This window comes from Eucalyptus grandis, chromosome 6, assembly GCF_016545825.1.
Source record: "Eucalyptus grandis isolate ANBG69807.140 chromosome 6, ASM1654582v1, whole genome shotgun sequence".
Classification (NCBI taxonomy): Eukaryota; Viridiplantae; Streptophyta; class Magnoliopsida; order Myrtales; family Myrtaceae; genus Eucalyptus; species Eucalyptus grandis.
This window is the reverse complement of record NC_052617.1, coordinates 54,228,611-54,300,699: the sequence shown is the minus strand read 5'-3', so window position 1 is coordinate 54,300,699 and position 72,089 is coordinate 54,228,611. Positions and strand designations below refer to the sequence as shown.

General features: G+C 39.8%; 1 protein-coding gene and 1 long non-coding RNA gene across 2 annotated transcripts; one reads left to right on the top strand and one right to left on the bottom strand.

The window, feature by feature from the left end:
* The first annotated feature begins 13,351 nt into the window (after positions 1–13,351).
* LOC108959416 lies at positions 13,352–17,470 on the top strand. The gene is made up of 4 exons (XR_005552093.1): positions 13,352–13,406; positions 15,073–15,138; positions 16,082–16,141; positions 16,987–17,470. It is a non-coding gene; the product is annotated as an uncharacterized LOC108959416 (long non-coding RNA).
* A 15,826-nt stretch (positions 17,471–33,296) lies between these two features.
* Positions 33,297–53,068, bottom strand: LOC104429795 (wall-associated receptor kinase 5-like). The gene is made up of 6 exons (XM_039314699.1): positions 52,186–53,068; positions 51,918–52,091; positions 47,673–48,844; positions 47,491–47,583; positions 47,304–47,385; positions 33,297–33,481 (listed from the first exon to the last, which is right to left on the bottom strand). Exons 1-6 carry the CDS (start codon positions 53,066–53,068, stop codon positions 33,297–33,299), a joined length of 2,589 nt encoding a protein of 862 aa, XP_039170633.1.
* Between the last annotated feature and the right edge of the window lie 19,021 nt (positions 53,069–72,089).

Sequence of the window (72,089 nt, the reverse complement as noted above, 5' to 3'; positions counted from 1 at the left end):
ATCAACATATACTTCAATTTCTTTGTGCATCATGTCATGGAAAAGGGTGACCATGGTATGTTGGTAAGCTGCTCCAGCGTTTTTCAGGCCAAAAGGCATGACCTTATAGTGAAAAGTTCCCCATGGAGTAATGAATGCCATCTTTTCCTTGTCTTCCTCCTTCATTTTTATTTGGTTGTATCCCAAGAATCCATCCATGAAAGAGAAAAGTTTGAATCCAGTAGTACTATCCACAAGAACGTCTATGTGAGGTAGCGAGAAATCATCTTTTGGGCTTGCTTTGTTCAAATCACGGTAGTCGACACAAACCCGGATTCAACCATCTTTCTTCTTCACCGAGCCTTAGATTTCTTCTTTCATTTTGTGGTTGGATATCATCAACGGGCCAGTTTGGTGTGTCTCCTCATGCCCTCAAAATGTTTTCAACTTTATTTAATAGTAGGCGAATTTACATTTTGGAAGAGTGATTTCAAAAGTTAGTTCCTTAAGTGGAACTAATGTCCAAAACAAAACAAGCCAGACTTAAGAAATATGTACAAGCTCCAACATAGGGGAGTATGCAAGGGAATTAAAAAGGGTTCTACTTGAGCAGGCCTAAGGGAATTAAAAAGGGTTCTACTTGAGCAGGCCAGCACCCATTTCCCCTGATGGTCCTTTGTTGATGGCGCCCATAAAGAAGTCTTCATACCAGTCACTAGTCATGCCTCCTTGTGCTCCCAGCTTTGTGAATTTCAGATCGTCCATGCCTCCTCATCCATCAGGGACGATGCTCTGATGATGATTGTAGAAACGTTAGGGAATCGAATAGTTGACATAGTAGTTGAATTTACCACTTGGTTGGCCCAAAGTGTCCATGACTGCCTTTCATTTATGCGTTTCCTTAGCATGCTCAGGGAGCATGTTATGGGTGCTAGGTACCATGAGGAGGTCATCTTTGCCATAACACAGCCACAGGGAGCGGAACGTGAATACCCCAGCATCCAAAAGATCTTGAATCTTGTCTCTCAGGATGGTACAGTCATCTAGCGAATGTCCTAATTCCCCTTAATGATAGTCACAGTACTTGGATGGATCATAATCAAGGAAGTACTCGGGAGTAGAACGCCTCAGTTCCCTAAAGATTATTCCTTGCTCTAGGAGGATGGGGAAAATAGTGACCATTGATTTAGGAAGAGGCGAATATGGCCGCGTGTTTCTTGAGGACTGAGGTAGCCGAGCCCCTTGCCAAATTGTGTCAGTAGGGTCTTCTTCATTTACTTTGGCTACCAATTCCTCATTGTGACGAGAGCAGAGTGCATGGGTAGCTTGGGCGAAATTTTCTGTCAAGTGGTATATTATCTCATGTAGTTCATCAACTTGACGCTGAAGCTAGGTGAACGAGAAGTTATCGCCTGTTTCTTCTATCTATTCCTCCTCAATGGCACCTACGAGAAGGTCTCTAACCATGGTGATCACGTCGTTTGGCCCTTCTTTCTTTGTAAATATGGGTTGAGTTATGTTCTTCTGACCCATGCCTAAGTCAATGGGAAACTTCAAGCTTTCATGGTTGAATTGTTTTGGAATGCCGATCATTTCTTCTTCCTCATGCATAATCTTTGCATGGCCTAGGAAGGTTTCCTCAAGGCGTGGGTATATAAGGCCGGTCTTCTTTTTTGCCTTTCCTTCTTGGTATTGTTCCTGATATCCTAAACCAATGGTGTGAGGTCTCCTCAAGGCTTTGATAGGCTCACGAATGCCTTTGTTTCCCCTGCCGAGCCCTTGACCCGACATAAAATCGTATCTGGTCATGATTTTCCCTACCATGATTGCAGTGCTTAATATTTTGGGGACAAGGGGTGAAGTGCCTCGAGTTTTGTGTATAATAGAAACAAGCTCAAACGATTGATATCTGGATTCTTTTTTGTGACCAGGTTCAACATAAGGGATGGCCATCTCGTGGTAGATGCGGTGATCTTCTTCTCCGCGGACCGTGATAAGCTTTTCTCCAATCACAAACTTTACTTTTTGGTGGAGGCTTGAAGGTATTGCTCCAGTGACGTGGATCCATGGGCGGCCTAAGAGGAAATTGAACGCAGTGAGGATATCCATCACCTGGAACAAAATTTTGAATATGGTTGGACCTATTTGAACATCAAGCTCGATCTCTCCCACCGTTTCTTTCTTCGTTCCATCGAATGCTTGAACAAAAGTCTTGGCTATATGGATCCGTGATGTCTCAATTTTAAGACGACAGAGTGTCGCTAGTGGACATATGTTAAGAGCAGATCCATTGTCAATCAGTACTCGAGCGATGTGAGATGCGTTGCACTTGACTGATATGTAGAGACCCTTGGTGTGTCCTCTACCCTCCTCAAGGATCTCTTCATCAGAAAACACCATATGATCTTTTAGAAGGATGGTACTAACGAACTCCTCGAGTTTGTCATGCTCAATTGTTTCAGGGACATGTACTTCACTTAATACCTTCATGAGGGATTTCTGGTGTTTGATAGGTGTTTGAAGTAATTGTAGCAGAGAGATTTGTGCTGGTGATTTCCGCAATTGTTCCACCACATTGTATTCGTTGGCTTTAACTACGGCCAAAAACTCCTTGGCTTCTTCGTCAGTGATGGGCTTGGCAGGCTGCGCATTGGCTTGAGCATAGGTTCGCCTAGATCTCGTGACTAAGCCAACATCGAGGTCGTAAGACCACGGTACTGCATTGTTGCCTTCGTATTTATAGGGTTTAGGGATCTCAATGATTATAGCTACTTCTGCTGTCGATGCTTGAATTGGCTCCTTTAAAGACACCCTCAAGTGGGGGTGGAATCCTTCTTCTCCCTTCCTGTGTTTAGCGCGGCAAATTCTTCATCCCAATTGATGACGACTTGTGATATAGTAGAGACCATGCCGGTGTGGCCAGCATACACAATTATTCCAACCTCCATCATCCTTGACACCCTTTCCTTCATCGTTGCTAAGGGTGGTATTCCATTGCTTCAATAATACCCAGCTTCTACCAACCCTCGATAGATGTCAATAGTAGGTATGTTGGCATTTCTGATTTGATTGGCCTCTCAACTGAATATTGCATTTACCTTGTCAGTGTGATTGGGGAGTGGATTGCTTTGGACATTTGGTTTTGTAGTTTGGAATGAGAAAGCTTTAGTATCTAGCAGGTTCTGGATCCGGTGCTTAAGGGTGAAGCATTCGTCAGTCGAGTGGCCTACTTCTCCCATGTGATAGTCGCATTTTTTGGACGGGTTATAGCTGGAGAAGCTTTCAGCGTTGGGTCGTTTTGGCTCAATTGAGAGAAGGTTATTGTTCTGGAGGATTGCCAAAACCCGTGATAAAGATCCAGGAAGTGGGGTGAATTTTCTTTTATTGTTGTAGCACTGGGGTGGTTGACGACTGGTGGTCTGTTGTTGCCCTGTGCTTGTTTGAACGGTCGGGAGATGATCGATATTTGCAGTGTAGGTTGCATTGACATCTACCGGGGATTCTCTATCTTTTTTCATGTTGAGCCTTTTGCTGACAGGTGCAGGCTCAGTGAACCAACCCTCCCTTAACCCTATCTCAATCTGCTCTCTTACTGGAATAAGTTGATTGAATGATTAAGCGATCGTAGTCACCATTTTGTTATGGTATTCATAGGGGAGGGTTTTGATGAACATTTTTCTTAGTTCAAAATCAGTTGGTTTGGGACTGATCTGGGCGGCTAGATTTCTCCATCTAATAGCATATTCTTTGAAAGATTCATGCTTTTTCTTTTTCGTGCGCTCAAGATCCTCACGTGAAGGGGTAATATCCATTATGAACTTGTACTGTTTGAGGAATGCCTCACTCGCTTCACTCCATGTTTCAAGGAGGTTTATATTTTTTGTGATGTACCGCCTTAGGGCAGGACCTACTAGACTTGACTGGAACAACTGGATCATTAGAGGCATATTATTAACGTATTGGGTCATTCGAACCAAGTACATTTGCAAATGAGCCCTTTGGCAAGTCGTGCCATCATACTTCTCAAACTCAGGCGTTTTGAATTTTTCTGGCATTTTGACCTTAGAGTAGATGGAGAGGTCTGTTGGAGTAGGATCTTGAAGGCCTTGCAGTTGTTTTAGCCTCTCTTCGAGCTTCTCGAGGCGTTTGTCATGTTTAGTCTTAGACAAACTGTTGGGCTTTCCTTTCTCAACTATGATTTAGTGCATGTCATCCTCTAATTTGGGCATATTATCATCGGTATCTCTTCTTTGTTCACCTCGGATAGACGATTGTGGTAACAATACTTCGATTAAGGCTGGGGCGGGAGCCAATTTGCCTTGGATGGAATCTATCTGCTTTGAGAGTTGCTGAAGCACATTGAAGACCTGCTTCATTTCATTTTCCACAATCTCGATACAACTTGGTACGTTTTCTTCAACCATTCTAGTTTAGCCTTTGGCGAATCCAACTATGTCGTGATTACCTGCATTGCAAAAAAAAAAAAAATGGAGAGAACGTAAGCCAATGAAACATATGGAACACTGGCCCATAGCAATGGTCGAGTCATTTTTATTTATTAACAGGGGATTTATACAATGCCAAAAGGGCCTTTCAAACAGGGTAGAATGATCCTAAATATTCACATTAGAAATATTCACATAAAAAAGCCAAGCTACCCATTTTTATATGCAATGGGAAGTTCCAGTCTTATGAAGCTACTTGTTCCTTCGTACTAGCTTTGATATGTATCTCCTGCTTGTCTCCAAACTTTTTTCAAGAGATTCATTTCGCCCTTGCAGAGTAAGTTCATCAACTACATCGAGGATTACTGGTTGCAGCTCCTCGGGAATTATATGGTTGAGGATGTAGAATGTGGATGCATGATGGGCTTTTTCCTGCCCCTTCAACCTTCTAGGTATGACAATCTTTTCGGTGTGACATCTACTCCATGGATTTTGAATTATGCGGATCTCCTCCAAGTAGTCGTAGCCCATATGGGTGAAAAGGATTCGGAACAATCCTGATTTGAGTGGTGGCGGGATTTCTTGGAGGACCCTGTACTAATGAGCCACCCTATATGGATAATATGAGGTAGCTCCGGAGAGGCCCATCAATGGGATGGGGTCATAATAATTAAGTGCAAAGCGCGCCTCTCCTGCAATGAACCATTTAGTTTGCCATAGGAATGTCTCGGGGATAGGGTTTCTTAATAAGTTAATCCATCGAGAATATTCCTCATTGGGAGAGTATTTTTCCAAGCTTTGAAACTTTTGCAATGGCTGTTTGAATTCATTGATTTCAAATATTTGCATGAGGTGCCCAAATCCTTTGATATGGGAAAAGAACCACATTTGTAAAATTTTTGGGGTGGCCCTCATGATTTTTTCTTTTCCTTAAAACGATTAAGGGATAAAAATGTTTCGGCTAAAACCATGTTCACATATCCTGCTCCAAAATGACTTGATTTATCACCCATGCGATTGAAGGATTTATAGCATTCTTTCGATAGGGAAGATAATAAATCCAAAGAACGCTAAGAGGAAGATCTTAGTTTTTGGGTCATTGATTTTTTCAAAACATTAAGTTAAAGATGATAGCGGGAAAGCATTGTTGTTGGCTTGAACAATTTCTCTTACCGAATGATTTTTTAGAAACCGTGATAGACTAACCACAGGGTCAGTGCCAACTGGTGGCTTGGCAAGCTCCCTTCCTAGTGGCATTCCTATGGCGAGACTGTATTCTTCCAAAGTCAGAGTCAGTTCAAATTTGCCGAACATGAAGGTGGATGATTTCAGGGCACCAGAAATGTGGTAATGCTTGCATGACCCCAGAGTGGATATTGATTTGGAGCAACGGGAGGAGATGACCGATGCTTGCTTTGACACGCTCTTGGCCAAGCTGATCTAACTGATTCCACCATCTGAGGAGCTCCTTCTTGGGGGTAGGAATGAACTGGATATCAATTCTTCCCATCACATATAAGAAAGGGAGTTACATGACCTGACCCTATTTTGCCATGAGCCAAAAAAGTGACTAAGTAAAAGTAAAGAAATTACTTTGCGTTTAAAGAAAATGGCAAGCACAGAGACATGCGTATGGGACGTGCGGCTCGATTTCTAACTGAGAAGGTTTGTTGAAATTAAAAAGGTATATGCCCGTCACAGTCTCGCGTTAGCAGCATACCCTCTTAACCTCGGCTAAAGAAATTTGAGGAAAAGAAAGGCAACCTCTACATCGCAGTCTCACGTTCAAGGCCATATCTTTTTTAACACCATCCTAGATATCCTATGGCGACCCAGGTCCGACGGCCAGGTTGTGTGTCATGTGTAGTGTTAGAACAACAAAGCATGCACGATAGTTTATAATCACAAGACATTCTATTTTAACGAAAATTAAAATAAACTTTTAAGTTACTGACCTGCATAAAGAAAAAGACAAAGACAAGTCAGTAAAATCCTTAAACAAGATAAAACAGCCTAAGTCCTCAAATTGTCCCCAATGAGTCGCTGTCGTCGTGACCTCTTTTTTTCGGCGCCTGATCAGGGCAGGTGCCTTGCGGAGGCTAATGGTTCGGCTAGGTCTATTTTAGCTCGGACTCTCCCAAGTCCACCAATTCATGACTTAAAGGTCCAAGTTTTTTTAACCTGTAAGTTAATTTTTGAAACAGAGTCGCCACTAATCAATTTGGGGTAGGTCAATTAGAAACCCAAGCGAAGTATCGGGAGAAATACTTGCTCCTACGCAACCAGAAAAATTAGGATCGGGGACTTGATTATACTAGTTAATCACTAATGTGCTTTCGATACCTAATCTTATTTAAACCCTAAGGCTTTTTGGATTTTTTTAGGGATTTTCCATGCTTTTGTGGAGGAAAACATTTTTGGGACCTTTTTCTATGTTTTTGGAAAATAAAAGGGATTTTTTGGACATTTTGCTATTTTTTTTGAAAATATAAATCTTTTTTGGCTTTTTTTTTGACTTTTTGGCCTTTTTTTGGGAAAGTATGAGATTTTTTGATTTTTTTTTGATTTTTGAAAATAACTTTTTGTTGATTTTTGATTTTTTATAAATAATATAATATAATATAATATAATATAATATAATATAATATAATATTAAAATGCGACCTGAGTCAGATCCCCGGGTTGGGTCTAACCCGGGCCATGAGCCCAAGACCCGGACGGGCTTGCGTTGCAGGCCCGGCTCGGGATTTTTGCTTTGTTTTCCTCCTTTTTTTTTAAAAAAAAAAAACACAAGCAGAGCCCGCTGATTTGGCCCATCTTCATTAAGAAAAACCAACCCAAGGATTAACCGGCCCACATGCGCAGGCCCAAAACTGGGGAAACCCTACCCGGACGCTTAATCTGGGTCCAACTCGACTAGGGGGCAAACCCCACCCAGTTTAGACCCGACAGGTGCCCCTCTCCTTGCCCGCGTCTTCGCGGCACTGACGAGGGTGGCCGAGGAGCTACTGGGTGGTCGGACGGCGACAATGATGGCAACGACGGGCTTGAGGACAGTAGCTGGCCGCCTGACAGGGATGGTGTTGCATTGAACGGCAGGCCGTTCGACAAGGGCGACGTCGTGGTAGAGCAGTAGCAAGTGAGGCTCACGTCGGGGGAATCGGTGGACACGACTAGGGTCTTAGGTAGGGGGAAGCGACAGCGACAACTCGATCGGCGATGGGCAGGGGCAGCGACCAGGGTTTTGGGTGGAAAAGCAATGGCGGGCGGTGGTTGATACCTATCTCGTAGAGGGAGCATGGTGCGGGGGCATTGCTAGTCAGCATCGGGGCTGTGATGGCTCGGTGAAGCGGTGTCGTCTCCCAGATCTGATTGGATCTGGCCCTTTCGCAGAGCCTCACCGTCAGATCTTCAGATCTAGACCTCGACCCTCTCTCTCCGGGTTCGCTTGCCGTCGGCCTCCCCCAAAGTCTCTCGGAGGGAGGTCGTTCGAGCTTCGCGACCCAATCTCTCGCTTGCTTGCTCTTTGATTCTCCCCTAAAGTCTCTAAAGGGAAGATCTCCGAGTTTGCCGTGCCTCTTGGGGGAGCTTGTGACCACCTATTTATAGGCGAGGGGGGTCCGGTCGACGGAGGGCCTCGATCGCCAGCTGTTGGCTTGCCGACTGATTTTCCTCGGCTGAACTGGCGTCCCATCCGAGCTTATCTAACGAAGCATGCTCGGCATTGAAGGTAGCCATTAATGGCGCCTGAGATCTATATCATCTCCGGCCGATGTCGGCCTACCCTCCTCGGCCGTAGGTTGTCCTTCGCGCATCGGTGTTGATGCGCGTGAACTACAGAGGCGGAGAAGGAAGAAAGAGGCCGAGCCGGATCTGGAAAAAAGCTGGGCCTAGGCTCACGAAGGGGAGAGAAAAAGGAGGGGGGCTGCCAATTTTTTGTTTTCTTTTGTTTTTGTTGTTTTTATTATTTATTATTTATTATCTGAAAAAAGGAAAAGCAAACATTAAAAGAGACTAAGTAATAAAAAAAAAACTAATTAAAATTTAGGCATCAACACTTACATTTGAAAAAATCATTTTTTTCCCCAAAAAGAAGTTCTCAGGTATGGGATTCCTTTGACAGTTGAAATGATCTTCAAAATAGATAAACGCATTTCAATTATTTTTCTCTCCATCAGTCTGATTTGTAGCAGAATTGTACCCAAAAGCAGAGTACTTTACCATTAAATCTTGTTAGTGCCAATTTCACACGGCGACTCCATATCAGTTCACAGTTCCGATCTTTTCTCTTTTTGTCGGCCAAACGATTCAGCTTGTCACTCCTAGTAGACGAAGAAGACTTCTTTATCAAAGACAGTAAGGGTGAAATGGATTCAGATTATCTTGACTGTGGATGAGTTAAGAAGTGGAGAGTTATACATCATGTCATAATGAGGAAACTAACCATATTCTCCATTGAAATTTCCCACAAAAATTTTTAGCTAGAAGCAGCAACATGTTTTGCAAATCATGTTATATGCTAAGGTATGAAACTTCATATGAATTAATTTCTTGTATCTGTTTAGAACTTCACACACCAAATGAGCTAAAACTTGAAAAAAACTTAAGTTTATGAGAGATTGCGTAGAATGCAAGCTTGAAATTACAATTTAAAATCACAGAATAATTATAAAATAAAAAACATGGGTTCATCATGCAAATTCACGTTTCTACCTCAGTCAACATCATTGGCGAAATTCTCATAAAAGCGTCATTAGTAAAACGGCATGCTTTAGGGTCCACCTTCGAAAGGCACACCAAAATCGAACCTTTTTCATTGAATTTCCTACGAGATTGTTTGAAATTTAATAAGACATAGAGACAGCTTTTATAAAGTCTCTTGTTGATACATTCCTACTTTAATTATCTGATAAGAGTTGTGGGGTACAGTTCTATGATGACAGTGCCATTTTTACCTTATTATATTCGGTGAAGAAAAGTTGAACTATTTTTCTGTATCTACTTTGTCATGAATCCTACTTTTACTTATTTCTTTGTTTCCATTAAGGGCGACTGATAGGTAGGTAGAAGAGAGAAGGGGCGCGGCGAGGCAGAGGATTGGGAAGTACAAGTTGCCATTTCCCCTAGATGTCGTACCAACCAGTGGGAGAAAGATTAGGAAAGTATCTCTGAGTAAACCTGTTTATTAGTCTCATTCTCTTTACTATGAGCAATCCTAGGCCAATTACAATTATCCTATTTGCTTTCCATATATATTTTGATTAAGCAAGTACTTTTAAAAATGATAATTCTATAATCACCAAAGAAAGCTAACCCTCTTTTCTAGCCTATATGTGAAGTCTTCCCAGCTATCCAATTGCTGCAAGGGAAAATTCATTAGTTTGAAATCATTATTTGAGTAAAGCAAGTGACTTTTTTGAAAGCCTTGAAAGCTCTTTCTTAACAGGTCGGGATCCATCAATAAAGGGCAAGAGCCCAGTCTCTTATTAAGTCAAAAGAATAAATGAAAGTAGGGTTGTTTATGGGCTAGTCCGCTCTACCTTTGGCTCTAGATATGGTTTATCAATCAAAAGATATCCGTGATTATGCATTAGGGGTTTTAAGATTTCCCGCTATCTGAACCTAAACCCTGAATTTGAGAAAACTGACTTCTCATTTTCAGTCATTGGATTTCTCGAACCAATTACACATGAGCCAATTGAATCCTAAGTGCAAGTCACTATTCACGTTTCATATCACCACCAATTATAACATCGTAATGTGAATCGCGTGCCTGATAAAAGCGAACCTCAAACTCGGAATCTCGCCATAAATCGTGGAGACATCAGCTGGCCTTGGCAGTCGCTGCCTGGCTTTCCAGGTCAAGGTCAGCATCCTGTCGGATCGTAGAGATATGAGTTGGCTATGACCTTCTAGAGGCACACAAAAATTGACACTTTTTTCATGGAAGTTCATACGAAATTGGTTGATGTTTAACAGACAGAGACATCTTTTATAGTCTTTTGCCGTTATATTGCTACTTTGTTTCTCCAATAATAGCTTCGGTTATGACTGTACCATTTTTACCTTGTTATATTCAGCAAAGAAAACTTTAACTAATTTACTATATCTACCAAAGTAGTTGAGAAATTAATATCAATCAAACTATATTGTTTATTAAGAATCCTACTTTTACTTTTTCACCAATTCATAGAGTTTAAGAGAACTTTGTTACGCACAAACAAATTGTATCCTTCGTGCAAATCTCTATTTATGTTTCAAATCAATTTGGAAATTCCTACAACGACTTGCAACATCAAAACGTCAATCACGTTCCTGACCCAAATCATTAAAGCTTGCAGGCCGTTCAAATCGTAGAGACATTAGTCGGCCACGCAAGTCGCTGCTTAGCTTTTCAGGTCTAGGTCAGTATCGTTTTGCAGGGGCGTTCGGATCGTACAGATATGAGTTGGCTGTGCAAGTCGTTGCTTTGCTTTGCAGGTCAAAGTCGTCATCAATTGCACACGACGATTTGGACAAGGAAATGGCACTGAACGTATCTTGGTTTCCAGCTGATAGGAGCACAAAAAGTTGCTTTTCTCCAGTGAGCTAATATCAAGAGCAATAGTTTCACTTGAACTTTTCCTGATGTTATTTGGCTAAAATCAGATGGCTACATAACGAAACATTTTTTTAAAGAAAAATTAATGGATATTTTTGGTTTATTGACTGCTACAGAAAAATATGTCTAGGTCAATAGACTATACACAGTTAATATTTAAGTATTAACCTGATATATTAATGATACTATTAGTGGGATAAGTTTTTTTTTTCTAATTAAAGTACAGTGTTGTGAGAATAAAGCTATGTCACGACGTGGTTGTAAAATTTCTTTCTAGTCACTTTGCAGATCCTATCATTCCTACGTAACATTGAAGCCATAGAGCCGATCCAAACTTTCTTTGCTTGCCCAAAAAAAAAAAAAAAACAAACCCATTTTCTGTGGTAGTATTCTATTTATAAATCTCGTCCAGAGAAAATACCTACGTAGAATCCAGTATGGAAATATACAAGATCCTGCAATTGGATATGTGGTGTTTGTCTCATTTCTTGCACATTTCATATGCCTTACATAAAAGAAAAAAAAAAAAATCAAACCACCTATGGCTATTTTTTTTTTTTGGTCGATAATAGTGCTTCATTCATTCATTAAAAACGACGAGCTTTACATGGAAAGGATAAGTTGGAATCAGAACACAAGATAGTCCAAAGGGGAGTGGGTGGTTCTCGCTGCCAATTTGGAGGAAGAAGTTTAAGGCGGAGTGCCTTTTTGCAACCCAATCTATGGCATGATTGGCTTCTCTCGGGCAAAAGGTGACTCTTGCTTTGGTTAGTTGTGCCAAAAGTTCTTTGCATTCCCGTACTTGGTCCTTCACGGCCCATGGCGCTTCTTCCCAGCCCCAATGGATTCGACAAGCGTGCGGCTATCACTTTCACAAAGGAAACTCCTTCTCGCTCAGGTACTTCTCCCACGTGAAGTGCTTCCCTCTGTTTCAGCAGAAGCAAACCTTGTCGTAGGGCTAGGGTTTCTGCCTGCAAGGATGAAGACGCATGAATCTCTTTGGCAAACCATCTACCATGATGTCGTTGGAGTCACGAAGGATGCCCGCAATCGAGCCGAGCGATTCTCCTTCTACCCACAAGCTATCCACATTCAACTTCAGATCTGGATCTTTTGGCGCTATCCGCCAAGCAGTAGGTTCTCCTTTCTCTCATCTCTTTTCTCTTGCTCGAATTCCAGCGCCGATAACTCTGTTTTTGTGCGAGTGCCGTTTCGATTAATGCCTCGGGTTGTGCCCTCCCCCGTCCCGGAAGACCAAATTGTTCTTGTTTTTCCAGATTTGCCAAAGCACCTCCGTGACTAATTCTTCATCAGTGAGTATGTTTTTGCTTTTAGAAATTCCACCATCCATTTGTCCACCGTGGTAACCGTGCTTGTACTGTGGCTGAGGTTTAATCGTGGATCTAACCATATTCTCTGGACTATTTTGCAGTAAAGAAGATGTGCTCGACTGTCTCGGGGTATTTAGAACAGAGAGGGCATAGCGGGTTAGGTAAGATCTTCCTCTCGGTAGAGTTTTTCTTTGGTTGGTATTGCATCTTGACATAGGCTCCACAGAAATATTTTCAGTTTGGGGGGGGGGGGGGATTGATAGGTTCCATATTCTTGTCCATAGGACCCGGGGAGGCTGGTATGAGGATGAAGCTCTGTTTCTGTCCTGTTATGAGGAATTGTTTTTGACGCTGTTATAACCACTTTTAACTGTGTAGCTCCCATTTTTGTTGCCTGTCCAAATCAATTTATCTGCCTTTGGCTGCATAGTGATAGGTGTAGACAGGATTTCGTTTACAATTCTTCTTTCAAACATTTGGTCTAATAGCAGTTCTTTCCACTCCCATTCCTCATCAATTAAATCAGCCACTGTTTGAGGATCTTCTCTGTTTTCTGAGCCTCCTAGTACTCCTTGTGATAGCCAGTGATCTTGACGAATGTTAATGGACTTCCCATCTCCCACAATCAATCTTAGGTCTGGTGCAATGGCTTCACGTCCCATTAGAATACTCTGCCATCCCCAAGATGGTCTTTGACCTCTGTTTGCTTTCCATAAGACTCCATTAGGAAAATATAAACCTTTTAGGATTTTGCTCCATAATGCTAAAGGTGATTGGGATAATTGCCACGCCTGCTTTCCCAACATTGCTTTATTGAAAGTAATTAGGTCTTTAAAACCTAAACCTCCCCTGTCTTTTCTGGACTTTAGAACCTCCCATTTTTTTTCTAGTGCATGTTGTTCTTCGCTTCATTTTGCTTCCACCAAAATGCTGCAATTCTTTTCTCAATTGCTCAACAAACTGATATAGGTATCTTGAAGATTGACATTGCGATCGTGGCGTTGCTTACACAACAGTTTTGATCAAGATTTCCTTCCTAGCTTTAGACAGGTATTTTTCTTTCCATCCCGCTAGCATCATGTTCACTCTTGCCAAAATCCATGCAAACATGTCTTTTTTTGTTTGGCCTCAGTCTGATGGTATTCCAAGGTATTTTCCAGTCCTGTCAATGCTTGGCACTCACATTTCGTGTCATATTCCTTTTCAACTCCTGTGGGTAGCCATTGCTGACGAACATTCCTGACTTATTCAGATTAATTGCTTGACCCGTCTCTTGCTAATATTGATTTAGTACATCCGCCAAACTTTGCCATTCTCTAACAATCTCATCCATAAAGAAAATAGCATCATCAGCAAACAGCAAGTGGGATAGTGTAGGACAATACCTGTTTAATCTGATCCTTTAATGCTTCCGTCTTCCAAGGCTTTGTGTAGCATCCATGAGAGTACATTGGCTATCAATATGAATAAGTAGGGTGATAGTAGATCACCTTGTTTAATTCCACGTGTAGGAGAAAAATACTCTATTTGCTCTCCATTGATTTTCACATTATAAGAAACTGTTGACACGCATTGCATAATCAAATGAACCCAGTGATAAGAAAATCCCATCTTTAACATGCTCATTCGAAGAAAGTCCCATTCCACTCTATTATATGCTTTTTGCATGTCCAGTTTCAATATTGCCTGAAATTTCTTTTTCCTTTTCTTGATTCTCATTTGATGTAGCACTTCTTGAACTATTAGGATATTGTCTTGGATTTGGCGACTTTGAACAAAAGCACTTTGTTCATGTGATATTATATGTGGAAGCCATTGTTTTAATCTATTTGCCAATACCCTCAATATGATTTTATAGCTGAAATTGCATAGGCTGATTAGTCCGAATTGTCTAATATTCTCTGGATTTTTAACTTTTGGTATAAGAACAATGTATGTCATGTTGAGAATGGGATCAAGATTACCTGACTGAAAAAATTGCTGGACCTTAAGCATAACATCAATTTTTATATCATCCCAGAAGTGCTAGTAGACCTGCCCATTTAGACCGTCTGGTCCTGGAGCCTTTATGGAGCCTAGCTGGAAAACAGCTTCTTTCACCTCCTCCTCAGATATATCAGCCAACAAGAATTCATTCATCTCTGTAGTTACAACTGTTTGACATTGATTTAATATAGGTTGGAGATTCCTTGGTCCCATCGAGTCATAGAGAGACTGATAATAGTCCATAATGTGTTGTTTAAGCACCTTGGGATCCCTACTCCAATTATGTTCATCAACTTTCAACATTGTTATTTTGTTTCGCTGCCTCCTCTGAATTGTAGTGGCATGGAAATACTTTGTATTCTTATCTCCCCGTTGGAGCCAATTGATTCGAGACCTTAGTCCCCAATAAATCTCTTCCTGCCTCCATAGTTGATCAATGTTTGTTTTTAACTTCTGAATTTCTTCCTTGCTGGTTTCTCAGGAGTTGCTATTTGTAACATCCGTTAGGCGCTTTTTGAGTTCTTTTATTTGATATGATGCAGTAGAAAATTTCTTTTTGCTCCATTCAGCTAGTGCCTTTGTTACTTGCTGAATTTTCTATGGCAATCTTCTGTGATCTTGATAATTTCCAATCCAAGTATCCATAACAACATCTCTACATTCCTTTTCATCTAACCAATAAGCTTCAAATATGAAATCTCTTTTCCTTTTGCCATGAACATGATATAAGGAGAGTATAAGGGGGTTGTGATTCGACCCCACCACTGGTAATGCTAAAACTTCAGCATTTGGAAAGGTAAGTTGCCATTCCATAGTACATATAGCTCTGTCTAATCATTTTTTCACCAATTCTTCCCCTTCTCTATTGTTGGTCCATGTAAACTTACAGCCTTTACTATCAATATCCATTAGTGAACAGTCATTTAACATATCCCAAAAAGCTGCAATTTGGTAATAATCAGTCTCCCTTTTGCCTTCCTTCTCCCAATTATATAAAGTATCATTAAAGTCTACCATACAAAGCCACGGCAGTCGATTAGTTGTATGAAAACCTCGTAGTTGTTGCCATAACTGGATTCTCTCCTGGTAGTTTGTTGAAGCATGAAGGAAGGTAATCCTCATGAGTTTACCACTATTGGGATCTTCACATTCTGTATCTATTAAGTAGTTTGAGCCGCAATTCACTTTCACTTTAGACTCTTCACTCCACATGAGTGCTAGTTCCCCAGCAATTCCTTTAGGCTAAACCAAAAAGGACTGCTGATAGTTAAGTCTCCTCCTTACCCTTTCCACCATGGTTTCCTTATTTTTGGTTTCCATCAAGAAAACCACATTAGGCCTTTCTAGAGCCACTAAGGGTCGAAGCTCTTGGAACGTCAAGGGGTTGCCTAGCCCCCGACAGTTCAAGCTCAAAATCCTCATGATGTCACCGGTGGCTTATTAGGGCTAGCCACCAAAGCCCAATCATTCCCCTCTTTCACCTGCTGGATAGGTGTCTCTAGTAGCTCCATCACTTCTATCATTAACAAGTTTGATTCTTCAATCTTCTTATGTTTTTTTGCTCTTATAAACTTTGGCCCCTTCATGTTAGAGCTTTTGCTTCGCCCGTCCTACGTCAATCGGGTCTAGCAAGTACAATGGTTGTTTCCCTGTTGATTTTCTAGCTGCTATATCCCTCATATCTTCTGCTCTGTTTTCATTTGATGATGGATTCTCTGCCCTCTTTTTGCTTCGATTAGATCCAGCAACTGGCCCATGGCAGCCCACAATCTCAAGATTAGACTTGAGGGGAGTATCAGGTACGTATTCCTCCTCCTCTGAAGTAGATATTATTGTTCCATAAAAAGCTTTCTAGTGAGGGCTTCTGTCCCTTACCTCTAATTTGAGCCACGGCCCGTATTTCCCTGGCCTATTTGCTACCCATTCTGTTTTTTCATAGGGTATTTCTTCGCAATTAGTGGCATCATGCCCTAGCTTTCCACAGAAATAGCAGTAATGAGGAAGACGTTCATACTTGAACTCAACCCATAGCTTTTTTTCGCCAATCTTCACTAGAGCCCCTGTTTTAAGAGGAGCTGAAAGTTCAAGTTCAACTCTTGCTTTTCCTATTTTATAGAGCATATTTCCTCTTTTCTTTAGCTAAATTTCCTTCACTTTGCCCACTTTTCTAGCCACATCAGAATATACTTCTTCTGAATCCAACTAGGAGGTAGGCCGACAATGTGGACCCAAAAATCATAACGTGAAAAATCATAGCAGTGTTCAGGAATATCATGTACACATTGTTTCAGAACCAGTAGATTACTTGCAAATGACTGAGGACTAAATTTTAGAACCCGATCTTTGTCTACGTCTGATTCGAAGACAAAAGAGAAAAACCCAGGTTCTTTTTGGGATATTTCGACTGCTTCTAGTTTCCATGCCTTCTTCATCGTGTTGTAAAATGCTTGGAAGTTTACATTCTGCCTCGATAGTAATTTACCAAAGAGAGTATGTTGACATTCAATGATCTTATTTGTTGGGGCTTCCTCCCTTATAGCTACCACATCATTTTCTGACCATAAATGCCCTAGACTCCTACAAAGAGTTGCTACACGAATATGGTTTTCCTCATCACTTTCCATTTTCTACCTTTCTGTTGCAGGATTAGATCATGAGGACATTGTACTTGATTTGGATAGATTTGTGATGTTCGGTTGAAGGGAGCTCCAGTTGGAAAATTCGTGGGGCCTCAATCGCTTAGAGAAGTGAGGCTCTGCATGCTTCCATTCAACCACAATTTCGATCACAGTAAGAAGATGAGAAGAAGCGTCAATGACAATCGATTTGAGGGGTTTCCATATTTTAGGGTTTGGTTTTTGGCTTCTTGGATATTATGGGTTGTGGGTATTCCTATTTCGGGGATTTGATGGGAACGCCATTGTGGAGAGACAGAGGTCTGGACATCTTAGGATTAGGGTTTGGAAAGACTATCACCTACAGGGGATAGAGAGAAACTCCATGGGAGAGGTGACTCTACCAGTCACCTATGGCTATTGACAACATCCACTCTATTAAGCGACCATCAAATTTCTCTAAATTGGTACTTTCTTTTCTCTTCAGATAAAGTCACTCAACATTTTAATTAATGCCTTAATACTTATTTAAATATATATGTTAACTTGATTAAATTTGATTTGATGTATGACAAATTCATCTTTTGGAATACATAAAAGTTTCATGCTATAAGATATGTTCGATTTTTCCAAATAATATATAACTTTGAATTTAAGAAAAGCATGAAATAACATGGATAACAACATGACTTAATGGAGGACAATCGGGATGATTAGTCCCGGTCCAATTTGGTCCCACTTAGGGATCAAGAGTCAAACCAAGAGGACCAATTCCCACTTTTTGGAATTAGGAACCGAATCACCTAGTCCCGGAATCGGTCTAGTTTGGTTCTCGAGCAGTCCAACGAAATTGGTAGAGAGAGGATTTCCTCTTTTTTTTTTTTTTTGGCACAGAGTGTATATGCTCTACAAAATTCCTTGTCCGACTAAACGAAATAAACGAATCGGGAGAGAGAAACTAGAGAGAGAGAGACTGTGGATTTTATTATGGTGTTGTCTCCACGTGCATTTGATTTCCTTCAATTTGCTTTGCTGACGCATTCCTTTTTTCTTTATGTTTGCAGACGTGAGGGAAAGAGTAGAGAGAGAGCCGGTTTCTTTTTTAGTGGCATGAACTTTCCTTTTGTTGTGGGCTTTTACTCTCTCTAGACTCAACTTATTTCTCTTATGAGTGTGCTATTATTCTTGCTAGGCTCATTTGAGCTTAGAGTTAATTGGAGGCTTTTAATATCAGTCCGGTCAATCCAATTCCCACCTTAAAACGGGGAAACAGACTACCCATCACCGGTTCTAATTTGATGGAATTGGGAACTGAATCGATGCACTTAGGGCCTGTTTGGTGACCATCTCAACAATGCCAGATTCTAATTTTTTATTCTCGGGAGTAGTTTTGAAATCGTGTTTTGTAAAATTTTTGTTCTCGGGAACAAATTTCTAATTTTTTGTTCCTTGAAGTAGATTTGGAACAAAATCAAGAATAAAAAAAATATTGATTCTTGTCCTGGGAACAAATCTAAGAATCAAGCTCTTTCTTCTTCTTCTTCTTCTTCTTCTTCTTCTTCCCTTTTCTTCTTCTTCATCTACTCCACCATTGCGGTTGCTGTCCACCGCTATCTATCATCCGCTGTCCACCATCGCCGATCGCTAGCAACCGGTTTGGTGAGCTCACCGGAAGTAAGCCCAACCACCGACGAGGCTGGGCGAGCCTCGCCAGATCTAGTGAGGGCGAGGTTGGCGAGGCCGAGCCTTACTGGTGGCCAGCAAGCCTCGCCCAACCTGCGCTGAGGCTCGGCCGATGAGGGCCGATGACGCTCCGTGAGGTTGCCGGCCCTCGTCTCGGCCAATTGTCGACCGACGACCGGCTACTTGAAGAAGAAGAATAGGAGAGAGAAAGGAAAAAAAGAAAAGAAAAGAAAAAAAGTAAAAAGAAAAAAATTATTTAAAAAATAAAAGAAAATGATTTGGAGTAAGAAATTTTAAGCACAATACCAAATGCAATTCTATTCAAGAATTAGAAATTTTAGACATTTACCAAACGGCTTAAAATGCATAGAAATTGTTCCCTGGAACAAAATAAAAAAATAATCATTTCTAATCCAGTTAGGTCCAAACGATTCCTGGTTTAAGCGTCCGATTGCACACCCTTAGGGGATAAAGTTACCAAGAAAAATAAGATTTAAAATCAATATGCCATCACAATACAGAGGCCCTTCCCTCGGCAATCAAAATAGGACTGATTTAGTCTTAAAATCTCACTAAAATGGTCACCTTGATACTAGAAAATCTCAATATTAGTTTAGCTCTTTGATTCTCAGGATCACTTGGACTAGTAAATGGAGGGAATACTTGCTTCACCACAAAGAAGGGTATCACATTATCAAAGATTTATTCCTATCCTTCAAATAACAATATGCCTTGAGATTTATTCCTATTCTTCAAATAACAATATGCCTAGAGAATGACAAAGTTTACAAGAACATGATAGGAGAACATATGAAGGTTTTCTGGAGGTTCAATACCATTTTATTGAAGCTCTTCATTGCCTGTTATAACCTAGGCAATGGCATTACCTAAATTGCATAAGGCCTTAAATGGCCATTACATATGACCAATTTTCAAAAATACATTTTAGGGATAGATTATTTTATTCGAGACCGATAATTTTAAAGGGACACTAGCACAATAAACTAGGAACATTCCTACATATGATGACAAAGCATAACGCTCACCCATTGACAATCTGGGAAAATTCCTGAACTTAATGATAGGTCCATGGTGCACAACTAGATTAGGATCCTCAAATGAGTCACTGTATTAATGATATGCGCTATCTAGATAAAATATGTCTTTCCAAAGTATCAAGGGTCTTAAGAGAAGTAAATTGACCCTGGTTGATTATGCTCATGTTCTTCTAGAGCCTAGTAGATGGCATCTCTAGTGGCCTCATGTGCTCGGAAATAGTACCTCAGCATTGTTGGAGAAAACTTCCATATTTGTTTTGAAGTTGACAAAATGTTTTCATCGGGCCTAGTCGAAGACTTGCAGACTTTATTGTCAAAGTCTTATCGTCAAAGTCTGAAGACCTCTAAACTCAAGATTCAAAGTCTACTCTCACTAATATCTTCCAGATCGATGAAGAAAAGGTTTATCTGATGAAGAAGACCTATCCAGATGCAAGTATATCTTTAAGGATTTGGTTTGTACGGTTGAAGAAGATCTCATGGCTGGAGATAACATCTTGTGATCAATTATTCTGATTGAAATCAATTTGGATAAGTAGATCTGTTGATTGGTGAAGTATACTTGGAAGGTTCTATTTATGGAAACCTAAATCTTGATTGTATGAACGAGCAGGATTGGTGGGCTATCATCACATTCTTTAATTAACTCGAGATTTCTCTAATTGATTTTGTCCAATGGGTAGATTAGAAGAACTCCTTTGGAAGCTGCCAACGGTTATATTGGCATGAATGAGTATATAAGGAAGACACTCAAATTATTCGAGAGTGTGTGAAAGAAAAAGTTCAAAGTCCGAAGCTCCTAGTTCTTTGCTGATTTATTTACTGAGCTTAAGTTGTACTCAAAAGAGAAATTAAAAACTCGTGAGACCTCGAGGAAGTGTGGTAGAGTTTCTACGCTGTGGAATCAAGGACGTGAGACTATACAATCTCTTTTTGTTCTTAGTGGAATTCAGCCAGTGGGCTGTCAGTACGGGAAAGTGGACGTAGGCTTGGTCTAAGCCAAACCACTATAAACTTTGTGTTCTAATTCTCTTTCCCTAAACTCTTTACCTTAATCCGTAGTCATATATAATTGTTTGTAGTCTTTTGCATCTTTAGTCTATCATTCTCAAAAATTGAATTAAGTTGTTAAGTCTCGCAAAAATTCTTTAACACCTATTCACCCCCTTCTAGGTGTTCTTACTAGCTGTGGCCCTTGGAAATTGTTGTTCTCAAATTCTGTGGATAAAACAACAACTGAGAGACTTTGGAATTGAAGACTCATGCACCGAGATCAAATGTGACAACACTAGCGCAGTTAATCTCACAAAGAATCCAATTCTTCATTCAAGAGCAAAGCACATAGAGATTCGACATCACTTTATTAGAGATCATGTTCAAAATTGAGAAGTTATGATTCTGAGAAGTTATGATTCAAAGAATCAATTGCAGATATTTACAAAGCCACTGGAGAAAAGCCTATTTAAGTCTATTCGCACCAGACTGAACTTCACATCCTTTATCCATTAAAGTTTGAAGGAGCTCAAACACAGAGGTAAAGTTTGAAGGTGCTTAGACTCAAAAGACCAAGAGTTATGACTATAAGTTATTTCGGTACTAGTAATTTAATTTTTGGTTAAAACTTGAAAATGTACAGTTATTTATTAATCACTAATTGATTGAAATGATCTTTCCAAGTTCTTTTAAATTTATAGTATTTACCCATTTTCAAAAAAGGCAATTATTTATTTTCAAAAAGGCAGTTATTATCTTTCGAAAAGGCATTTCTAAAATTTTCCTTGTGACGATTCGTTTACTCCGCTTCACTCGCTTTATATACTATTGAAATTCCTCTTCTTCAGTCTTCACTCTCAAACCATAAATTACTGAACTTCCACTTGCTTTTACTTTTACCGTTGTTTAATCCAAAAAGTTTTCACCTTTTCGAGCAAGTCTATGAATCTCTCCCTCAGAGAGACAATGTCTTCAAGAAAGTCTTCGAGAATTGCAAGCAGGGGACCGCAACACATGCTTGAGGGTCCTACGCATTTCGATCTAGCCTATGAAGAAGATTCTTCTCCACCTCAGCGACCAAGTTAGCAACAACCTTCTCAACAGCGTCAGTCTCCTCCACCGACTCAACCCGAAGAAGAAATTTTGGAAGGAGTTGAACCTGTAAGAATGTTAACTTCTAAGGTTGCTTTTAAACTCTACTCTTGTTTGAAAAGCAGAGGAACTGCTATGTCTTTAATTGATGAATTCATGAGAGAGAGAGGCTACAGGAATGAAACTCTATTTCTGCGCGATATGGAGAAGATGTGTATTGCAGAAAAGGGATCGGCTGGAAAAGTCTTTGCTAATTTTCCTAGTGACCCACGTTTTGGAACTGCTAATCAACCACAAGGACATGATGACAATGACTGTATGTTTACCCATTTTCAGCCTAGAACAGGAGTGGCTGCAAATGTTGTTTGTGATGGATCTAGTCTATTTTTATCAAAGAATCACAAGAGAGTTTATTTGGATCTAATGAAGAGAGGGGTCATGAACCCTAGGACTATTGATTTTGATTTTCTTAATTCGGTGAAAGTAAATCTGCGAGAGAAGTTTGCTCTTTTGCATTTGGAGCATTTTTGTTCTGAATCTACTCCTGCTTATCTAGAACTCACAACTTACTTTTATTCAAACTTATCCTTCTTGAATGCAAATAGTTTCTCTTTCACAGTGAGGGATAAGGAGTTTTTGGTGGATATGGATACATTGGCTGACCTAATTGGGGTGGAAAGAGCGTGTTTCCAACCAATTAGTGTCTCCGTTGCTCACGCTACTCTGTCATTGGTGAAAGATAGGGATGCTGAAGGCAAGATATCCTACTCTAGGATGTATGCCTCCAACATCTTGCTGCACAAAATCGTGATCAACTACATTCGGCCAAAGTCAACATCCAAGACCGATGTGTCTCGGTCTGAAGCAAAATTCATGCATGCCATCAACATTGGCTACAAATTCTCTCTACCTCACACTATCATGTTTCACATGTACAAGATAGTGGTGAAAGAAAAGGGTCAACTTCTTTATTTTGCTCTCATCAAGACATTCTAAAATTTCTCCTATGGTGATTGGATTTAAAATGGTCACAAAGATGCGATTGAAAGAGCTTAACAAGGTGTTAGAGCACATGAAGAAGAAGTCACCTGTTAAAGCAAGACAAGACTCTACTACAGCCAAAAGGAAAGGCAAGGAGCCCATGGATGCTCCAGTAAAGAGGTAGAGAACTCTCATCTTGCAGGATGAAGATGATGATGAGGACGAAATGACTCTTTCAACCTTAAGAAATTTGAAGAGTTTTGTTAGCTTTCAAGAGACAAGAGAGGAGCCAGAAGAAGGAGAAAAAGAGAGAGAAGAGACAGAGAAGGAAAATGAAGAATAGAGGAGGACATAGGAAGAAAGAAGAGAAGAAGAAGAAGATAGAGAAGAAGAGAGAGATCAGGGTCAAAAAGACTCCTTTGAGCCAACCTTGGCTGTCTCCTTGTCCAGTGAACCTGATATGGTAGGAACTGCTGACATGCATCATTCTGAAGCTGAAGTTGAACAAGAAGAAATCCTTCCAACTCCACCTGAAGGCAACCAAACAGGGGCAGCTGTTGGACAACAAGGTATTTCTTCATCTATCTTTACTAGTGATGTGAGTCGTTCTGTAGTAGATCTAGAGGATGTGTATGCCTCTCATTATCCTGAAGCATCCACTCATAGTCATGGTGGACAATCTGCTGAAGATCCCTCTATTCTCAAAACTCTTGGAATCGACTCGGCTGGTCCTAGTGCTGCAACAGCTCAAACAGCAGACTTTTCGAGATTGCTAGAGATTCTATTGGATGTAAGGAAACAACAATATGCTATGGGGTATGAGATGCAGGATCTCAAGAACGCTTTCATGGCCACTTCAGTGACTTTGCAAGATCAGTTAAACGCCCTGAAGATTGAAGTGCAAGATCATGTGAAGGGTGAAGATTTATAGCAATTGAAGGAGACCATTGGGAAGCTTGAAAAGACAATGCATTCCATGGGAGAATTTAAGCTTGTTCGCCTTCCTAAACAACTTTGACTCTCTCTATTTTCAAACAATTTTTTTGTTCTCCACTTTTTGCTGTTGACAAAAATGGGGAGAAGTTTGATGCAGATTTGGATTTGATTTGGATTTTTGTTTGGATTGTTTGGATTTTTGGACTTATTTTTTGTTTGGTTGTGGTTTGGACTAATTGATTTGATTTGATCTTTTAATGCTTGTAGTAACTTAAGCTATGTTAGTGATTATGGAAAGGATAACGTTTTGCACTAACATATTTTCTGTGATTGCAGAATCGTTGCTATCCATATCCTCATCTACTTATCTTTTATGAGATATCTTCTTTTGCTTAAGTGTTGTTTTGCAAGTTAAAAGCTTTTAAATCTACAGGAAAGTTTTGTCACCATCAAAAAGGGGGAGATTGTTGGAGAAAACTTTCTTATTTGTTTTGAAGTTGACAAAACGTTTACATCAGTCTAGTTTGAAGACTTGTAGACTCTATTGTCAAAGTCTCAAGACCTCTAGACTCAAGATTCAAAGTCTACTCACCGATAGCTTCTAGACTGACGAAGAAAATGTTTATCCAATGAAGAAGACCTATCTAGATGCGAGTATAGAAAATGTTTATTCGATAAAGAAGACCTATTCAGATGCGAGTATATCTTTAAGGATTTGGTTCGTACGGTTAAAGAAGATCTCATGGCTGGAGATAGCATCTCATGATTAATTATTCTTATTGAAATCAATTCAAATAATTAGATCAGTTGATTGGCGAAGTATACTTGGAAAGTTCTACTTATGGAAACTTAAATCCCGATTGTATGGGCGAGTAGGATTGGTAGGCTATCATCACATTCCTTAATTAACTCAAGATCTCCCTAATTGATTCTGTCCAACGGGTAGATTGGAAGAACTCCTTTGGAAGGTGCCAACGGTTATATTGGCATGAAGGAGTATATAAGAAAGACGCTCAAGTTATTCGAGAGTGTGTGAAAGAAAAATTCTAAAGGCCGAAGCTCCTAGTTCTTTGCTGATTCATTTACTAAGCTTAAGTTGTACTCAAAAGAGAGATTAAATACTTGTGAGACCTTGAGGAAGTGTGGTAGAATTTCTACACTGTGGAATCAAGGACGTGAGACTGTAAAAGCCCTTTTTGTTCTTAGTGGAATCCAGCTAGTGGGCTATCAGTGCAGGAGAGTAGACGTAAGCTTGGTCTAAGCCGAACCACTATAAATTTTGTGTTCTAATTCTCTTTCCCTAAACTCTTTACCTTCATCCGTAGTCATATATAATTGTTTGCAGTCTTTTGCATCTTCAGTCTATCATTCTCAAAAGTCGAATTAAGTTGTTAAGTCTCGCAAAAATTCTTTAACACCTATTCAGCCCCTCTAGGTGTTCTTACTAGCTTTATCAAGCATTACTTCTTCATATGCATTGGGCCGTAGGAATTTTGGAACAGATCGATTGCATTCGCAGAGGATGCACGGGACTTCCCTGAATTGTCCACTTATTTCTCGAAGACTGCAGCCGTTGGACCTATACAATTTTGGAATAGGACATGGACAACCTATCTAGCTGGCTGGTCGTCTAGCGAGCTGTATCCATTTTTTTATGAAGATAGTGGTAACTTGAACTTCAAAATTTAGCGCTCTGCATTTTAGCTTCGTGGAGAACAGAAATTGCCAGTAGGGTAAAGGATGAAACCACTTTAATATCTCTGCAAAGTGATGAGATGATGATTCGAGCGTCCTTTAGTAAGAAAACTTGTAGCGAGGCTGCAGAAAGGGAAACTCGAGTGCAATTGTATAGTTACGGAACAACAAGCGATAGAACCACTTAAGTTCAATAGGGACAGCCGCAGCATCAAAAGTCGCAACCACCTAATAATAAAGGCGTGACGCTTCAAAATAAATCATATATTCGTATATAATGAAATATTTTTTCTGCTCAAAATTTTAGTCTGCATAAGCCAAACCTTAAAAATAACGTAATTTTACCGCTTCCATCAACTAAAAGCTGTTCAAGGTCACAAATAGGTTCATCGTGATGATTATATGCCGTCGCCTCAGCCAACATCATTGATTGAATTTTCTGAAAGCCTTTTCAGTGATGACAAAAATACTACATGATCCACCTTTGAACTTTTTTTGTGGAATTTAATGCCAAAATTGGTTGATAATGGACATCAATATACCTAGATAGCTTCTCTAAATTCTCTTGTCGATGATATACAGTACCATGTTTACTTTCTCATATCCGATATTGAAAACTTTAGCTTGCTTTCTACCACAATGAATTCGAAGATTTAATATCGATCAAATTATCTTCTTCATAAAGATCCTCACTTTTACTCCTTTTTTCTTGCACACATGACAGATAGTTAGCACAGTATATCCAAAGAGAAGCATTGGCAGATAATTCATTTATCATATAACGAGTAAAGGCTTAGTAGATTGCAAGCATTCGTAGCCATATATACGTAACTCTGTTCCGTGATGCTAGAAGTGAATTTGAATGCGGTTGGTAATTGTCAAACATTGCCGTTAAAAAAAAAGTGACTAGAAACTTGCTTGCCTAATCATATGTCAGTTAGCGTGGTTCTCAATGTCTTTGAAGTTACTGACTTTTATTCAAAATCGCTAACCTCCATTTGATGGGAAAAGTACTAAAAAAGTCCTAAACCTATTGCATTGATACTGGTTTAGTCATAAACCTTTTCACATTGATACCAATTCAATCTATCTCGACCAATTTTGGCCGGTTGATACTAAGATGGCAATTTTTTTTAATATTTTTTTTTTGAATTTTGTTATAAATTATTTCTTTTTCATTTCTTTTTCCTTTTTCCTTACTTTCCTTGTAGTGGCCGGCATCGCTCTAGTGAGGCTTGCCAGCCATTGGCTGAGGGCCACGAAGCCGTTGTGTCATGCCCCAACCTTTCATACTTTACTTATCCTTTGGTCATTTGATTGCGATGTTCCAGGAAGCGTTGTCAACCTAATTTGTGACAATGATAAAATGCACAAGCGGAAGCATAAACAAATCTCCAGCCATTCACCAAACAGGGATAGTTAAAAACATACTTATATATATGCATCATAAGTTAAACAAACCAGCTTCATCCTAACAGGCTTCACCACATTCGATACGCTTGACCGCACTACTACAACCTTCGACAAAGAAGGGACTTGGGGTACACCTACACCTCTAATACTACGAGGGCAGTTCAAAAAGTATTATCAACCCCACTATCACCTAACCCTTTATGTGTCACGCCCCGAATCTCGAGCGCGCGCACATCCCTCGGTGGTTGATAAAATTGCGATGTTCCAGGACGCGTCGCCGACCCATTCATTTTTATACACATGTAGAAGCGAATAAACAAATCCCCAGACAACACAAATATGGGATAGCAAAGCAAGGTACCATTTTCACAAAACACTTTTCATAAACAAGCTGAGTTTATATACAATACTATACTATAAACAAAGGTCTACTCCAAAACGAAGAGCCACCTCGCTCATTAGGCACAGGACTCCTCAGCCGAGACCTCTGAGACCTCCGAGGGATCCGGGTCTTTCATGGCACCATTGGGGATGTTGGTGTCAAGGGGGCCAACCATCTCCTCACCCTCAATAGCGAGTGCGTCAAAACCATCCAGGGGGCCCTCCTGTTCTCCATTAGGCCCATGGTGATACCACGCTCTAAATCAATGAAGTACAAACTCAGGTAGGTCCTCATTGACCAAGATCATACACCCCACGAGCTCACGAAGCCAGGAAGTCCCAGGGATAGGGAAAAAAGGTACTCTGCTCACTAAACCCCCTCGGCTGTCCAAAACGTACTAAATGGATCACCATCTACGGAATTGAAAAGAATTAAGTCTACGGTAGGGTAAGACAATGTCTTAGCAAGTTTACCCCCTAAACCCTAATTAAAAAGGAAATACGCCTAAGGGCGTCCTAACCACATGGCCACACAACCACAGAGACTCACCTTGTCTTAGATCCTTCCTCCACATCAGTACAATTCATATCATAGATACATATAACAATTTCACACATTGATTGGAATGTCTTAATCAATCACCTCTCAATCAATCACAAGGGTCTTGATTATAGGGCTAAATCGTTATAACACGTCTCATTCTGTGCCACACAATTTCGGTCCATAATCCGGCGCATCTATCTCAATCAATCACACGTTCCAATTGATTACTACCCGCACAGGCAGTTTTACTTGACGCACATCGGTCCTCTGGCGTAGCCAGACTTCATCTCATCCCTTGAGCACGACAACGTCCACCCGACACACATCGGGGACGACATTCCCGAAGGAGCTTCGATCCAGCCTCTATCGCGATCTAGCATCCATTACTAGGGCATCCCATATAGGGGCAACGTTCACCCGACGCACATTGGGGACGGGTTCTCTTAACCTACACACGATTATTTAATTCCAGCCATGGACACTATGCATTGCACTCAAATGTCTCAATTAAGATAATGTGCTTGGCCTATTTTCTTCGTATTAAAAACACCCAGCGAAAATAATTGTGAGTGGGTATACAGTCAATTTGAACTAGAAAAATTGATTTCATTCATTTTTAAAATTCCACTATTTGAAATAGTACTTAAAACCCATTTCGATGTCAAAACCCGACACCCGATAATTTCTAAATAATTACCAAATTTTTTAAATTTTGAATTAAATACTCAACATTACAGTCATCACTCAATTTGCATAAAATAACACTCAATTACAGAAACTAAGTATACCATTGCGATCAGCACTAAATTCCAGTCATCTACTATCCCGATATAATTTCTGGAAAGTATTAAATAGTTAAATAAATAGAAAAATTAATTAAATAAATACCAATAAATCCAATCAATGCAAACCTAGGCCAAAAACACTAATCTAACCACCTAAACGGGCATAGAAAATTTATGCACTTATCTAGATAAATAGTACAATCTAATTAGCCCATAATTAATCTATTCTAACCACCTAATATGCATAATTAAGCAATTAAATCACTAATCTAAACTAACTAAACACCTAATCCATACTTAGTCTAAACTAATTATCTACTAAGCGTCATTAACTCCCTAAGCAGAGTTTAGCAGGTAAACTCACCAGTTTAGCAAGCCGGTGAGTCCACGGTGACGGCGACGTGGAGGTGAGCAACACTCGAGCTTGCGACGACACCAACGGAGGTCAGAACGGGTTTGGAAAAGCCTCACTAAGCTCACAACCCAATATGAGGCTCGGCTTCTGGTCTTGGACCAAAGGAGGCTGCTCGAGCGACTGGAAGCGACAATGAGGGATAGCAGCGCTACAACGGGGCCAGGTGAGCGAAAGCAGTGGCTCCGGCTAGCTGGATTGTAGCTAGGCGAGCTCGGTAGGGCACATCGATGCTCGAATGGGCTCGGGAGGCTGTCGACGGCAAGGGGGAGGGAGTGCTGGCTGTTCTCTAGTTTTCTAAGTTCTCAAAACCCACAAAAAATGGAGAAAGGAGGAGGCAAGGAAGAAGATGGTTGCTGCAAGAGGGAGGGGGCCATAGCCTACGAATTTTGGACATTTCCAGATTGATCTCAATTCTTCTCCAATTGGACTCAATTTGGCCTCCATAAAATTAGCCAAGGTTCCATCGTCCATCTCATGATTTTTCCTCGTCAATTGAACCAACTTAACAGCCAAAAATGCGACTAAAAACGGCCCTCTAATTTTTCCAGTTCAAAATAGCCTTACTTTGAATTTTTGCCGACATCTCAGGTTTGCAGAAAAAATTTCGGAGGATGAGTCGGTGTTCCTAAAATGAATCGTGACATGACATAACTAATTGGGTTTAAATTTGTGGTTAATTTCAACAAGGCATGATTTTAGCGTGACTTAACCTATCGAGTAGTTTTTAGGAATTTTTAGTGCAATTGACCCGTAGTCGATTATTTTCAATCCACATTGTGCATCTTCGACTCATTGGCAACTCTCAGTTGTCATGAAGATGTCGAGGTTTCAAATACGGGCACAGGGTACAGAAGTGACAGAAGAACCAATCTAGCGCCGTTCGACGAGAATTTTGCAATTAAGTGGAATCGCCCATACTCTAATCACATACCTCAGTTGAACCGACCTATCTTCAGTCTCTGATCGATTTTGACAGTGCCGTATTGACCCTTGTAGATTAGCATTATTGGGCAGTCAAATTCTGGTCAAATTCTTAAGTCTACTGCGTTAAAATCCCTTAACGGCTTCACCTTATAGACTAGTTATCTTGTAAGTGATCAGCTCAAAGAAAAGAACTATAGGTGCATTGATGAAAAGCTCAACTCATTCAATTGAAAACAAAATTGGAAAATCAGGATGTCACATTATGGGCTCTAGAATGCATGGCTCCAGCTCGGCCAACTCGGGGTCGAGCTCAAGGTCGAACACTTCTCCATTTTGAATGTCTCCGTCCTTAGCATCCTAGCATATCCCTCCCCCTGAACTCTCAGCACCTAGTGGACCATCGAAGCTATGGATAGGACCACGACTCTCATTGCCTATCCATAAGTACCATGCCCCAAATCGATGAACCACTAAATTAGGTAGACCTCGTCCACCCAAACGGTCGTGATGTAGCCAGTGTAACGCACATCCACCCCCCCATCGGATACTCTGTCACCTCCTGGTTTTTCTATATGTGGAGGCCGAACTGGATCTAGTATAAAGGCTCAGCTTTCTTAGGTCTTGTAGACATTCAACAAACAACCATGAGATAAACTCAATAAGTGAACTTATTAGACCTCACGCAGGAAAGCCGTTCACCGCGGAAGCGCCATAAACATGCAACTATCTAGCGATGGCAAAACATAGCAAGGCTCCTATTGTTTTACCTTAACTATTCACATAAAAGTGGATTTATTACTCAAGGCCATCAATAAAAAGACATAGGCAAATTCCATCATATCTTCCATGCTCCTGAGTAAAACATATGAATGCAATATAGTTAAATCGCATGCATGTGCCATGCAATAATCTAGACCTGAGCACATATGAATATCATGCACTTTCCATACAAATATGTCCAAATTATTACGGCCACTCAGGACCCAAGGCCAACCCGAGAGTTCGCAACCATCCGGTGTAACTAGGTATTGTCTCGCCCCATCGAGCACGGCATTGTCCCGTGTAAATGCATCAAGACAACACTCTTGTAAGGAGCTTCATTTTGAAATCCATCTGCGAACGGCATCCTGTTGACTTGAAGGCATTCGAACTGAATCGAGCATCATCCTGCATAAAATGCATCAGGGTCTTTAGGCGATCACATGGGCATACCATCGCATAATTCTTTTAATATCTTTCTTATTAACCAACGTGATACCAATGTGATATGCAACATCATTTGCCAAATGCTATCATGTTACATGCGTGCATCATATTATATCATATATATAATTGCACCATTCAATTCATAAACTCGTGGCATATAAACTACTTATCAAAATAGAGTAGATGATCCACCCTTATGTCCTATAAACTCATAATTGGAGCTACCAATCGTGTTGAACTGTAGGGCCTTACTATAACAGTGAATTGTGGCTTGGTGCTTGTTGAGCCAGTCCATTCTAATTATAACATCAAAATTACACATGGCCAAGACAGCTAGATCTATCAACTCCTTCTGCCCATTAATAATTATTTCACACTATTGACAGCTAAAAATAGATAGCACCTTATCACTCATAGGGGTGGAGATACTAAGGATTGTTTCCAATGGTTTCAGTTCTAACCCAGCTAATTTAATGAACTTATCAGCTACAAACGAGTATGTCGCCCATATATCAAACAAAGCATACATAGCATGCTAGTGTAAGGAGACTATACCTGTAATTACGGCCTCGAAATCCTTAGTTTCTTCAATAGTCACTAGATACACCTTACTCTGGGCTGGGGGTCGATTTAAATTGTCCTATGCCACGACTTCTAATCACTATCTCGAAAATAGTGGTTGCGGTTGCACTTCAGCCAGTTGTCACCGGCAATTCCTGACATGGTTGCCTTGCTAACTACATCAAAAGCACACTCCTGTTTGGGCGCAGCATGATGCAGATCCATGAAACTTGTCGCAAAATCGGCAACCATGGTTTAGGTTGTGCACTGACTTTCCAATGTTGTTCTTCCTGTTGGGAGGGATCAGGTGCTTTCCTCCTATCATTGGCTTTTTTCCGAACTAATGATTACCCCTGTTAGCAGCAAACCACGATCCCAATGTGGTTGCTCACTCAGTCATATCCCTCTCAATTAGCTAAGCCCTTTCGTAAAGCTCATCGTAATCCTTCAAGTTCAAAGGCACCAATTGATTGTGAACTTCTAGCTTCAGTCCATCCCGAAACCTCCTAGCCCAATCCTCAGGATCCTTAACCATCCTCGAAGTATACTTTGACAATTTCGCAAACTTGGCCTCGTATTAGTCTACAGATAGGGGGTTTTGGTGAAGTCACAGGAACTCAGACATCTTTTGCTCTCGGGCACACCTAGAAAAGTATTTTATGTTGAATGCTTTCACAAACGCGCTCCAAGCCAGACAATACCTTCAAGAAAAACTATTCCCCAAGTGGCCTCCCACCAATTATTAAAATTGCCTTACAGGTGGTAAACTACTAGGGTCACCTTTTCTTCCTCAGTACATCTCAGCAAGGCGAAGGCCTTCTCTAACTCCTTAATCCACGAGGCAGCAATCTCGAGATCACCCTTTCTTATGAATTGGGGCGGCTTTAGCTTAATGAACTGCTCTACTAATCTCTAGTTCCTATTTCCAACTAATGGGTTCTCGTTGTGAGCATTGGCAGTGGCAGCCTGCTGCCCCATCAAATTCCCAATGGTCTTTGGGGCCTACAAAATCCCCTCAAATCTGGGATCCTCTCGCGCCTTCCTTGGCAATTAGCGGGCCCAGGAGTTGCCCTTCCTTGCTGTATCCTCAATTCTAGGATAAACTTGTCTGACAACTAATTTCACAAGCCTAATAATACAATTAGGATTTCAGAATCATAAGTTAGTAAAACAAACAGCAATCAGACACATATTTTAAGCGTTCTTAGCTAACTATCCCAAAGTCTCATCGCGCTTTATCACTCCAGGTAATGATTATGCTCTGACACCAACCAAGTAAGGATGTCATGCCCCAACCCTCGACGGCCGTGCAACGTCCCTCACTCATCATACTTTACTTATCCATTGGTCATTCGATTGCGATGTCCCAAGAGGCATCACTGACTCAATTTGCAACAATGATAAAATGCACAAGCGTTAGCGTAAACAAATCTCCAGCCATTTACCAAACAAAGATAGTTAAAAATGTACTCATATATATGCATCATAAGTCAATATCACATACACGTCATGTTCATAAGTTAAACAAACTAGCTTCATCCTAACAGGCTTCACCCCATCCGATACGCTTGACTGCACTACTACAACCTTCAACAAAAAAGGGGCCCGAGGTACACTTATACCCCTAATACTACGAGGGCAGTTCAAAAAGTATTATCAACTTTAATACCACTTAACCCTTTATGGGCTTCAGAATCCATGGCTCCAGCTTGGTGATCAACTCGGGATCGAACCCAAGGTCAAACACTTCCCTATCAAAAACGTCCCTGTCCTTGGCATCCAAGCTGATGCCTCCCCTTGAACCCCCGACACCCGACACACCATCAAAGCTACGAATAGGACCATGGCTCTCATTACCTATCCAAAAGCACCATGCCACAAATCAGTGAGCCACTAAATTAGGTAGACCCTCGTCCACCTAGATGGTCGTGATGTAGCACATGCAATGCACATCAGTCCCCCAATTGGATACTCTATCACCTCTTAGCTATGCTTTACAAGGAGGCCGAATTAGATCTAGTAGAAAGTTTCTGCCATTCTTAGGGTCTATACACATTCAACAAACAACCATGAGATAAACTCAATGAGTGAACTTTCTAGATCTCACATAGGAAAGCCATTCACCTCAAAAGCACCCTACACATGCAACTATTTAGTGACGGCAAAACATAGCAAGGCTCCTCTCGCTTTACCTTAACTATTCACATAAAAGTCGATTTATTACTCAAGGTCATCAATATAAAGACATAGGCAAATTCCATCATATCTTCCATGCTCCTGAGTAAAACATACAAATGTGCAATATAGTTAAATCGTGCACATGTGCCACGCAATAATCTAGACCTGAACATATACGAATCTCATAAACTTTCCATATAAATATGTCCATATTATTACAACCACTCAAGACCTAAGACCAACCCAAGGGTTCGCAATCATCCAGTGTAACCGGATTTCATCTCGCCCCATCGAGCATGGCATCGTCCTGCGTAAACGCATCGAGATTGCATTCTTGTAAAGAGTTTCGTTCCGAAATCAATCCATGAATAGCATCTGGTTGATTTGGGGGCATTTGAGCTAAACCGGGCATCATCCCATGTAAAACGCATCAGGACGAGTTCACACCCCTCGTAAAATGCATCAAGGTCTTTAGGTGATCACACGGGTATACCAACGTGATACTCATGTGATATGCAACGTCACTTGCCACATGCTATCATGTCACACGCATGCATCATATTATGTCATATATATAATTGCACCATTCAATTCATAAACCCATGACATATAGACTACTTATCAAAATTGAGTAAAGTCATTATAATATGCCAAAATCATTTATCACGTGACATCATAAGCTAACTAATGACTCTTCTTTTATTTATATAACCCATCACCCTACCATGATATATTCTAATAACATGCCATCTCACAACGTCACTTTGTATAGGACATACGTCACACATACCACACATAGTACATTGTTGGAGAAAACTTCATTGAGTGTTTAGAAGTTGACAAAACATTTCCATTAGTCTAGTCTGAAGACCTCCAGACTGCCAGACTCAAGACTCAAAGTCTATTCTCATTGACAGTTTCTAAACTGTCGAAGAAGGCTTATCCGAAACGAAGTATTTCGTTAAGGATTTGATTCTATCGTCTAAAGAAGATCTCTTGGCTAGATATAGCATGTCGAAATCCATTATTCAAATCAAGATTGATTGAGGGATTTTGGATCCGTTGATTGACGAAGTATACTTGGAAGATTCTACTTATGGAAACCTAAATCCTGATTGTATGGGCCAAAAGGATTGATCGGCTATCGTCATGTTCCTTAAATAGCTCAAAGATCTTCTTAATTGATTCTGTCCAACGGGTAGATTGGAAGAATTGCTTTGGTAAGTGCCAACGAGTGTGATGACATAAAGGAGTATATAAGGAAGACGTTCCAGTCGTTCGAGTGGATGCACGATAGAAGAATTCCAAAATCTGAACCTTCTTGTTCTTAGTCAATTAAACTGTTGAGTGAAATCTTGTATGCAAAAGAGAGTCTATATCTTTGAGAGACCTTGAGGAAGTGTAGTAGAGTCTCTACACTGTGGAATCAAGGAAGAGCTTTACTGTAACAACTCTTTTGTTCATAGTGAAATCCAGCCAGTGGGCTGTTAGTGCGGAAGAGTGGATGTAAGCTTGGATTAAGCCGAACCACTATAAACTCTGTGTTTATATTCTCTTCCCTGCGCTCTTTTACTTTGATCGTAACTCGTTTAGTTAACAAGAGACAAATTTCCTTTTCATAATCTATTATTGATTAGTGCTGCACACTTATCTCGGAAATTTGTTTTTACACCTATTCACCCCTCTCTAGGTGCTCATATTAACTTTCACAATTGGTATCAGAGCTTGTGTACTCACTTAAGTTGAAGTGTTTTACTTCAGAGTTAAAGATCCATGGCTAGTATGTTGGCTCCAGACGGTTGAAAGGCAAAGCAATACCATCACCGCCTTATTTTGATGGAAAGGAATACAACATATGGAAAAACAAGATGAAGGCATTTCTAAGATCAAAGGATCCTCTAGAATGGGATGTGGTAGACAAATGAATCATTCCTAAAGCTGCACCTATCTCAGAAAGAGGAAAAGAAGCCGTTGAGTCTAGTGAAATGACTCAAGAAGAGATAACCAAGAGATAAGCTCTTAATGCAAAAGCAATTTATTCCTTATATTGTGCATTACAACTAAAGAAGTTTGGGATAGATTACACATCACCTATGAAGAAACTGATCGAGTGAAAGAAACCAAAATCAACATTCTGCTCAATCAATACGAAGCATTCAAAGTGAAATCAGGAGAATCTATCACTAACATGTTTAGTCGTTTTACGAAATCGTAAATGGTCTTGAAAATCAAGGTCAACCAATTTCGATCCCATGAAAGTAAACAAGCTACCGCGTGGACTCTCAAAAGATTGGAATCACATAAAGACCTCAATAAGGGAGACACAAAGAATTATGCCACTTTCTATTGATGAATTGGTTGGGACTCTTCAGTCTTATGAAGTGGAGCGAATCAATGAAGATGAAGATCCTAAAGGTAAGAAATCCATTGCATTAAAATCTAATGATGATTCTGATGTCACAGATTTTGAAGACGATATGGATGATGAAGAGCTTGCTCTCATGATAAGAAGATTCAGAAAGCTAAACAGAAAGGGGAGAAGATTCAATCCAAAGAAACAAAGTTTTCAAAAGCAACAGTCTAAGTCGCTTGAGGATGATGAATCTAATAAAGATGTAGTTTACTTTGAATGTAAGAAAAAGGGACACATCAAACCCAACCGTCCCCTTCGAGGAAAAAGAAAGGAAAAGCTGAGAAATATTGAAAGGCGCTTAAAGTAGAAACTTGGAGTGATACAGAATGTGAGGAAAGTGATGATGATTATGCTAATATTTGTCTCATGGCACAATTAGACTCAGATTCAAACTCTGAGACAGACTCAGATTCAGATAGTGAATTCGAGGTAAGTAATTTGAATATTCCTACTAGAGTCTCTAGATACATTGATGAATTGTGTCTTAGTCTCAAAACTTCTCTCAAAAGGATTTCCGAACTTAAAAGAGAAAATTCTACACTAAAACAACAGGAAAATGTTTCAAAGAAAAGTCAAAAGTCTAGACAAAGTGTTACTACTTTGAAAGAAAATGCAGACAATCTTTCAAAAGAAAATGCTTTTTTGAAAAATGATATCTCAAGTATTTCTAAAAGATTTTCAATAGGATCTGAGAAACTTGAAAAAATTCTTTTAGCACAAAGACCTTACTTCAACAAATCAGGGTTAGGAATGACTACTGAAACCATTCCTCTAATTGATTTTCCTAAAGTAGGGGAAAGAATTAAGCAAAGACCTACAAGAGTTGCTTACAAAAGTCATTTCCAAAAAGTTATTATAAAACCAGTAGGTCGTAGTGTCCTTACATGTTCTAAGTGCAATAGCTCAGATCATTTTGAGAAAGAATGTCCTATGGTTTGGAAACCTGTTAAGAAGGTATGTGCAAAGACTGTATATTATACTAACACCAATAGACCCAAGAAAATATTGGTACCAAAGAAAGCTTGAGTCTCTTTTCTAAATGTAGGTCACTATCAAGAAAAAAGGTTAAATGGTACCTGGATAGTGGATGCTCAAGACATATGACAAGAGATTCAAATTGCTTCATAAAACTTATTCAAGTTAATGGTGGAAAAGTTTCTTTTGGAGGAAACAGCAAAGGAAGAATTGTGGGATACGGAATTGTAAAGATTGGAAGCCTCACGATTAGTAATGTTTCCTTAGTGGAAGGACTCAACTACAATTTGCTAAGTATTAGTCAGCTGTGCGATACTGGTTTCAAAATCAACTTTCAAGAAGAAATATGTTCGGGAACTAGTAAAAACTCCTCCCAGTCTTTCACGGGTCGAAGACATAGAAATATCTACCTCTTGGATGTCAAACCAGATGAAACCCAATGTCTAATCTCAATTCAAGAAGAAGCTTTAACTGATGAAAGTTGGATTAAAGCTATGCAAGAAGAACTCAGGCAATTCAGCATTAATGATGTCTGGGAATTGACTCCTAAACCGAAAGGTAAATCTATCGTTGGAGCTAAATGGGTTTTCAGGAACAAGATGAACGTGAAAGGAAAGGTCGTAAGAAACAAAGCAAGACTCATGGCCAAGGGATATACGCAAAAGAAGGGATAGACTATCATAAGACTTACGCACCGCAAAGCAAGGTTAGAAGCAATTAAATTATTACTTGCTTTTGCTTGTCATAAGAATTTCAGGTTATTTCAAATGGACGTCAAAAGTGCTTTCCTAAATGGATTTATCCAAGAGGAAGTCTATGTGGAACAACCACCCGGTTTTAAAGACCCAAGAAAACCAGACTCTGTATTCAGACTGAAAAAGGCTTTATATGGTTTAAAGCAAGTACCTCGAGCTTGGTACGACATACTAAGTAAGTTTTTAATTCATAATGGTTTTGTCAAAGGTAAAGTAGATACTACATTGTTTATCAAAAGAGAAAGCAAAAGTTTTCTACTTGTTCAAATTTATGTTGATGATATTCTTTTTGGATCTTCTAATGAAAGTCTCAGTGCAAGAAATTATCTAAGTCTATGCGGGATGAGTTTGAAATGAGCATAATGGGTGAACTAACCTTCTTTCTCGAGCTTCAAGTGAAACAACTAGAGGACGGTATCTTTATTCATCATAAAAAATATGCTAAAGAACTTGTCAAAAAGTTTGGACTAGAAAATTGCAAAAACACTGATATACCAATGTCAAGTTCTTTAAAGCTAGACAAAGATGAAGGAGGAAAGAAAGTTGACCAGAAGCTATACAGGAGTATCATTGGTTCACTTCTTTATCTAACTGCTTCTAGACCTGACATTTTGTTTAGTGTTTGTAGTTGTGCTAGATTTCAATCAGACCCTAAAGAATCTCATTTAAGCTCAACTTCAATTTTAGGTCTCTAGTATCCTAAAGAAGGAGACTTTACTATTCTTGGATACTCAGACGCAGACCTAGCCAGATGCAGAGTTGATAGAAAGAGCACCTCGGGCACTTGTCAACTACTTGGAAGCAGGACAATATCTTGGTTTTCAAGGAAGCAAAGTATAGTAGCTCTTTCTACAGCAGAAGCAGAGTATGTAGCTCTTGGAAGTTGTTGTTCACAAATTCTATGGATAAAACAACAATTAAGAGACTTTGGAATTGAAGATTCATGCACTGAAATCAAATGTGACAACACCAGCGCAATCAATCTCACCAAGAATCCGATTCTTCACTCAAGAGCAAAACATATAGAGATTCGACATCATTTCATTAGAGATCATGTTCAAAATGGAGAAGTTTTGATTTAGTTTATTGACTCAAAGAATCAACTGGCGGATATATTTACAAAGCCTTTGGAGAAAAATCAATTTGAAGTTATTCATTCCAAACTCAATATCTTAAAGTCTGAAGAAGTTCAGACTTAGGACTGAAAAGTCTGAAGGCACTCAGATTCAGATAATCAAGATCTACGATTGTAAGTTATTTCTATTTTAGAAACTTATGTCTTGGATCAAATCTTGAAAAGGTACGATCATCTATCCAAAATTAATTGGTGTTATTTTCCCAATTTTCGTGATTAGTGCAATACTTCCTTTTCGAAAAAGAAGTTATTTTTGAAATGACAGCTATCTAATTTTTGAAAAGGTAGTTATTTTTAAAAGGCATATTTATATTTCATTTTTACGACGTTTCGTATGCCTCACTTCGACCGCCTTATATACTTGTCGGTTCTTCTTCGTTTTACTCACAAAAAAAAAAAACCCTAAGAGAGCACAGATCTTCCATTTCTGTCTTCTTCTCTTGTTTAATCCTCGAAAATTTTACATCTTTCTTGGGAAACAAGCTTGGAATCTCTCAAAGACTGTGAAAGATGTCGTCTCAAAGAAAGTCTTCAAGGATCGCAAGCAGGGGACCACAGCAAATGCGTGAGGGGCCTACGCACTTTGATCTCACCGAGGAAGAAGAATCTCCTAGACAGCAGCAGAGCCCACAACATTCTCGGCAGCGTTCATCTCCTCCATCTAGACCTCAGGGTGTTGCCCATCGAGAAGAGGAAGAAATCATCGAAGACGCAGAACCTGTAAGAACTCATAAGCCCGCTTTTACGTATAAGTTTTATTGTGCTTTAAAGAGGAGTGGTACTCCGTTGAACTACATTGATGAATTTCTTAAAGACAAAGGGTATAGAAATGAAACTTTCTTTTTACGCACAATGGAACGATTGGGAATTGCCCCTGCTGGGTTGGCGGAAAAGGCATTGGCAAATATCCCAAGCGATCCACATGTTGGAGGGCTAAGTCAACCAGATGGGAATGACGATGATAGGATGTACATTCAGTTTAAACCTAGAATGGGTGTTGCAGCAAAAGTCTGAAGCAAAAGGACGGATTTGTTTCGATGAGGGGAACACAAGCAACTAAACTCTAAGTTGCTGAAGCGTGGGGTGATAAACCCTAGAAGTGTGGATGTTGATTTTCTTGACTCTGTGAATGTCAATCTGTGGGAAAGATTCAGTCTTCTTCAACTCGAACATTTTTGTTCTGAAACTACAGAAGCTCATGCTGAACTTACTACTTATTTCTATTCGAATCTTAGTTTCTTGGATGCGAATGGATTCTTTTTTAGTGTTTGAGATCAGGACTATGTGGTTGACATGAATACATTGGCTGATGTGATTAGGGTTGAAAGAGGGAGATATCAACCTATTAGTGTGTCTGTTGCTTGTGCAATGATCGAGCTTGTTCAGGATAGAACAATGAAAGGGAAGATTTCCTATTTGAGGATGAATGCGACCAACATTTTGCTTCACAAGATTGTGATTAACTCCCTAAGACCAAAATCTACTTCAAAGACCGACGTTTCAAACTTGGAGGCAAAGCTGATGTATGCCATCAATGCTGGGAAAAAGTTCTCTCTTCCACACACTATTATGTTCCACATGTACAGAACAATGGTGAAGGACAAGGGTCAACTTCCATACGTAGCTCTTGTGACCAAGTTATTCAAACATCTGAACGTTCAGCCTCCCCAGATTCTTTGTGTTTGACCATGCGATCAAATGGTGGTGGGACTGAAGATGGTCTCTAAAATGTGTCTGAGGGAACTCAACAAAGCTTTGGAGCAGTTCAAAGTGAAAACCCCTGTCAAGACTCATTTAGTCTCTTCTACGGCAAAGCGAAAAGGGAATGAGCTCATGGTTGCTCAATCCAAGAAAAGAAGAGCTCTCATCATTGAGAATGAAGAGGATGAGGATGATATCACCATTTCTGCGATGGCATTGAAGAACTTGAGTCGTTATGTTCCAGAAACAACAGAGAGATAGGAAAAAGACAAGGATGAGACAGAACAAAGGACTTGAGAGAGAGAAGATTTGGAGAAAGAAGCAGAGGAGAGAGATGCAAATGAGGAAAGAATTGAGGAAGAAGAAGAAGAGGTGAAAGGAGATCAAGCAGAAGTAGAGCATGAGGAACACTTTTCTCCACCTGAAGGCATGGAAATAGGGGGAGATCCTGAGAAAAGAGGAACGTCCTCATTCCCTGCCACAAGTGAAGGAGTAAGTCGTTCTCCAGATCCAAAGGAGATCTATGCCTCTCAATTTCCTGAGGAGGGACATGATGTTTCATCGCCCAATTTGCATGACCATGCTGATTTGCCATCATCTGCCTATACACCGTCTGATCGTGCAGAAGCCAGTACTCAGACTGATAATTTAGCAGACTTTCGTAGAATACTTAATGTTCTCTTGGAGATACGAGGTCAAATATATGCTATGGGATGCGAAGTACAGAACTTGCAAAATGCAAGTCAAACCTCTTCAGTTTCTTTGCATGATCAAATTCATGCCCTTGCTCTTCAAGTTCAAGCAAATGCTAAGGGTGAAGATGTGGCACAACTGAAGGAGGATTTGAAAAAGCTGGAAGGGATTGTCCAGTCAATGGGAGATTTCCAACTTGTTCGTGTTCCCAAGCAATCTTAATTTTATTCTCTTTTCATCTCTACCTTTTTAATGATGACAAAAAGGGGGAGAGATGTGGTGCAGATTTGATTTTGAACTTTGAACTCACTTTTTGAACTTTTGTGTCGATTATGTTTCACTGACTGGACTTTTGTGTTTGACTGTTTGGATTTGAACTGGATTTCGATTTGACTGTTTGAATGTTTGTGTATCTTAAGTACTATTGATATCTCATGGCTTTGCTCATTTACATAACTAACCTACTTTCTGTGGATGCAGATTCTAATGTTATTTTTACCAAGCCATTTATCTTTGTGAGATATCCATATTTGCTTGAGTAATGTTTTGCAGGTCAAAGTTATCCAAATCTGCAGGAAAATTTTGTCACCATCAAAAAGTGGGAGATTGTTGGAGAAAACTTCCTTGAGTGTTTTGAAGTTGACAAAACGTTTCCATCAGTCTAGTCTAAAGACTTGCAGACTCTTCCATCAAAGTCTAAAAACCTCCGGACTGCCAGACTCAAGACTCAAAGTCTATCCTCATTGACAGTTTCTAAACTGTTGAAGAAGGCTTATCCGAAATGAAGTATTTCGTTATGGATTTGATTCTGTCGTCTAAAGAAGATCTCTTGGCTGGATATAGCATGTCGGAATCCATTATTCAAATCAAGATTGATTCAGGGATTTTGGATCCGTTGATTGACGAAGTATACTTGGAAGGTTATACTTATGGGAACCTAGATCCTGATTGTATGGGTGAGCAGGATTGATGGGCTATCGTCATGTTCCTTAAATAGCTCGAAGATCTTCCTAATTGATTCTGTCCAACGGGTAGATTGGAATAATTCATTTGGTAAGTGCCAACGGGTGTGATGGCATAAAGGAGTATATAAGGAAGACGTTCCTGTTGTTCGAGTGGGTGCACGATAGAAGAATTCCAAAGTCTGAAGCTTCTTGTTCTTAGTCAATTAAACTGTTGAGCGATATCTTGTGCGCAAAAGAGAGTCTATATCTTTGAGATACCTTGAGGAAGTGTAGTAGAGTCTCTACACTATGGAATCAAAGAAGAATTTTACTGTAACAACTTTTTTGTTCATAGTGAAATCTAGCTAGTGGGCTGTCAGTACGGAAGAGTGGACGTAGGCTTGGATTAAGCTGAATCACTATAAACTCTGTGTTCATATTCTCTTCCCTACGCTCTTTTACTTTGATCGTAACTCGTTTAGTTGACAAGAGACAAATTTCCTTTTCATAATCTATTATTGATTAGTGCTACACACTTATCTCAGTAATTTGTTTTTACACCTATTTACCCCCTTTAGGTGCTCATACTAGCTTTCACATACATAACCCGCATAACATATATAACACATGATCCATATAACGCATTCACACATAATCCATATAACACCTTTACACATAATAGTCAATCACCCTATTATGGCATAATATAACAACATATCCACTTCACTTAACATAACCCGATAGCTTATTGCCCTATACATGATAACCTATCATCAAAACTCTTATCTTCAAAGATCCGATAACCTATCGCTGAAAGTCCGATAACTTATTGCCCGGAACATGATAGCTTATCGTCCATTACTTGATAACTTATTGTCTAAAGCTCGATACCCTATCACTTTAAACTTGATAACTTATCGGTAAAAAGTTCGATAGCCCATCTAAACCCAAAGATCACTTATCACACAACATTCACTTATCACATTAATAAATCACCATTTAACCATAATCAAGCGCCAAACTACTCCTTAAGTGCAACGATAATCCTAATCAAGGGCTAGAAAGCCACTCAAACATAATCCAAGCTTCTAGACGCGACGAGGGAGGAGTGGCAAGGCTGGATAGCAGCTTACGGCTGCTGGTTGCACGTCTACATTGCGTGGGGGAGCTGGGCGATTGCTGGTTGGTGGCAAGTTGGCACTCTTGCGGTGGCATGGCGGCAGTGGTGGCCTTTGGGCTTCTGGGGGGACCAAACCGAAGAAGAAATAAGGGAGAGGGAGCTGCTGTGAGGGCTGGACAGCAGACTTCTCATCTTTAAAGCTTGGCCACGGTGAAGGAAATGGTGTGCGGAGGGCGGTGTGGCATCGGGGTACAAAGGACGGTTGCCGTAATGGGAAAAACAAGAGGAAAATGGAAGAACAAGCTTGAGATGGAAGTGAAAAGGGGGATGAGGGTTTCGGTTAGGGTAAAAAGGGAGAGAGGATGAATTTCAAACATTCAGGTGAAAAAAATGAGAGAAAGTGAGAGTGAGGAGGAGGGTGGCCGGCGATGAGAGAGAGAGAGAGAGAGAGAGAGAGAGAGAGATCAAATCTCATAAATGTTCATCACTTCTCTTGGACTCACTTCAATCAAGATGGCTTCTTCAAGAAGCAAAAATCCTTCCATTATTAAGGGGATTCTACACTTGAGTGGATAGGTTTAGGCTTAGATTAGCTAGGCTAGGCTAGGTGGCTTCCAACTCCTCCCCATTGCCGCCCAATAAGCTTGTGCCACTCCTCTATGTCCAATTTCCCACTTTGCCCTTTTCTCCTTTGTCAAAAGGAGGGACATTTTGGTCATATCACCAAGATTGTGTACTATTTATGCACTATTCACGCACTTGAAAGCAATTAATGCAAAGATTTATAAATGATGGACCTAATTGAGCTAGGAGAGCCCATAGCCCTCATAGGCTGTCCACTCCACTTGGGCATGTGGCCCATGGGCCGCCCAATGTGGGCGTGGGCTCAATTGGGCCTAGCTCCGTGGGCTTGGGCCCATTAGGTTACACAATGTGGGCTTAGGCCCTCTTCAGTCCTTGCTCGTGGCCCATTCCCAACTCTCCAAATTTCCACATCCCTTCGATGAGAAATTCAATTTTCACCCCAAAGTGACCTTTCCGATGCTTTCGCGGTTTATCGATCCTCAAGATAATCTCCTCCGAAAATTGTTTATTGATATAATTCTGTTCTAAAAATTGAGGTCGGAACGAGGATGTCACACCTTGCCGACCACTAGAGAGGGTCGCAGCCCTCGCCTAGCCTTACCCAAGGCCACGGGCGAGGCCTAAAGGCCACAAGTAAGATAGCTTCGCCTAGATCTGAGCCTTGCCCTAGCCTTGCCACTGGCAAAGGTGACCTTGCTTACAACCTTGGCAAGGTCGAGCAAGGGCTGCTACCCTCTCCGTGGTTGGCAAGGGCTTTGTGTCCCCTCACCTAGTGGCCGGTGAGCCTTGCATGAGCCTCATTGGCCACTATAGGGAATGTCCAAGGAGGAAGAATAGAAAAATGAAAACGAAAAAGAAAAAAATTATAAAAAATAATAATAAATAAAAATTATTTAAAAAATTGCCACTCGGCATTGCCCAGACGGCCAATGTTCGCATTAGTGCCCCGTCCAACATTGATCAGATGGACTGAATTGGTACTAATGTGAAAAGATTTAAGACTAAATTGGTCCAATTGAATGATTTAGTACTGAATTGGTATCAATGTAATAGATTTAGAACTTTGTGTGTGCTTTTCCCTCAATTTGACTGAAGTACCGACATTCATCGAATTAAGATACCAACTAAAGATAGTCACATACCAACTTTTTATCTTTTGCTTTGTTTTGAGAAGTATGAACATTTCTTTGTACTTCCAAAATTATCATCTCCTTTAATATTCTACCAACATTTATTCTTCTAGCTGTCGATGCCTTTCACATAATTTGGTGTGTCAATATGACATATGTTGGTATGCCAATCAAATGAAGGTTGGTGATTTCGAATGAATATTAGTAAACTCTAAGGCCTTTGTAAGCACAAGTATAATTGTTTATTTATTATTAAGACAGTCGCTCATCCTGGAAGTGTGAAGAAATGTTGGTATTTCTCCAACCGAAGTAAGATAAAACGTATAAATAAATAAATAAAAAGAGAGAAGTAAGATAAAACGTTGGTAAATTATTGTGACGGTTGTTGCTGCACTGGTCAAATCAACAGATAATTGATTCGAGCTTTGGCAAAGACAATAGACATAAAAAAAAAAAAAAAAAGAATCAATTGCAAAATGAATAGTCTCTAGGATTTCCGATTAATCAATTGTAAAAAGAATAACTGACCAATATCTTCCCTTTATCGGATACACAAGATATTCAAGATGACCAACCAGTTGATCAACCCAATCAGTTGCACTTGCTCTAATGTGATATAACTCTACGATATCCACATATATGCTACGCCACCATAATCGCAAAGAATTGGACGGATCTCTACACTATTTCTCGGTTTATATATGGCAAATGGCCGCATTCGATGCTAGTTGATGCATCATAAATTGATTAGCTTTTAACAGATTGACTTTTGTTGTCTTATGCCCAAGAAAAAGCACCCTTTTATTTTTCTGGTGAAAAGAGCCCCCCTTAGCCTTAAGTAAGTGAACCGCACCTATGAAACACGTACCTCTATCGGACTTTATTTTCCTTGACAAAAGTACAGTGCAAATGTCAAAACTTGGTACAGAGGGACATTTAAATACCAAAGTTACAAAATGTACACTTAAGTGTCACGAAATTTATGAAAATTGGGACACCTGAGTGTCAAGTCTGGCGACCTTGGCCGAAAATCTTACGTAACAATTTTTAATAATATAACTCACTTAGGCAGCTCGCCGAAGAGCTGAGTAAAAAAAAAAAAAAAATACATTTTTTTGCCTCTTTTTGAATTTTAACATAAATATTAATTAAATTAAATTATTGATGATGATGATAAAAGGGAGGAGATGCATATTCAGAAGGCGAGGGCTTAGCCCTCGCTATCACCTCCCCATCGTCGATGACTAGCCGGGGTCGTTGACCTTGACTGACTAGCTAGAGGATAAGGCCCGGTGACCCTAATTGACCCTTCCCCCACCATCGTTGGCCCTTCTTAGCAATAGTGGGAGGCAACGATGAGGGTTGAGCCCTCGCCTTTTGCAATCTTCATGTTTTTTTTTTTTTAAATAAAATTTTAGTTTTTAATCTAATTTAATTAATATTTATGTTAAAATTCAAATCCAATGCAAAATGACATCATTTTGGCTTATCTAGCCATTTCAGCGTGTAAAGCAACATCATTTTGCACTTGTCTCGCCAGAAAAAGTCCACGTCATTTGCTGGATTTTCTCACAATTGACACTTAACTTATCTATTTTGCTCTGATTTTGATATTTAAGTATATATTTCCTAACTTTTGATATTTAAGTATATATTTCCTAACTTTTGGTATTTAAGTGTCCATCCGTGCTAAGTTTTGACACTCCAGGGGTTTGGCTCCCTATTTTCCTCTCTTACTAATTGCAGGTAATGTTTTTGATTGGTTGATTATTAATATTGACAAAAACTACCTAAAAACTTGGCTAAAATAGATAGAGATGATGTTCATAACTGTAACTCAATAAGGCAAACATGACTGTACCCCATTGATTATATAAATGAGTAACACACGAGCAAAAGTCAAACGTGAAATTCATTTTTGTTGGTGGTGCATGGAGTTGAACATTTATAACGTGTCTAATCAATACGTGAAAGTTTCATCGTATTACTAGTAAGGCAATATCATGGAATTGCCCAGGAAAAAAAAAATCATCCAAGTTGGACACACTACATCCTTGAGCAAGCAGAAATCTGCACTTCCATATCATTTTAACTTCGGTACACTCAAAGACAATATAGCTCCCTGATAAGCTCTGCCAACAAACAGTAGGAGGAAATATGTCACTGATTTGAATCCAAAAGCTTTCTAAAGCTAAATTATGCTGCTTGGAGAAAGACACTTATTAAAGATAAATTACGCGCTTATTAACGAACAAGAAGCAACCCAAACGCTCCTTCCTATGAAGTTTGAACGTGAAAGAACCAGATGAACCAGTGTAGTCAATGGAGACCTAGTGCAACCACAACATCCAACACCACATGCCTAACATATATCGATAACCTATTATTGTCATCTCACACTACTAGCTAGTGGTAGGACATGGTTTTTCATGCTATCCGTGTATGCAGTGTTCGTGATCGCAATACTATCCATGTACACATTGGGCTTCTCTCCAAGTAAATGAACCGTCTCTTCTAGATTCACATCAATACTAGTGGCCCATGGGTGCTTAGCCATTGCTCTGAGTCCCTCCAATTCAATTGCTACTTCCTTCATGGTTGGCCTCTCCTCACCTTTTAATTTCAAGCATCTCTCAGCAAGATTAGCAACTTCCCTCACCTGCTCATTGTTTCCTTCATTTGCAATATCTTCCTCAATAATTTGAAACAATTTGTCATTTTTCAATGATGAAAGAAAGTACGTTGCCAAGCTCCGCTCTTCTTCCGGTCGATCAAAAGAAAGCGCCTTCCTCCCTGTCAATAGCTCAGCTAGTACAACTCCAAAGCTATAAACATCACTCTTTTCTGTCAATTGGCTTGTGTGGAAGTATTCAGGGTCCAAGTATCCCAATGTTCCCTGAACCATAGTCGACAATTGTTTTTGATCAAGTGGGACTAATCTTGAAGCTCCAAAGTCGGAGACTTTCGCAATGTAATTATCATCCAAAAGGATGTTTGCTGACTTGACATCTCGATGGATAATGGGAGTGGAAGCTGTGGAGTGCAAGTATGAGAGGACTCCGGCAGTTTCCAAAGCGATTCTCAACCGGGTCTCCCAAGATAGCTTCGATGATTTGTTTGTATTGTGGACATGGTCGAAGAGAGTTCCATTGTTGACGTACTCATAAACCAATAAAGGCACCTCGGTTTCCAAACAACATCCCAAAAGCTTGACCACATTGCGATTATTAATTTGAGAAAGCACAATGACTTCATTGATGAACTGTTCGATTTGGCTAGGGTCCATGAGCTTGGACTTCTTAATGGCAACTACCATATTATCTGGCAACAACCCTTTGTAAACAGTACCGTAACCTCCTTGCCCAACTATTCTGGTCTCATCATAATTGTCAGTTGCCTTCTCTAGCTCTTCAACACTGAAGATTTTCGCAGTTTTTGTGGTTCTATCACGTTCATGCAATTGTTGTTGCAAAAGCAAACCACCATTTTTCTTGAAATATTGTTCTTTGAGCCTGATGAGCTTCCGTTGTTTGTATCCAAAATACAAAAAGCCTATGCTGAAAAGCAGCCCTATTATGCCCATAGCAACACCTGTATACAACACAGATTTTTCATAATAATTAGTCACATGATTATCTGCACAACAAATCATTGCACCATGTAAAATCGGCCACGCATTCAAAATTTATGTAGAATTATATTGTGAGGTTTCCTCGAAAAATCTCGCTGTTTTGGGACAATTTGAGTGCAAATAGGATAATGGATATATTTAAGCTAATCTAAAAAAAAAGGAAGAAAAGCGCAATCGTCTCGGTCTACAAAAAATGTCATCAGTTTAACAGATTTAATTCGACATGAAAGAATTCATAAAAGCATGAACTTAAACTAACTGCAAGGATACTTATCTTTTCCTATGGTCCCACAGTATACTTGCTTACAGCTTCTTAGGTCTTACGCAACCAAATTCACGCCATCTAAAGCATACGTTTATAGAGACTTTTTCGTTGAACTATGCATGATTTTAAATAACTCAATACAAGTCCCTCTTTGTATTCAGCTTGATCCCTTATGATGACATGAAAATGGCAAGGACTAGTATCCATGAGTAAATTTTTCAAATGGATTGATATTAGGTGCGAAAGTTGCTTATATCTTCCTCTTTACTTGTATCGTCACCTTCAATGGGTGTTGTCATGTCGCTAGTAATCAACTAGCTATCTAAATGATATCATGATAAAAATGGCTTGTGAAGAGATTAAAAGAGTTGTGTAAGTTGTGTCACACAGAAAAGAAAGACGAAATAGCCATTGAATCAATTCTATCAGTTCTTACATGCTAATCAATACTATAGAGAAAAAGGAACGGGTTTGACTTTTAGGAGCCCAAAAAAAAAAAAAAAAAAAAAACAAGGATTGGGACTCTCTAATAAGATAAAAAAATACATGCAAATCCACATCTCAATCAATCACCTCATGCCTCATGTGGAGCATTTTTTTTTTTTTTTTTTGTCCCATCATCGCCCTTGCAATTGCAAATATGCAAATTTAACTATTATTGTAAGAAGATAGAAACGACAGAGAGTGAAGGAGTAAAAGAAGTGTCATAGGTAATAAAGAGATAATATCAACGTGCTAAAATTTTGTATATATTTCAAGCTAAGAACGCTCCAGATTTGAGATAATTGTCAAACTTAGTGTTTTATATTGGCAAGTTTGTAAGTTTTAGTCAGGATTTGATCAATCCCTATAGGTTGTGCGGGATTAAGTTGTGTTTTTTATATAAAATTTTCACGGTTAAAGAATATTGGAAGAACACTAAAGCTAGAAAGTCTTTAGGGGGATTAAAGAAAGAACAAGAGGAAAAGAGGGCGAGCCATATCCATTTGTCCCCCAGCCTGGATGTGGAGCAGAAGAATTTTACCACATCCCTGCCCCCCAAAATCCATTGATCACGGGCTTTCACTCATTTTATTTGGGATTAGGAAGTAAGGATATCCACTTGGATTGGTAAAAAGAGCGATCCCTATGCATACGTCTCAACCAGTTTTCGCGAATCACAAGTTCCCGCCCGGGCCACCCCACTTTCTAAAGGTACGCATGCGGGCGCACGCGTAGGGAGAGGGAGAGGGAGAGAGAGAGACTTGAGGTGGTGTTGGTCGTTTCGGCGGCACCCGGTGTTAACTTCACCAGAAGTGGCAGCTACGAGCAACAGAGGCGGTGATGGATGGAGCTTGTGGGCAGGGAGGGGAAGATAATCACATATTTCATGATTTAGTTCTAGATGCGTTTTGTCATTCTCTCAAGGATGACGGTCCTCTCTCTCCACCTCGAGTTTTGTATAGCCAGCTTGAGGAAAGATTTAGCCAGTTCGAGAGCACATTCCAATTTTTCATCTTCCTTTTTTCGTGGCTTTCTATTCCTTTTTTTTTTTTAACGCCAGCACACCAACATAAGATACGTTTTCCTTTAATTTACAATTTTTATAAAGACTAATTACGTTTGATCGTAATTAAGTACAAAGAATGTCATTAAATGCATTATGTTTTAGATTTTGAAATATTGCAACGGCATTGATGACATTTTATCATAGGTGAGTGCAACATAGTATAAAAATAGTAAAAAAAAAAAATGCTGAATTTTCAGAAATTACAATTACGATAGTATACAAAAGATTTACAACATCACGTCATGAGGGGAAAACTTTATAAAACGTCAATTTTTTTTTTACTGATGTACAATTCTAATCAAGTGGTTGATATAAATTTCATTATTTTATTTTGTGAGGTACAGATATTTCAGTATTTACCAAGGGTAAAATGTTGTAGAATGTGAAAATTTTTATTTTATGAGGTTGTGAACAAAATGCAAAATTGAGCACAAATAAATTTTTAAAAAAATGATTATCTGCAAGATTGTTCATAGAGGAAAGATGGGATGAAGATTGAGATTCAAGAGATGTAGTCAGGAAGAACGAAGAATAGTTCATAACTAAAATACGATATGATACAGAGAGCTTACTGACGAAATCATTGAGATGCTTCAATTCTTCTATACATACATACATACATACATACATACATCCATACATACATACATAGAAAACGGCAATTTTGTGACGTGTGGTTTTCCAGGTCAGTATTTTGACTAATTCAATCCACGACCTTGCAACTCCGCGCTATAAGCGGTAATGGAGATGACGCAACTACAAGTCATACCGTACCAATATCAACATTCGCAACTTGTTCTTAATAGATAAAAGATGTATTCTCAATTACCCAAAGCCCAAGGTCAGTCAAAAGATGCTCGAAGAGTTCAAACATCGACAAGAGTGAAATTAATCTACTTTTGAATTTTAAGAGAGCTTTTCGACCGAATTTTTTTTTTTTTGAGAGAACTCGATCGTTATGTAGTTAGTAACACATGATATACTTAATGCATTAGATTATCTCGTTTATCTTCTGCATAGAGAACATCAGTGAGAAGGATATAGAAAGTTTCATTTTGGATTTTTTAAAGCAACAGTGGAAGATAAATCGGTCGAAAATGTGAATGGTTAAATTTTTCCAACACCACAGACAAGTTAGATTATATATTCTCGAAATCAGCTAGGATAAAAGTATTTTTTTTTTTAAGTCAGGAAGTCTGAATAAAATGAAAGAACTTACCAACCAAAATCTTCATCAAATGTGATGGATTAGCAGTGCATCCTTGTCCATCTCCACCGCCCATTCTACTATTGCTATGATAACCCTTTGGGCATGAACATGTATAATTCCCCTCAATATTATTGCACTTTCCCTCACATGGGTACTTCTCTGGATACGCACACTCATCAATATCTGCATAAGTTAAACACACATATTAAATGTGTCTAATTCTCTGATCATATAAATACAAATGACAAGTCAAAGAATGTTGATGTTATCAACGTACCACGGCAGCCATTCTCGAGGTAAGGATTGCCTTGGTAACCTTCTAAACAATTGCACTTGTAACCAGATCCGTTTTCTGCATTGGTGCAATTGGCGTTCTTGGTGCACATGTAGCTTGTGGTTTTCTTGGCCTCCTCGCATGTTTGATCCCCTATCGCCCAGTCGAGGACTAGAGCAGACTCATTAAATTTAAGCCGTGAAAGATCATCAACCGAGAAGTTGTAGAAGTCATTTTCGGCAACAAAGGCATAGCTGCAAGGATTGAATTTTAGGACAAAGGCATGATTGAAATCGCTCCAAATAGAGATTTCGTAACCCAAGGTGTTCTTAGGGATGCTCGTTTGACAGCAACCGATACCAGAACACGGCCCACCGCTGACATCCGAAATGTCACTGCACGAAGACATACAGCCGAAAGAGAACTTCCCATTGCTGCCGTTGAATTTAGCCGACGTGTCGCAACCGACTGCAGTGAACTTGTTCTTGGTGCTGGATATGGGGAATTCAGGTTGGGCGAACCACGGTCTCGAGGAATTGTCGTAGCCAGAAGAGGAATAGCAATCTTGACCGACCGGAACATTAACTCGCAGCTCCTGATCCTTGATAGAAATGTCGAGTATTTTAATGTTAGAACCTTTTTCATTCATGTAAGGTGTGGGAGGGTTGGTAGAGTAATCACAATAGACAGTAAATGATGGGCGATTGATGCGGCAGTGGGGATCACTGTCGCTCAATCCAAAGGGGTATGGAATTGAGAGGCTTCCGCAGGTACTTCGACATAGCTTGGCCATTAAATCAGCAGCCCCTGCAACGTGATTGTGGGATGGACCCAATATGATGGTCCCAAGCACCACAACTTTCAAGAGGAGCTCGTGGATGACCATGGTTCTTCCTTCAACTCTCTTGAAAATGTTTTGTTGCTTCGATGAATTAATTTGATGGGTTCGGGGATATATAAGGAGAAGTAAGATGGGTTGTTTTTCTTTTGGTCAAGTAATTGTAGTTAAAGTCTTAAATTTAAGTTGGGGAGTCAACATGACGTGCCATACCCGCTTGCGTGAGACGACAGTTCCTTGTGTGACTAAATCTTCCGCGGTGTGGGGCACTTCTCTTTCGTAAAGTTCGTAATGTAAATTTTACATACTTTTCTCGGATCTTTCTTCGCTACCCATCGAGAAGACAATCTTTTCTGAGGCGGAGACTGGAATACTCATCACAAAATGAGCTGTTCTTATTTTTCAAATAATTTCCGATAGATTAATATACGGTTCTAGAGTTTAACAAAATGTCTCTCCCTCTGTGGGAATAAGAAAAAGTCTGATCTTCTCCTTTCCCTATCGATTTTTATACAATCATGGCGTCTAATTCTGCAAAATAGAAAACATAATCCTCAAACCAAATTACTTCTTCTAGTTCAGGATAAAGCCATAGATGTGATCTGAGATCTGATCGTTGCTAAGTGAAAAAGACTTTGGGAGCCTGAAATTGATTTTCAGAACTTTAGTGAGGGTCATCCGTAAAGTTTCAGGTAAATGCTAAGTTAACTTGGTCGGTCTCCTCAATAGTTTCTCATGTACGACAACGTGTCATTAGGATTTGTCATTGCCCGCCAACTTTGACTGCATTATTGATAGAGAACATCAGTGATGCAGGCTGCTTTCATCACATTGCCAAGACTTGAGAAGTCAAGCAAAAATAGTAGTAAGCGTATGAGGAGAGATCACAACCCCAAAACAGGAGAATGAGAAAGAAGAAAACTCAAAAAGAGGAGACTGGTTTGATCTGGTGATTGTATACATGAAATGTGTTTCAAGGTGGATGGGTTTTATACTCTGAATTATTGTATTTTCCTATTTTTAGACTGTATTTATGCATTCTGAAAAAGCATAACGGGTAGCTTTAAAATAATTAATAAACTAGCTTCAAAGAGGTAAAATATCAACTTCTTACAAAATTAAGATTTTGAAATAAGATTCCATTATATACTTTTAAATTAAGAAACAAACATTGCATGCAGATTTTTATTTCCTTCCTCTGGGCTAGAATATACTAACTAGGAGTGTACAACCAAACTAGATCTACTTGGAAACCAGACCGACCAACTCGGAAAACGGGTCCGGGAACCAGTTTCCAAAATTCGGAATTGGTTTGAACGGTTTGGTTCCCGGTTCCGAATGAATACCCACCCAAAAATGGATCGACCGGACTGATTCGTGAACAGGTTTTGTAAGCCCAAAAGTCTAAAATTCTTATATTTTTTCCTCTAATTTCTTATCTCAGAATTGCGTTTTTCCTCTTGCATAGCGATCCTCCTTTGTCATTCCCCTTCCTTGCTAGCTTCCCTCCCTCATTAACTCATGGTCGCATTGTCCATCACATAGGATTTTTGCTTTGCCTTATAATGTTTGTTTATGATAATTAGTCTCATGAATTATTAGTTTTTCGTTTAGTCAAAAAGTTCAGGTATTTATTAATTACATGTACTTTATGTTTCAATATAAATTAGGAGGATTACATTGGTTTTTTGTGCATTAATGTAAAATTTGAAACTATATAGGATATTGAACGATTGCAAAATAGGTTCCAATGGAAACATGATTGACTCGGGACCCGGACCAAAAAAAGGATGGTTCCAAAACAGGGTCCAATGCAAACAGGGTTGGGTACAGCTTCCAAAAAAATGGAACCAGTTATAACACAGTCAAGTATAGAGTCTAGGTCTAGAACCTACTCACCCTTGACCCGATCACTCCTAATACTAACTAATATGGATGGCGGTTGATACGTATTTGCAAAAAATTATCATCGCCAAGATTTTTATTTTTTATTTTCCTTTTTCTGGTCAAGCAACTGTAGTCATTGGCTTAGTTCAAGCTCTGGAGGTAACGTCAGCTGGTCCTGGGGACTTGCATGAGACAATTCCACTACAGTTCCTTGTGCGACGAAGTCTTTGTGCAGTGCGGGGCAGTGCCCGTTTAAATTTTCATGCATTATTTATTTGACATATATATCTTGAATCTTTCGTCGCTACTCGCTGAGAAAAGCAAGCCATTGTGGGCTAGAGACCGGTGCACAATTGTCACGGAAGAGCTTCTCTTACTAATCGAAGAAATATACTTCTTTTTAAACTCGATTCTTAAACGATTCCAAAACTTAAAGTTGCACCATAACTCTCAGTGGTGGGGCAGCAATGATCGATGAAAAGGCCAATTAGTTAACAAATTCCACCAGTTAACTTACAGTAAGGCATAATTATCTTAGCAATTTCTTTCTACAAATCCTTAGATTTCTTTGGAGAGAACGATTAAAAATCCCAATCACCAACATCATTGGACGACACATTGACAGATGATGTGTCAACCAACTCAACTTTTGACTAATGAAGGTTAACAAGATAACCTTTAGGATCAAGCATGACCAAAGAAGAGGAGTAAGATCAGATCTCCTTCTCATGGAGCTCAAGCACAAGTCGTTTCTTCCTTCTTTATGTTTTTTTTTTTTTTTGTAAAGTTCCGTCTTTATGTTTAATTAGCACTAATTTCATTATTTTTGTTTTTATTATATTTTGTATGGTTATCTTGTTAACCTTCATTAGTCAAAAGGTTGTATTCCTTCATTCAAAATTTACATTAGTATCTACAATAATGATAATCTTCTTTTGTGGGTAAAACAATCAAAATGAACAGCCAAATAACCAAAGAGAGAGAGAGAGAGAGAGAGAGAGAGAGATTCAATGAGAATCATTCAGATGGGAGAATTACCAAAAAAGTCCTAAACCTATTGTAATTATGCGAATTTAGTCATAAACCTTTTAAAATTGTGGCAATTCAGTCATAAACCTTTTACAATTGTGCCAATTCAATCCATCCAGCCAAAATTGGCTGGCCGGACACCGACGTGGACACCGGGCCGTCCGGCGCACGCCGACGTGACAATTTTTTAATATATATATATATATTTTCGAATTTTTAAAATATTTTTTTGAATTTTTTAATCACTTTTTCCTTCTTCTTTTTTCCCCTTCTCCTTCCTCCGGCAGTGAGGTCATCCTCGCCACCAATGGTGAGGCCTGCCCCCGCTAACCACCGCGAAGGTGAGCCTTGCCCAGGCGACGGCGAGGCCACCGTCGCACATCCGCGAGGAGCCTTGCCGGTGGCCGACGAGGCTGCTGTCGTTAGATCCGGCGAAGAGCCTCGCCGGTGCCGCCGACCTTGGCCCTCACCAAGGTTGGACGGGGCCAAGCCTCACCGATCCGGTGGTGGTGGCGGCGGTGACACACGAAGACAAGAACGGGAACGGCCACGCTTTGCCCTGCAGCAACGGCTCCGCAAAGCCGAGGGATGATCCGCTAGGCCGGGGCCGCGGTGGAGTCACCGGCCGGGAGCCATTTCGAGGAGGTGAAGCGAATGGTCGGAGTACCGGCGAGTGATGCTGCGACTCGACGGGGAGACCACGACCATGGCGCAGGTGGCGGCTACGGTGAGGGGTGCGGGGCGACAATGGAGCTATGCGAGTTGGCGAGGCCTAGGGTCGAGGCCACTGGCGAGGCTCCTCGCCAGATCTGGCGACCGCAACCTTGCTGACCACTAGCGAGGGTCCTCACTAGATGTGCGACGGCAGCCTTGTTGTTGCTAGGCGAGGCTCGTCTCGTTTGCCAATGGCCGGCGAGGGCAAGCCTCACCATTGGCCGACGAGGATGAACTCGCTGGCCCTCGCCTTTGGCTGGCTAGCTAGAGGAAGGAGAAGGGGAAAAAAAAAAGGTTAAAAAATTAAAAGAATGATTAAAATATTCAAAAAAATATTTAAAATTGCCACATCTGCATTCGCCAGATGGCTGGTGTCCACATCAACGTCCGGCTGGCCAATTTTGGCCAGATGATTTGATTTGGCACAATTGTAAAAGGTTTAGGATTGAATTGGCAAAAAAAAAAAAAAAAAGGACTGAATTGACACAATTGTAATAGGTTTATGACTTTTTTTGGTAATTCTCCCTCATTCAGACAGTAGTAAATTGAAAATTTCAAACTTAAGCAACATCTCTCATTTCCAAAGTACGCACACAAAACGGAACTCCTAGCTTTCCCCTCACCTGCAACGGCACAGCAGTACTCATGGGATCTTCTTGATCTCTTTCTTCTCATTCACCACTTCATGCATTTGCAACTTAGAAATGAATTTGTAGTCCACACTTTTCAAAGTTCAAGCTAACGATCGAACCTAGATATGACGATGAGCACACTGTGACGCAAATTGGGGACAAACAGTGATTCGTATAAATGTTCCCGTGTTTTTGGAGGATTAAGGAGTCGATCTCCTGCTGAAAAAAACCACAAAACTATGTCCGGTTACCCTGCTATATTTCTTGAGAATGGAAAAGATGTCAAACCATAGGAAATGTCAGTACACAGATCGAGAGATGTCACTGCAAATTATTTCCTTTTTTTACCGACATCTATTTTCCGCTCATTTGTTCCTGGACTCATCATCTGCTGCCCCGCAGACCGACAAGTAAAGCACTTTGGCAGTTTGCCAAATGTTAGGAGAGAAAATGTAAATCATACTGTTGAGCTGTCTCTATCTTTTATGCTTTTACTGCATTTGTCTCGGTAGTTTGTCCTCTTCAACAGGTTCTTAATATCTACGTCTACATAAACAAGTATACTAGAAACATGCATTTCGTTAACAGCATTCCAAGCCAAATGCAAAACAAGTGGCGCAGTTCTCAGCAACCCGACATCAGGGGAAGCAACTATAACAAGCAAATTCTCTAGGCTATGCCACAAATGAGCGTGCAATTTCACCTGCGTCCCCAATCACGACAAGTGTTACCAAACCAAATAAAAAAACACGTCTACTAAACTCATCTCCGTAGCTTCACCAACAGATTCCCACTTCCCCCTTCTGTCAGGATTCTGTAATCTGGATGTTGATATGGCATACGTTGTGATGTCAATCAAATTAAGGTTGGTAATCTCGAATGAAAGTTAGTGAATTCGAAAGTCTTTCTAAGCACAAGTACAAAGGGAAGATTGTCCAAAAATTCTGAAATCTATTATACTTTTGCCAATTTAATCACGAACCTTTTAATGTTGCCAATTAAGTCCTAAACATTTTCATGTTTCATCAATGGGGTCCAATGGGAGAATTATCATCGCAAAGAATTTTATTTTTCCTTTAATATATAGTACCTGTGTTGTAAGTATTTTGTTACATCTTCATAATTTTGAGGTACGTCCGATCACGTGTGGATCATACTGCCTAATTAACTCTATTTATCATGTGAAATTAAATCTGACCAATGTATATTTCCCCTTTGTTGGGCTATAGACTTTCATAACGATGCATGACAAGGAAGATTATGTCCCGTGCAAATAATTAAGTACGAAGAAACTGGTCTAGGTAGTATTCACTCCACCAACATTCATTTTAGCTGGGCGGCCATAATTTGGTAATATTTTCATTTTTCGCACGGAAACGATGGGGGTTTGGGTAAACGACATGCACGTGTCATGCATCGAACCATAATTCTCTAACTTTTCCTTCAATGATGATCAGGCTTCCCTGCGATTCAATTCGAGTCTAGTTCGTGGGCAAAAAAAGCTCGTGCCATAATCATAACCATGCAAATATAAAGAAGCTTAGTATTTGATCACGTGATCTTACAATTCCTAATAATAACCTAATGTACCAGGATATGTTAACTTCTTTGGTGAAACTCCGGCTAAGTTTTGTAATTGAAAAGAAAAACCTCACATCAAGACTCTTTATTTTGAGAAAAATGAACGATCTGGAAAACATCTTCTTAAAAATGATATCTTATATCTCTTACATAAATGAGAGAGCAAAAAATAATTTCATTAATATGATGAGACGATTAAATGGTCATGACTCATAGCTGCTAGCATGAGACGATTCAATGATAAATCCTCATGTGACGAAGTCTTGCGTTGAATAGCTATAGCAATTTCGACCTTTTTACACGTGTAGTATTTTATTTATTAATACGTCCATGATGGGGTGTGAGACACTATTGAAAGGGTATGAAGTGAGAGGTATAAAAGCCTCTTAGAAGACAACCGTTGATGGTTGTTATTGGCAGAACGTATGCTTAGAGAGAACATACGCTCATTTCTCTCCCCTTTCCATCAAGGCATTCCATTTCATCTTTAGGAGAACGGTTTGCATTTACGCTTTGGAAATCGGGTACTTTCCTCGTGATCACATCCAGACCAACGTGGAGTAATTTCGTTCGTGATTCATCCGCAATTCAATGTTCGTTCTGGGGTTAATTGTTGTTTGCACATCGGAATCAGGTAAGTCATCTTCTACCAACTTGAAATTCCATCATTGGTATCAGAGCACGGTCGTGATTTATGCCTTGTTTTTCATTGAATTTTCTCATTTACCATTTGATATCGAGATCAAGAGTATGAAATCTAAATTGTTTGGAAGTCTAATGGTCCAAATTGCCATCTGAAAACTCGAAATTGAACCGAAGCGAAGAACGAGTTCGGGGTCACGTGCATCTGTGAGGTTTTGGCTATTTTTTGAAACATTTTTTTGGCCAAAATCAATTTAAAAATATACAGGGTGAAAGTACTCGTCGAGACGAGTCCGTCGATGGGTTGAGCACCGTCGAAAGCGCCCACACGCGCGCCGAAGCCGCTGTGCATGGGCGCCACGTGCCTGAAGCGCTGGGAACGCCAACGCCTACGCAACACGTGCCGGTCAGCGAACTGGCAGGTGCGCGTCATGCGTCGGTCGGCAAACTGTTGCGTGATGATGTCACCGTGATGTCACCCAATGGTTGGTAACCGTTTGGATGACGTCATCAATGATGTCACCGCCCGCGTGGCGGTTGGCCAGCTGGTCACCGACCGCGACCCGACCCGACCCGAGGTTGACCCAACCTGACCCAATCGTTGATTGGTCAACCGGTCTGGCGGTCAAATTGGTCGGACCGGTCGCCGGTGGGATCGGTGGGACTGGTCGGACCGGCCAGGAGCCATTTGGCTCGCTAACTCGTGCACCACACACGCTGCGCACTCAGGCGGCGCGTGTGGGCTCATGGGAAGTCTAGTTGGAGCGTGGTCAATAGCGTTTGGTTCATATGAATGTGCTCTATACTGTGGTATAATTATTTTATACTTTTTAATTTTATAAATGTATTAAAATGCGTAAGAAACCCTAAGTACGCGTATTTTTTTTGGGGTTTAATGCATAGTTTATTCATTTGTAGCTTGTATTTTCTCATGGTTTAGGAAATATAGTAGCTAGCTTGTTTGCAAATGATGTCATATATGCTGTGTAGAAATTGGTTCGATGATTTAATGTATATAGTTTAATATACTTGCAATTTTCTAGTTGCTAGAAAATTCGAACAATGGTAGGAAATCCATTACATGTTGAATTGCGATTTTGATTATAGCTGAAGCATGATTGTCGTTTGTACGTAGGTTCATATCATGCTATGTTTTTGTGTTAATGGAAAAATATAGAAATTACATGAGGTTGTGTAATTATTTTTCCTAGTGGAAGTTCATAGGTTGGTAGAATTCAAATGAGTCTTCACCTAGAACTTAATATTTGCGCAAATTAAACTAATTAATGATAATAGAACAATTGTACATAGAAGTTGATTGGGAACATAGTGGACTTTTGCTTTTGTGTCTTTTGTTGAATTATCATTAATTTAGTTTGTCTTTGCTGCAAATTAAATATGTGTGTTACTCTGTAAAGTGTGCTAGTATTGATTTTGCATTTATTATGTCAATGTGTTATAGCAATTGATTATGACTTCGGCATCTAAGACCATTGTGGCTGACTTCAATAAGGGTGAGAAGCTGAACGGTGACAATTATGATATTTGACACCGAAAGGTTCAGTACATCCTTGAGGAGCAAGAGGTTTTAGAAACCCTCAACCATACTATGGATGAACTTGAGCATGGAACTTCAGCTCAACACATGAGAGATATGGAAGCTTATCAAACTTGGAAAAAGAAAAATAGCATTGCTCGCATCACATTGCTGAGCTGTATGCAAGATGATCTCATGTGTGAGTTTGAAAGTTATGATAACGCTCAAGCTATGTGGGTTGCCTTGAAAGATAAGTTTAGGGGTACATCTGCCACTAAGCTGAGGAGACTCACCATCAAGTTTGACACATTCTGAAAGTGCCCAAATGTAACGATGAGACAGCATCTTCAGGAGATGTCAAACATGATTCGTGAGCTGAAGTTGGCAGGTCACTCCCTTACTGATGAACAGCAAGTTCAGGCTGTTATAAGGTCTCATTCTGACAATTGGAAGCATATGAAAATCAATATGACGCATAATGAGAATATTGTCATTTTTGATGATATAGCGCGTCATTTGAAATTAGAGGATGAGCGCCTAGAGGCTACGAAATCCTCTACTCATGCTTATGTTGCTGAATCGAGTTCGTGCAAAGCTTCAGGCTTTAAGCGCAAAAGGAATTATCAATTCAACAACAAAGGGAAGAAGACTGATTAGGCACCTAAGAGGGCTAAGACCTTCCAACGCAAGAAGCTTGGTGGGAAGAACGACAAGGCCAAGATGGGTCACTTTGCTCGTAAATGCACTGAGCCAAAAAAGGTACCCTATTACTCCATTACTTTGAGTAATGCTTTTGTTTCTAGTACTGTAATGCTTGTTGAATCTCATCCAATGTGGATTGTAGACTCAGGAGCAACAGACCACATAGCTAGAGACTGAGAAACATTTATGGAGTATCGTCAAATACAGCCTAGAAGAAGATGGATATATGTTGGGAATAACTCAAGAGTTGAAGTGAAGAGTATTGACACATGTAAATCAATCTTACGTGGTGGTCGAAACATATTCCTACATGATGTTCTTTATGCTTCAGATATTTGACGAAACTTGGTCTTTGTAGTTGTTCTTCTTAGCTTAGGTTATGTGTTGAATTTCCATGGTGATTGTGTTGACATTTTGTATAGAACAGTTTATTATGGTTCAAGTCATGTATCGAATGGTTTTATGCTGTTAGAAATTGACTATGATCAATACAATGTTAATGTCGATGGTTGTTTTTCTTTAATTGTATCTTCTAGTAATGTTGAGATTGATGCAAGTACTTGGATTGCAAAGAATGCAAAGATTAGCTAGAGAAGGCCTTTTAGTGTCACTCACTAATGTTAGTCTATCCGTATGTGAACATTGTCTAGCGGGAAAAGCAACTAGAAAACCATTCGGTAAAGAGACTAGAGCTGAATTTCCATTGCATCTCATACATTCTGACATTTGTGGTCCTTTGAATGTGAGGGCGAAGCATGGAGTCTCATATTTCATCACTTTCATAGATGGTTTCACACGTTTCGATTATGTCTTTCTGATCTCCCATAAGCCAGAAGCATTAGACTGATTTAGACAATATATAGTAATGGTAGAGAATTAGTTGAATAAAACAATAAAGGCATTGAGAACCGATTGTGGACGTGAGTATCTATCTGAGCAATCCAAGGCTCTTTGTGATGAAAAAGGAATTGTATGACAATTGACTATTCCTGGTACTCCACAACAAAATAGGGTAGCTGAGAGAAGGAATAGAACCCTATTGGAAATGGTTAGGTCTATGATTGCGCAAGCAAATTTACCTATCTCCTATTGGGGAGATGCGTTATTGACTGCTACTTATATACTTAACCGAGTGCCCTCAAAATCGGTCACTTCCACCCCTTATGAATTATGGACTAGTAAGAAACCAAACTTGAGTAGTCTACGTCCATGGGGATGTGCAACTTATGTTCATGATTCTTCCCATAAATATGGCAAATTAAGTCCTAGAGGGAAGAAATGTATCTTTATAAGATATTCAGAACACTCCAAAGGGGACGTGTTCATAGGTGAACAAGCTGATGGAAGTGTGACCGAAATGGAGTCACGATATGTCATGTTCTTGGAGACCGATTTTCCTAGTAGATGTGAGATTGATAAGGACTTCTAATTATATGAGATGGAAAATCCTGATAACACACCCACTATTGTTGTAAAGGGAAATGAAAATTCACCTCAACATGCAAGACCTAGTGGGAGTGTTGCATCGCCTGAAGAATTGAATTCAAGAGAAATTTAATTGCGTAAAAGTAATCGTAAAAGTATTCCCCGTCGTCATTTTGAGATTGAAGGGGAAGCATTTATGACTGCTCAGAATGACGATGCCGAGCCTAAGACTGTTCAAGAGGCTCTCTCATCCTCTAATAAGGAAGAGTGGAGAAAAGTTTTGGAAGATGAAATTGAGTCAATGAAGGCAAATCATGTCTGGGACTTGGTTGATCTACCACCCAATCGTAAGGCCATTGGAAACAAATGGGTCTTCAAGATTAAGCTAAGGGCGGATGGATCCATTGAAAAGTATAAGGCTCACTTTGTGGCGAAAGGTTATACTCAACAAGAGAGTATAGACTATAAGGAAACATTTTCACCAATTGTAGGGTTTGCCTCAATACGCCTTATTCTAGCCATCGTTGCACATCTGGACCTTGAATTACATCAGATGGATGTAAAGACGGCATTTCTCAATGGAGAACTAGATGAGGAAATCTATATGAAACAACCAATAGGTTTCATAGCTAAAGGTTAAGAGCATAAAGTTTACAAGCTTCATCGCTCAATATATGGCCCTAAGCAATCATCTAGACAATGGTATCTTCGTTTTCATCGAGCAATAACAACTTTTGGTTTCGCAATGATCAAAGAAGATCACTGTGTATATGTCAAGTGGTCCAAAGGTAAAGTTGTGATTTTATCACTTTATGTGGGCGATATTCTGTTGGCTGGAAATGACAAGGTTTTGGTTATCACCATAAAAGAATGGTTGTCCTCCAATTTTGAAATGGATGGGAGAAGCTGCTTACATATTAGGAGTTAAGATCGAAAGAGATCGATCAAGGAAACTCCTTACTTTATCACGAGAGTCTTATATAATGAAGATTCTTGATCATTTCAATATGCAACAATGTAATCCTATTGATACCCCTGTTATGCAAGGTGAAGGCCTAAGTACTGAGATGTGTCCTAAGACTCCAGAAGAAATTAAAGTGATGGAAATTGTTCCTTACTCTAGTACAGTCGGAAGTTTGATGTATGCTATGATGTGTACTCGACCTGACATATATTATGCCGTGGGATTGGTGAGCCGATATCAATCAAACTCTGGTCAAGCACACTAGAAAGCAGTGAAGAGGATCCTGAGATACTTGAAGGGCACCATGGACTATCGACTTTGTTACTAAGGGAATGATTTACGCCTATTAGGCTATTCAAATGCGAATTGGGGTGGAGACCTGGATGAGCGTAAATCAACTTATGGATATGCATTCTTGCTCAATGGAGGTGCGATTTCTTGGAATAGCAAGAAACAGACATGCACGGCCTTATCTACGATGGAGGCAGAATTTATTGCATGCTTTGCCGCAGTGCAAGAAGCAGTATGGCTAAAATGTTTTTTAGAAAATTTAGCCGCTGTCACTGAGGTTCCAAGACCGGTGATAATTTATTATGGTAGTCAAGAAGCCATTGCCTATGTGAAGGATCCCAAGTATCATGGAAGGACAAAGCACATTGACATAAAAAAAACAACTTCATAAGAGATATAATAGCGCAGAAAGAAGTGATCCTACAATACATTTCAACCAATTGAATGGTTGCTGATCCATTTACGAAGGATATTCCTAGAGATATACTCTTAACCCACAGGACGTCACTAAGATTACGTAGAATGTGATATATGTTATTGGAGAAGATCATTGGTTTATGTATTTATGAACATATGTATTGTACTTGTTTGCTTATTATTGACTTGATATTTTATTAATAAGTACGAATACAGTATGAGACTAGCACTACACTCATATATTATTGAAAAGTATGTCAGCAGGCAATGATTGGCTCACTTACACGAGCAATCGCCTCAAGTTCTATATATAGCACGTTGAGATGAGACGTTATGTACAAATAAACGTTAAGGAGCAAGTTTAGTACATAAAATGATATGTCGCCTTGATTGGAGTCAAGATGAGGTCTATGATTTATTTATAATAAGACTGAACATGATAGTCCCATAATCATGAATGCCTGTAAGATGCTGGATGTGAGTACTTAATTGGGCGTTATAGAAAGCGAGCTGATATAGCACTCGAGCTAAGCATGAGTATGTGAGAAGCACGTGACTATGTTTAGGCTAAGATCTGTATAGTGGATATAGTTAATAAATGACATACGCTCTTATAGAAAAAGAAATCCACTATAGCATGTAATTCATACTACATGTGCATTGCACGATCAATAATGGAAGATGAGTAAAATTATCCCTATTTACTCATCATGTGAGCCCTTGAGGTAATTTATAATTTACCTCATTTTAGTGCCATATGTTACTTCTGACTATGTTCTCAAAGTGAAAGATCAATGTTGCTACTTTAGCATGTTATCGGTGGTCATGAATAGATATGGCCTTATGGGACGTGTCTAGGAAAGTAGTTGTTCTGAAATGGAAAGAGACATGAGTACGAAGGAAGACTGTTGTTGTTTTACATCTATCACATGTATTTACTGGTCGACTAATTATATCGCCTTATGTGGTTGCGGATATAATTGTAAATACATGATGTTTTTAGAATAGTCAAGTATAGCCTTTAAGGGATAGGTATACTTGGACTGAAGTAACAAAATATGTTTGGGGCATTGTGAGACATTGATTGTTTATTTCTTTTTGGGGTTATAGACATTATGTCATCCCTAACAAGTGCATAATTTGAGCTCCCAAGTGCAGGTGTACTCACTAGTTGCACGGCTTACTTGCCAGTATGAGTTGTTTTATAAAGTTGACGAATGTTGAACGCCTTGTATTCTTGAAATAGAGCTATCAAGCCCATCATGTCCGAGTGGGAGATGTAGTATTTTATTTATTAATACGTCCATGATGGGGTGCAAGACACTATTGAAAGGGTATGAAGTGAGAGGTATAAAAGCCTCTTAGAAGACAACCGTTGATGGTTGTTGTTGGCAAAATGTACGCTTAGAGAGAACATACGCTCCTTTCTCTCCCCTTTCCATCAAGGCGTTCCATTTCATCTTTATGAGAATGGTTTGCATTTACGCCGTGGAAATCGGGTGCTTTCCTCGTGATCGCATCCAGACCAACGTGGAGTAATTTCGTTCGTGATTCATTCGCAATTTAACGTTCGTTCCGGGGTTAATTGTTGTTTGCACATCAGAATCAAGTAAGTCGTCTTCCGCCAACTTGAAATTCCATCAACACGGCTACTCGCATCTCGTGATCCTCGACAGAGATGTTGAGTATTTGCATGTTAGTACTTTTATTGACCATATAAGGTGTGGGACGGTCACTAGAGTCATTGCAATCGACAATAAACGAGGGGACTTTCAATGCGGCAGTCAGAATTGCTGTAGCTCAATCCAAAAGAGTGTAGAATCGAGAGGTTTCCACAGGAACTTCGGCATCCAGGCTTCATCTTTGAATCATCAGCTTCTGCTGTGTGATTGTGGTATGAACATGGTTCTTCCTTCAACTCTCTGCATGTGATTTTTTTTTTCTTTTGATAGATTAATATGATGGGTTGGCGCGTATACAAGGAGAAGTAAGGTGGGTTTTGTCTACATCGTTTTTGATAATAAACTCCAAAATAGATAGAATTAATAAATGTAACATCTTTTAATTCGCTGTCATAAGGGTAGTGTGGCAGAACTTCAATTAGATATAACAAATGTGGTAGTCCATCAACAAATTAACTTGGCCCAAGCCGGTTGATTTGAAATCTCAAAGAACAAGAATTAACCAATCTATATATAGAAGAAGAACGAAATCTGCAGTGTTTAAATATGTAGAATAGAAAACATAATCCTCAAACCAAATTACATCTTTCAGTTCATAGTAAAGCCACAGATATGGTTCGAGATCTGATCATTGCTAAGTAAAAAAGACTTTGGGAGTTCGAAATTGATTTTCAGAAATTTATTGAGGGTCATCTGTAAAGTTTCAGGTAAATTCTAAGTCAACTTGGTTAGTCTTCTCGACAATTTCTCATGTACGACAATATGTCCCATTGGAATTTGTTAAAGCCCGCCAACTTTGACTGCATCATTGATAGAGAGAATTTGTTAAAGCCCGCCAACTTTGACTACATCATTGATAGAGAGAGTATCAATGATGCAGGCTGCTTTCATTGCAATGCCGAGACTTGAGAAGTCAAGCAAAACAAGAGTAGGCGTATGCAGTGGGGGAGAGATTACAACCCCAAAACAGGAGAATGAAAAAAGAAGAAAATCAATGAGCCGACTAATTCGAGCCGGTGATTCTTTGAATCATCGTATGTTTGATGTGGAATTAACCAATCGACAACTATAGGGACCATATCAAACGGCGGGTTGTACAGATCGCCAGTAGAGAAGCTAAAGAAGCCGTCTTGGGGAACGAAAGCATACCCGCACGGATTGAATCCCCAGATGTCGCTATGATTGTTGTTGCTAGTGACAGAGATGTTGTACTGGTAGGCGTCTCGAGGGATGCTAGTCTCACAGCAACCGATGCCTCAGCACGACCCATTGATCACGTCCGAGATGCTGTCGCATGAGGACAAGCATCCCATCGCATACTTGCTTCCCTGTCGACCTCTAAAAGTCGCATACGTGTCGCATCCCACAGCGATAAATTTGTTCTTGGCAGTAGATATGGGGAATATGACAAGAGTGAGCGAAGGATCATTCTTGCGTGACGTGTTGCCGGACGAATCATAACAATCTTCGGCCACAAATGCTGTTACACTAATCTCGTGATTCTCAATAGATATATTGAGTATTTGGAAATTAGAACTTTTACCAGACATATAAGGAGTGGGAGGATCGGTCGAGTTATCACAAAAGATGAGGAAAGAATCTGATTCTTCTTCGAAATAGCAGTCCTTGCCAGTGTTGTTCATCCCGAATGGGTACGAGAAGGTGAGGTTGCCACATCTGTTCACGCATCCAGGCTTTCTTGTTTGGACTACGTCCGCTGTAACTATTGACGATAGAGCCACCAATGAGCACAACAACAGCACAACTCTCAAGGGAAGTCTATGGAGCAACTTTGGTTCACACATTCTTCCTGAAATGAGATGATGTTTTGCAACAAGATGATGATGAGCTTCATAGCTTGATGACAACCTTTATAAGTGATGATGGAGCTTTGATAAAGCCACATAGCATATACATTATTCATAGTCTCAACTATATTAATCATGCCGTGATTACATCATTAGTAATTAATCATAAGGTTTTCAATGAGTATCTAAACAAGTTGCATACGAACCACAGATCCCCCTACCGTGAGCTCGTGCAAAGGAAAATTGCAGACGGCCTTGTCCGCCGGCAGATCCAAGCATTTTCTTTGTCAGCCGTGGGGTCACGCGTGTGGTCAGCCATTCTCGGCCGTTCTATCCAAAACTTGTGATCATTGACCGTAGGACTTGAGCACAGCAAATTTGCAGCGCTTTAGCCCACGGCAGAGTGGACTCAGCCTGACCTTTTAAAAAAAATATGTTCACTAAATCAATTCCGGTACTTCAATCTTCTATCATTCTTGTTCTTTAGGACCAGCTAATGGAGAAACTCGCCGGCCAGTGCCGTGGTGACAGAAGGTGATGTTACATTTGGTGACGCAAGGAGGGCCTGAGATTGGGCAGTGTAAACAAGAACTGAATGGGTCAACCGTGGGGCCACGTGTGTTGTCAGCCGTTCTCAGCTGTTCTATCCAAAACTTAACTTGAGCACGGCAAATTTGCAGCGCTTCAGCCCACGACAGAGTGGACTCGGCCCGACCTTTTAAAAAAATACGTTCACTAAATCAATTCCGGTACCTCAACATTCTATCATTCTTGTTCTTTAGGACCAGCTGATAGAGAAACTCGCCGGCAGTGCCGTGGTGACGGAAGGTGATGTTTGTTGGAGAAATCCTCGTGAAGTGTTTTGAAGTTGACAAAACGTTTCCATCAGTCTAGTCTGAAGGTCTGCAGACTCTGTTATTTAAAGTCTGAAGACTTCCTCTAGACAGCGAGACTCAAGACTCAAAGTCTATCCTCATTGACAGTCTCTAATCCGTTGAAGAAAGGTTATCCGAGCTCGGATGTTTTGTTCAGATTTAACCTTATCATCTGGAGAAGATCTCGTGGCTGGAAGACGTAATGAATACTTTGATTGATCAAGATTGATTCAATGATTGAAGATTCGATGATTGTCTAAATATTATTGGAAGGTTCTACTTATGAAAACCGAGATCCTGATTGTATGGGCGAACAGGATTGATGGGCTATCAACACGTTCCTTTAATAGCTCGAACAATCTTCCTAATTGATTCCGTCCAATGGGTAGATTGGAGGAATTCCTTTGGTAAGTGCCAACGGGTATGATGCCATAAAGGAGTATATAAGGAAGACGTTCTTAGTTGTTCGAGGTGTGTGCGATAGATGAATTCCAAAGTCTGAAGCTCCTTTTTGTTTAGACAATTCCTTTGAGCGAAAACTTGTACACAAAAGAGAGTCTATATTTGTGAGAAACCTTGAGGAGGTGTGGTAGAACATCTACACCGTGGAATCAAGGCAAAGTTGTGCTGTAACTTCTCTTTTGATCATAGTGAAATCCAGCCGGTGGGCTGTCGGTGCGGAAGAGTGGACGTAGGCTTGGAATAAGCCGAACCACTATAAATCCTGTGTTCAATTCTCTCTTTCTCTCTACCTTGATCGTATTTCATCTTGTTAAGAATTGCTTCCGTATTTCGACAAATTGTTTGTGCGCCTATTCACCCCCCCTCTAGGTGTTTATACTAGCTATCTCAATTGGTATCAGAGCCAATGTACTCACTTTGTTTGAAGTGTTTTACTTCAGAGTTAAAGATCCATGGCCAGTATGCTAGCACCAGGGCTGATGGAAGGGTAAAGCAATACCAGACCACCCTACTTTGATGGAAAGGATTACAACATCTGGAAAAACAAGATGAAAGCTTTCCTACGATCAAAGGATCCTTTGGAATGGGACGTTGTAGAAAAAGGAATTACTCCTACAGCTGCATTAGTCTCTGAAAGAGGGAAAAAAACTGTTGAGACCAGCGGAATGACTCAAGAAGAGATAAACAAGAGACAAGCACTCGATGCAAAAAGCAATTTACTCTTTATATTGTGCTTTGTCACCAACTAAATATAATAGAATATCTTCTTGTGTTACGGCAAAAGAAGTCTGGGACAGATTACATATCACCTATGAAGGAACAAAGTCAGTGAAGAAAACCAGGATTAATATTCTTCTCGGTCAATATGAAGCCTTCAAAATGAAACCAGGGTAATCTATAACTGACATGTTTAGCCGTTTTACAGATATTGTTAATGGTCTTGAGAATCAAGGACAAAAAATTTCTGACCCCATGAAGGTAAACAAGCTACTGCGTGGACTCTCCAAGGATTGGAATCACATAAAGACTTCGATAAGAGAGACGCAAAGAATTATGCCACTATCCGACGAGCTGATTGGAACTCTTCAGTCTTATGAAGTGGAACGGATCAATGAAGATGAAGATCAAAGGTAAGAAATCTATTGCATTGAAATCAAATGATGATTCTGATGATACTGATTCAAGATGATATGGACGATGAGGAGCTCGCTCTCATGATAAGAAGATTCAGAAAACTGAATAGAAAAGGAAGAAGGTTCAACTCAAAGAAACAAAGCTTTCAAAGACAAAGGACCAAGTCATTGATGATGAGAACCAAATAAAGATGTAGTCTGCTTTGAATGCAAGAAAAAGGGACACGTCGACTCAACTGTCCTCTTCAAGAAGAAAAGAGGAAAAGCTGAAAAATTTCGAAAAGCTCTCAAAGCCGAAACACGGTGATACGAGTGTGAAGAAAGTGATAATGAATATGCCAATCTATGTCCGATGGCACAATCGGACTGACTGATCGGACTCGGACAGTGAATTTGAGGCAAGTAATTTCAAAATTCACAAAAGTTTCTAAATACATTGATGAACCGTGTTTTAGTCTTAAGGCTTCTCTCAAAAGAATTTCTGAACAAAAAGGAAAACTCAGCTCTAAAACAAAAGGAAAATGGTTTAGTAGAAAAGTTAAAAGTCTAGACTTAACTGTTTCCACTCTTAAAGAAAGTGAAGATAATCTTTTAAAAGAAAATGCTCTTTTAAAAACTGATTTATCAAATACTTCAAAGAAATTTTCAATAGGGTCTGAAAAACTTGAAAAATTCTTTCAGCTCAAAGGCCTTACTTCAATAAGTCTAGTCTAGGTATGTCAGTAGAAACAATTCCCTTGATTGATTTTCCTAAAGTAAAAGAAAGAATTAAGAAAAGACCCTCGAAAGAGGCTTACAAAAATCATTTCAAGAAAGTTTTTGTAAAGCCTATAGGTAGAAATGCTCTCGGATGTTCAAAGTGCAACATCCGGATCACTTTGAAAAGAATGTCCTATGGTATGGAAACCTGTTAAGAAAGTATGGGCTAATACTTTGTTTATATTACTAACACCAAAGGACCCAAGAAAATTTGGGTACCAAAGAAAGCTTGAGACTTTATTTTAAATGCGCGGTCTCCGTCAAGAAACGGGTAAAGTGGTATCTTGACAAATGGGATGCTCAAGACACATGACAGGAGACTCAAATTGTTTTATAAAGCTTGCTCAAGTAAATGGTGGAAAAGTTTCATTTGGAGGAAACAAGAAAGGAAGTATTGTGGGATTTGGGACCGTGAAAATCGGAACTCTCACAATAAGTAATGTTTCCTTAGTGGAAGGACTCAATTACAATCTTCTCGATTAGTTAACCGTGGATACCTTGGTTTCAAGATCTTCTTTCAAGAAGGAAC

What these genes read in the sequence shown, in the direction of transcription:
- LOC104429795 (XM_039314699.1), bottom strand. Translation starts at nt 53,068, where the DNA reads ATGGTCATCCACGAGCTCCTCTTGAAAGTTGTGGTGCTTGGGACCATC. An exon ending in CCTCGAGAATGGCTGCCGTG is followed by an intron (nt 52,092 to 52,185) that starts GTACGTTGATAA and finishes TAACTTATGCAG; the next exon opens with ATATTGATGAGTGTGCGTAT. An exon ending in CGGATAGCATGAAAAACCAT is followed by an intron (nt 47,584 to 47,672) that starts GTCCTACCACTA and finishes TGGTTGCACTAG; the next exon opens with GTCTCCATTGACTACACTGG.